Source organism: Erythrolamprus reginae, chromosome 1 (assembly GCF_031021105.1).
Source record: "Erythrolamprus reginae isolate rEryReg1 chromosome 1, rEryReg1.hap1, whole genome shotgun sequence".
Taxonomy (NCBI): domain Eukaryota; kingdom Metazoa; phylum Chordata; class Lepidosauria; order Squamata; family Dipsadidae; genus Erythrolamprus; species Erythrolamprus reginae.
Window position 1 is genome coordinate 407,065,288 of NC_091950.1, and position 72,089 is coordinate 407,137,376.

The window sequence follows — 72,089 nt, forward strand, 5'->3', positions numbered from 1 at the left end:
GTATTTAAGGAGTTGCCACAAAGAAGAGGAAGTCAAATTATTCTCAGAACACCGGAAGGCAAGACAAGAAACAATGGATGGAAACTACTTGAGAAGAGAAGCAACATCAAATGAAGGAGAAATTTCATAAAATCAAGAACAAATATACCAATGGAACTGTTTGCCTTCAGAAGACACTAGACTGCCACCTATCTGAAATGGTGTAGATCAGTGGTCCCCAACGTTTTTTCCACCAGGGACCAGTTTCAGCAAGACAATTTTTCTATGGCCCAGTGGGGGCGGAAAGGGGCGTGGTTGGGGGCGGGATTAAGCATGGGGGTGCTGGTCCTCCCCGTCCCTCTTTCCCGCCATCGTCCTGTGGCCGGCAGAACCTGCCTCCCAAGCCCTCTTGCCCAGGGGGAGCTAAGCGCTGGAGAGAGGGGGTCAGGCTGGCCCTCCTGCCTCCCCCCAGCCAAAAACACAAAAGCGCCCCACGGCAGAAGCCAAAAGAGGCTTGAGCCTCTCGGTCCTTCCCGCCCCTCTGTCCCATCCAACGTCCTGTGGCCGGCAGAACCTGCCTCCCGAGGCCTCTTGCCCGGCGGGAGGCGAAGCGCTGGAGGGAGGGGGTGGCGGCATGAGGGCCGGCAGCTGCTGACTCCACGGACAAGTGCAACATGCCCCGCGGCCCGGTACTGGTCCGCGGCCCGGTGGTTGGGGACCCCTGGTGTAGAGGGGCTTGAATTAGAAGACATCCAAGGTCCCTTTCAGCTCTATTCTGATTGATTGAATATAAAAACTACTTTTCTCCTCCTTCCTGCCTTCTTTCCAGAAAAACAGGGATGGTTATTTCTGAAATGGTTCCCATGTCCTCATTCTTCTGTAGTTGAGATTATTATTATTATTATTTATCATTATTTATAAGATTTGTATGCCGCCCCTCTCTGTAGACGTGGGGCGGCTCACAACAGTGATAAAAACAATACATAATGACAAATCTAATAATTAGAATCTAAAATAATAGTATTATTTATTTATTTATTTATTTATTTATTTATTTATTTATTTATTTATTTATTTATTTATTTATTTATTTATTTATTTATTTATTGGATTTAATTGGATCATATGACTGCTTTATGATGGGTTTTTATAATTGTTTTTAATATTAGATTTGTGCTTTGTATTTTGTTGTGAGCCACGCCGAGTCTTTGAAGAGGGGCAGCATAGAAGTCTAATAAATTATTGTTGTTGTTGTTGTTGTTGTTATTATTATTATTATTATTATTATTATTATTATTATTATTATCATCAAATTAGGCAACACCGTCAAGTGATTAGAAACATAGAAACATGGAAGTCTGACGGCAGAAAAAGACCTCATGGTCCATCTAGTCTGCCCTTAGACTATTTCCTGTACAGTATTTTATCTTACAATGGATATATGTTTCTCCCAGGCATGTTTAAATTCACTTACTGTGGATTTACCAACCATGTCTGCTGGAAGTTTGTTCCAAGGATCTACTACTCTTTCAGTGAAATAATATTTTCTCACGTTGCTTTTGATCTTTCCCCCAACTAACTTCAGATTATGTCCCCTTGTTCTTGTGTTCACTTTCCTATTAAAAACACTTCCCTCCTGAACCTTATTTAACCCTTTAACATATTTAAATGTTTCGATCATGTCCCCCCTTTTCCTTCTGTCCTCCAGACTATACAGATTGAGTTCATTAAGTCTTTCCTGATACGTTTTATGCGTAAGACCTTCCACCATTCTTGTAGCCCGTCTTTGGACCCGTTCAATTTTGTCAATATCTTTTTGTAGGTGAGGTCTCCAGAACTGAACACAGTATTCCAAATGTGGTCTCACCAGTGCTCTATATAGCGGGATCATAACCTCCCTCTTCCTGCTTGTTATACCTCTAGCTATGCAGCCAAGCATCCTACTTGCTTTTCCTACTTTAGCACTGATGATGTTATCCAGTTTGGGTAATGAAATGTTGGTAAGAAAACAATTAAGCTTAAAGAGCACCAAAGACCTCTCCTTTGGGAATGTACCTATCAAATTTACCTATCAAAGTGGGCAGAGACATTATATGGCCAACCCACAATGAGCAACCTGGATATGAGTGGTGTGAATGCAACGGCTAGGGTTTTAGCTTGATCTGGTTAAGAGTACTGCGTGAACATAGCCTGCCCAGGAAGCTAAACTCTTGTATATACTCTTAGGTTTGATTTAATTCAATGGGATTTTCCTCTTAGGCACACACTGATTAGTCTTATTAGACTTGCCTGTCTAAACATCAATAACTGCACCAACTACCATAACGACATACATTCAATAGATTCTTTTTTCATGCTTGTGCTACCGAAGCCCATTCAGGCAAGTGAACAGAAAAGAATTTGCTTTCAGCATTAGGAGATTATGGAAATAAAGACTGGAAGCATTTTGCAAATCTTTCAGGGATTTGGAAATCCCTTCCCTGTTATTTCTGGATAGCAGCGACAGTACATGTGGATTTCCTTCCATTAAGAGACTGCGCATTGCTACCCTACAGTTCAGCTGAAAATGCATTTGGCAGGTTCTTATGTATGGCTGGGAAGGGGAGAAGATAAAGATATTGATTCTGGATCCTTGAAGTGGCCCATTCAGTAGGTCTTAGACTGTGAGGGACACACACTTCATTTGATCGGAGGCCAAACTAGAAACTTGCCCAAATAGAGTTCAAACTGAATACTGTACTATATTATGTATAACACAAGATGGATCTACAGTGTTTCACAACCTTTTTAATACCGCGATGCCTTCATACAGTTCCTCATGTTATGGTGACCCCCAACCATAAGTGTAGCGTCAATCTCCTAACAGAGCTTTAAGCTAAAGTGATCATGATAAAGCAACGTGAGAAAATATTATTTGACTGAAAGAGTAGTAGATGCTTGGAACAAACTTCCAGCAGATGTGGTTGCTAAATCCACAGTAACTGAATTTAAACATGCTTAGGATAAACATATATCCATCCTAAGGTAAAATACAGAAAATAGTATAAGGGCAGTCTTGATGGACCATGAGGTCTTTTTCTGCCCTCAATCTTCTATGTTTCTAGCTCCTAACACCATGGAAAATTTGTCTTTTGCCATGGTTTTAGGCGACCCCTGTGAAATGGTCGTTTGACCCCCAGGTTGAGAACCACTGTACTGAGGACTCCTTGTCCTCAGTTGTTCTCCTCTCCTAACAGCTCTGCACATACACACATCTGGAACAGGCCCAAGCTGTTCTTCTCCCCCATTTATCTCAGCCTCCAAAGGCACCTGCCTCTCCGGTGGCTGGGAAATGTTGGATGGCCCTGGCTCTATCTCTGCTTCTGACACAGAGCATCCATCAGAACCTTTCCCAGACTCCAGGGCTGGCCCAAGTTATTCCCCACCTCCTCCTCATGCAAGTCTACTGGCAGCTGGCAAACCACAATAGGTATGTTAGGGGACACTATGTACCAACTGTTGTAGTGATGTTTTAAAAAGGCTTTTAAATTTGTACTTTAAAACCTGGAAATATACATGCATAGATACAAACACACACACATTTATTTTTTATTTATTTATTTATATCTGGACTGGGACTCACTGCTCATAGTCACTCATGCCCTCATCACCTCGAGGCTCGACTACTGTAATGCTCTCCACAAGGGGCTACCTTTGAAAAGTGTTCGGAAACTTCAGATCGTGCAGAATGCAGCTGCGAGAGCAATCATGGGCTTCCCCAAATATGCCGATGTTACACCAACACTCCGCAGTCTGCATTGGTTGCCGATCAATTTCTGGGCACAATTCAAAGTGTTGGTTATGACCTATAAAGCCCTTCATGGCATCGGACCAGAATACCTCCGGGACCGCCTTCTGCCGTACGAATCCCAATGACCGGTTAGGTCCCACAAGTTGGCCTTCTCCAGGTCCCGTCGACTAAACAATGTCGTTTGGCAGGACCCAGAAGAAGAGCCTTCTCTGTGGCGGCCCCAACCCTCTGGAACCAGCTCCCCCTGGAGATTAGAACTGCCCCCACCCTCCTTACCTTTCGTAAAGTTCTTAAGACCCATCTCTGCCATCAGGCATGGGGAAACTGACACATTTCCCCCGGGCCTATACAGTTTATACATGGAATGTTTGTGTGTTTGTTTGCTTTTAATAATGGGTTTTTTAGTGTTTTTTTAATTATTAGATTTGTTCTTACATTGTTCTTGTTATTGTTGTGAGCCGCCCCGAGTCTACGGAGAGGGGCAGCATACAAATCTAATAAATAAATAATAAATAAATAAATAAATAAATAAATAAATAAATAAATAAATAAATAAATAAATAAATAAATAAATAAATAAATATTAATTAGAGTTGAAAGGGACCTTACAAGTCATCAAGTTCAACCCCCTGCCTGAGCAGGAAATCCTACATCACCCCAGCCAAATGGCAGTCCAATCTCCTCTTGAAAGTGTCCAAAGTTGGGGAGTCCACAACCTCCGCTGGTAGGCCGTTCCACTGGTTGATCGCTCTCACTGTCAGGAAATTCTTTCTTGTCTCCAGGTTGAATCTTTCCTTGGTCAGTTTCCAACCGTTGTTCCTCGTCCGACCCTCTGGTGCCCTGGAAAACAGTGTGTCCCCCTCCTCTCCGTGGCAACCCCTTAAGTACCTGTATACAGCTATCATGTCCCCCCTAGCCCTTCTTTTTACTAGACTATCCATGGCCAGTTCCAGCAACCTTTCCTCGTATGACCTGGTCTCTAGTCCCCTTATCATTTTAGTTGCTCTTTTCTGCACCCTCTCTAGAGTCTCTATATCTTTTTTGAAGTGTGGTGACCAGAACTGGATGCAATACTCCAGGTGCGGTCTGACCAGGGCCTTATAGAGTGGTATTATTACCTCTCTGGTCTTGAAGTGTATCCCCCTGTTCATGCAGCTTAGGATTGTGTTGGCTTTTTTAACTGCTGCTGCACATTGCTGGCCCATGCTTAGCTGGTTATCCACTAAGACTCCAAGATCCCTTTCACAGTCACTCATGGTGAGTGTGGTTTCGCCTAATTTGTATGCATGTTTTGGGGGTTTTTTGCCTAGGTGCAGGTATTCTCTCTCTCTCTCTCTCTGTGTGTGTATGTTAAAAAAAGCATAGAAAAAGAAATGCACTTGGGGTAATAATTTTGCAAAATAATGGGAGATTACAAAGCCTGTGTACATTGTGAAAGGTTGCAAATTATCACAGCTTTACAACCCTTTCAGCAATTTCTTATTAATTGATATCAAAATAAGTGAACAATAAAGGAGCACAGATGTTTGCTCATTTGTGCCTTGCTTACTCTAGCCCTCTGATTGCATTGGAAATGCTATTCAATGTATTTCCCTTCCTGGGGAAATTTACAAATGGTTGGGTAGACGGGAGAATGGGAGAAGAAAAAGTGAATGTCGGGCTGCAATAATTGGATCTCCAAGTCTCACCGAACAACGGAAGAAATGCTACAGCGTAAGACACTTCTAAATCATTTGGGGACACTAGATAGCATTTTGAAGAATTGCCTTGGGCTGATTTAATAGAGAAAAGGAAAGTAATTCATTTGGTGTCCTAAGATACCCTGAGACATCTTGTGCAATTCTGATTGTCTGCAGGCTCCATAAGAGTCTGTTATTGCGCTGATTGTCAGCTGCACAGAAATGGGGTGGAACAGCAAATGGGGTGGTAGACTAGGATTAGGGAGGCTCAGGTATCAGTCACCCTGTCAGAGCACTTCAAGAGATAACTTTGGGCCAGTTACATTCTCCCAATCCAACCTCATTCACTCCAGTGAGGTTTATTGGTCTGAGGAGGGAATAGGGAACATAATATGTGAAGAAGCTTGAATTTTAGAGCAAAAGCAGGATCTCTCTCTCTCTCTCTGTCTTGTCTGCCTGCCTGCCTGCCTATCTATCTATCTATCTATCTATCTATCTATCTATCTATCTATCTATCTATCTACCTACCTACCTACCTACCTACCTACCTACCTACCTATCTATCTACCTATCTACCTATCCACCTATCCACCTACCTATCACCTATCCACCTATCCACTACCTATCTACCTATCCACCTATACCACCTATATCCACTACCTATCCACCTATACCTATCTACCTATCTACCTATCTACCTATCTATCTATCTACCTACCTACCTATCTACCTACCTACCTACCTATCTACCTATCTGCCTACCTATCCACCTATCCACCTATCCACCTACCTACCTACCTACCTACCTACCTACCTACCTACCTACCTATCTATCTATCTATCTATCTATCTATCTATCTATCTATCTATCTATCTATCTTCCAAACTTAGAGAAGAACTGAAAAAGAAATAAATGGAGACGAGTATAGATAGATCTATTTCAAACTTTTTGGTGCTCGTCAACTAGCCATACCCTTCTAGGATTCGAACCTGGGTTGTTTTGCCTTGCTAGGCAGTGCTTTTACCCTCTCAGCCACAGGCTCTCCTCCTTGAAGAATATATATTTTCTTTTTCTTCTTCTGAGCAACAGCCTCCGTGATGCAATGGTTAGGGTGCAGTACTGGAAGCTACTTCTGCTGATCACCGGCTGCCAGCAGTTTGGCAGATCGAATCTCAGTAGGCTCAAGGTTGACTCAGCCTTCCGTCCTTCCAAGGTTGGTAAAATGAGGACCCAGATTGTTGGGGGGCAATATGCTTACTCTCTGAAAACTGCTTAGAGAGGGCTGTAAAGCACTATGGAACGGTATATAAATTACAATGCTATGTGCAGAAACTGAGTTACCGGCACTGTGCATGCGGTCACCACCTTGTTTTTGGCTTTAAAAAAAAACAAAAATATTTTATTTTATTTTTTATTTTATTTTTCTTCTGGGCATGTGCAGAAGCTGAGTTTCTGGCACTATGCATGTCGCCATCTTGAGGAAGAAAGGCATTAGCAAGCTAAGTTGGAACCCACCACTGGATAGGATCCGTAGTGGACCTCTTCTGCTCGACCAAGTGAGATGGGAAGGGCGAATCCTACTGTGGCGACATGTCTTGAACCCATGTCCGAAAGGGCTTTAGTTAATAACCAGAACCTTGAGTTGGACCCAGAAGCAAAGTGGCAACCAGTGCAGCTTGCATAACAGTAGTGTTAAACGTGCCATCTCTAGGGGCCTCCAGAATTGTACATGCTTCTCCCTTGTTACCACTGAAGAACAGATCTGTTCTTGAGTGAAAGATGACATGTAATATATGTTGCCATTTTGGTACACTGCCCTGTAATTTTGCAACAGCCCTGAGGGAAAAGACACTATTCTGTTCTGTCCAATCATGTTAAATTTGCTTTGATATTCAGCGCCTGACATTATCTCTTCTGTATGAAGGAGAACAGAATGGCGCTTTATCAGCATGGAACATGGCGCTCATTAAGACTTTATTTGTCTCTTTCCAGTGAACCAGATATGGCAAGTCATGAGTTCTATGGAATATCCTAATAAGGTTTGATTACCGGCAGGTAGATACGATGGAATTGACAAGATGTGGTGTCTATGATATATTTCCCCCCACATTTCCAATAAAGATGCTTCTCTGAATACATGCAATTCATCCATTTGAAGGTAGACCTAAATATTCATCCTCTTAAATATGTATATGTAAAAGAGGTACCAACATGCAGCTATATCAAAATAACCTTCTATTGAAAGAGGACAAGAGAAACTTGGGATCCTGGAATACTCGTATAAATGATCTAAAATGATCTAAGTGCCAAATTCAATTCAATTTATTCGATTTGTATGCTGCCCCTCTCCGAAGACTCGGGGCAGCTCACAACAACGATAAAAACAATATTATAATGCCACAAATCTAATATTAAAAATAACTAACTAAAGCCCATTGCAACAACATCACCAAAAAGGCTTCAAGAGTTGTTAATCTTATCCTATGTAGCTTCTGCTCCGGTAATCTCACACTATTAACCAGAGCATACAAAACTTTTGCCAGACCAATCCTTGAATACAGCTCATCTGTCTGGAACCCACACCACATTTCAGACATAAAAACTCTAGAAAATGTCCAGAGATACTTTACTAGAAGAGCCCTCCACTCCTCCACTCGCAACAGAATATCCTACAAAACTAGTCTGCGGAGAGGGGCGGCATACAAATCCAATAAATAATAATAATAATAATAATAATAATAATAATAATAATAATAATAACAACAACAACAACAACTAGATTTACAATCCTAGGTTTATAAAGCTTACAACTATGTTACCTTAAACACAACCTAAGCATAGCCCATAAAATCATCTGCTACAATGTCCTTCCTGTCAATGACTACTTCAGCTTCAACCACAACCACACATGAGCACACAACAGATACAAACTTAAAGTAAACCGCTCTACAGGAAATACGACTTTAGTAGCCGAGTAGGTGATGCATGGAACTCATTACTTGACTCTGTAGTATCATCACCTAACCCCCAAAACTTTACCCTTAGACTAACCAATGTTGACCTCTCCTGATTCCTAAGAGGTCAGTAAGGGGCGTGCATAAGTGCACCAGGGTACCTTCCATCCCCTGTCCTTATGTTTTTCTTTTACTAGTATCACGCATATAAATATTGTTATATCTTTGTATACCACCTGCTGTGATTAGCTCTGGCCCAGCTCCTGCCCCAAGGACTGTGGATGTGGGGGAGACATCCACATGCCGTAGGCCTGTTTTGCTCCTGGTGGAATCTGCTGATGAAGGCTCCTCTGACCAAGAAGACATGAGTGACAGGGAGGAGGTGTGGCAGACAGCTCAGAAGGAGATCAATTATCTCTCTCCTCCTTGGATTCGGAACAAGAGTTAATGATACAGCCATACATGTGGAGAGCGATGCATAGGCAGCAACAACTGAGAGAGTATTATCAAAGAAAATGAGGCCACCTGTGGTTGGGTGGGGCTGTGATAATTAGTGAGGCTGCTATAAAGAGCAGCGTGTGGGTTTGGCCATTGTGGAGGATTATCTGATCGTTGTGTCTTGTACCTGCCTTGCTGACTTCGACCTTGGTGTGTTGCTTTTTCCCTGCTTTGAAACTGTTCTGTCTGGGTGCCCCCAGACTTCAACACCAACTGGAAAAAGCAGCCAGACACGCTGGTAAAAAGCAAAAGCACTTTATAGTTTGAAAAATAAACACAGAGAAAAACCTGTTCTTCCCAACAGGCAGGCTATGAGACTTCACAGCAGAGTCCTGATGGCCAGACAATACAGCAGACTTCTTGCTGGCACACCCACCACTGTAGAGAATAAGACCCACACCTTTTCCCCCCAAGGTTTCAGTATTCAAAGTCACAAACCAGAATTCCAAGACGCCAAAGATCACAGCCAGGTCCCAGGACTCCCAAAGATAATACTCCACAAGCCAGGAAGGGTGGGTCTGCCTTTTCAGCCTTTCCAGAGAGCACCACACCCAAACCCAGCTGTTGCCTCTTTAGTGCTGAAAGTACCTGGCTAATTGTCCCCTTCATTGTGTTGCTCTTCTCTGCCAGAGATCTATGATTGCTTGTGCATTTTCATCTAAGGAATCCAGGCTGCTTGCTGGGGAGAGCTCCCCCGAGGGGGACTCTGGCTGTCCTCCCTCTCCCTCAGCCTGAGATTCCTCCTCCCCGTCTGCCTGAACCTCCTGTTCCTCATCCTCCCCCTCTGAGCAGGAAGCCGGCAGAGGATCAGCCGTTCCCTGAGGGGCCTCAGACGGAATCACAACAGAAACTAAAGCAGAGGAAAGGGTGTTTCACTTTGTGAAAGAAGAAGGACTGTGAATTGCCTCACAGCTGCAAGCTAAGTATCACAGAACTGATAAGGGACTTGTACAAATTACCAGTTTGTTTGGAGATGAGTGCTCTTTGCTATACAAAAAGAGGGCTTAGTTTAAGTGAATTTTTGTTATAAAGAACATTGTTTTGAATTTTCAAACGTGTGTGTGTCTGCAATTTGTACCTGTGAATTTTCGGGAGGATCCTACCCTAGAGCCGGACAGAACACCACCAATACGTACTTGACAAAACAAACAAATTAATAAATAACTGTGGAATGAATTCAAAGATGGATGTGAAAAGAGGCTGCTTAGAAAATGAAGAAGCAGAAGAAAGCAGCCTGGCTGTTAAAAAACAACCCATGGAAATTGCTAAAAAGAGAAGAGAGCTAGGGAATCTCAGGAAGGGATTTAACAAAGAGTTTCAGAGACCGCAATATTACAACAGTGTTCACAGAGATTTAGAAGATGGAAACAGACATGGAGAAACAAGGGAAGCCTTTCAAAAGTTCTTTGAACTCAGGCGGAGGTTCCAACCCCGAATTAGTATGCTAACTGATGCCAATGGACAGACTCTGATTCTTTGATTCAAGGAAGATCAAAGACAGATGGAAGGAGCGCATGGAAACATGGTACAATAGACATGCCAGCATCCAAGATACTTTAGAAGATATTCCCTAGTTATAAGAACATAAGCTATTCTCCAGTTACAAGAACATCTAGTACTACAAGATAAAATTAAATCAGTAACCATGTCATTATCAAGTCAGTAGGCTAGAGGATCAGACAAGAACATGTTCCTTACTTACAAGAATATCTAGTACTGTATTAATAGATGAAGTTAAATCAGTAGCCATTACTGTTCTGCCGGGCTCTCTGATAGGAGCCTCCCAAAAATTCAAGGGTACAAATTGCAGACACACACACATTTGAAAATTCAAAACAATGTTCTTTATCACAAAATTCAAAATAAACTAAGTACTCTTTTTGTATTGCAAAGAGCACTCTTCCCAAAACAACCGGGTAGTCTGTACAATTTCCCTTAAGCAGTCATTAAGTACTTAGCCAGCAGTTGTGGAGAAACTTCACACCCCTTCTTCTTCCAACGAAAGGAGACACACACACACACACTGCTCTGCTTTGTTTTCAAAGGCGTGAAAAAGCAACAAAGTCCAGCAACACAAGATTCCTGACAAACTCTGATCAGATATTCTTCCACAACGGCTAAACCCACATGCTGCTATTTATAGCAGCAGCCCTAATTACTGGAGCCCCACCCAAACACCTGTGGCCTCCCTTATTTCCTGTAATAAGTTCTTACTTGGTCTCTTCTACGTATAATTCTGTGCTTGCGTGGGTCCAAAATGTCATCATATGAATCAACGGAAGATAAGGGTGATTGACTGCCTGGGCTGTGTGCCAAACCCTCCTCTCCCGAGTCACTCCCACCTTCTTCTTTGTCCGAGGAAACTAAACTCTGAACTGATTCTGTTGGCAATAATACAGGCCTGTGACATGTTGAATTTTCCCTGCATCCACCTCCCCATTCCCTGGGGCAGGAGCTGGGCCAGAGCCAACCACAACAATTAGCAAGTGAAGAGAGTAATAGAACATACAAGAAAATAAGATATTCCCTAGTTACAAGAATATCTAGTAGTAGAAGAAGATATTAAATCAGTAAAGCATATGCATTAGGAAATTCTGTGTGTAGTATTTATATGGTGTCTACAAATAAATATTTGTTTATTTATTTATTTATTTTGTTGTATTTCTATGCCACCCTTCTCCGCAAACTGAGGGCGACTAATGGCTGACTATTAACTCATTGGCTGTTGTTTCCTCATGCTGCCCAGCCTTCACCTCCTAAGTACTTGATAAGCTGATGGTAAGCATTCTTATTGACTGAGGATAGGCCTGTTTCCCAGGCTTCAATCTCTTCCCTGGCTGTTTTTGTGCCTGCTCATCCAACAATCTTAGTAGTTTGAAAGTTGAATGTATGGCAATGGAATGGAATGTATATTGCAATGTGAGGCTACCAATGAGTTTGGATCTCCTCATCTGATCACTTGCTTGTGTTCTTGCAAATTGCAAATTTCATCAGCATTTCTTCCATCACCTTATCTAAGACATTGATGAGAATACTGTGTGGGAAGTCCAGAACCAAACCTTATGACAGTGATGGCGAACCTTTTTTACCACGGGTGCTGAAAGGGCATGTGCTTGTGCTATTGCACAGGAGTGATTGCCCATACCCATAATTCAAAAGACCTCATGATCCATCTAGTCTGCCCTTATACTTTTTTCTGTATTTTATCTTAGGATGGATATATGTTTATCCCAGGCATGTTTAAATTCAGTTACTGTGGATTTACCAACAACGTCTGCTGGAAGTTTGTTCCAAGGATCTATTACTCTTTTAGTAAAATAATATTTTCTCATGTTGCTTTTGATCTTTCCCCCAACTAACCTCAGATTGTGTCCCCTTGTTCTTGTGTTCACTTTCCTATTAAAAACACTTCCCTCCTGGACCTTATTTAACCCTTTAACATATTTAAATGTTTCAATCATATCCCCCCTTTTCCTTTTGTCCTCCAGACTATACAGATTGAGTTCATTAAGTCTTTCCTGATACGTTGTATGCTTCATCCCCCTAGAGACTCTCTGGAACCCAAAAGTACCCTCCCAGAGCTTCTGGGCCAGCCAAAAATCAGCTGGCTGGCACGCACATGCACATTGAAACTGAGTTAGGGTAACAGCTCACATGCCAACAAATATGTCTCCGCATGCCACCTGTGGCACCCGTGCCATAGGTTTGCCATCACTGCCTTATGGTATCCACTGTCTGTGATGGCAAACCTATGGCACACATGCCACAGATGGCAAACCGAGCCGTATCTGAGGGCATGCAAGACTTTGTCCTATGTTGGCTCTAGCGCACATGTCACGCTGGCCAGCTGATTTTTGACCTTCAGGGAGGAAAGAAAAGGCTTCAGGACCTATGGATGGTGAAAAAGAGATCCAATGGGCCTACCAGAAGTTCGGAATGGGCCTACTGGAAGTTCAGAAAGCCTCCTGAAGCCTGGGGTGGGCAAAAAACAGCCCAACAGGCATACTGTAAGTTTGTTTCTGAATTTCTGGTAGGCCCGTTGATCCTGTTTTTCACCATCCTTTTGGCACCCGAGCAAAAATAAGGTTCACCATCACTGCACTAAGTGCTCTTCTCCAGCTTCATAATGATTTAAAAAATTATTTTGGTATGATTTCTGAGCAGCTACATATCCACTTAATTGCCAAGCCCTCCTGCACATTCTAATCTAAAGGGCTAATCAGAATGTCATTGCTATGTTCTCCCGATGTAATAAAACATACGTCCTGAAAAATTTATCAGGATGAAATAGTGTAGCATAAATAATAGATTTATTGTAATATATCTGTCCATCTCTTTGAGTCGCACCATTTAGTTTTCAAGTATACGATATGTAGTGCTCGACTTACAACCACAACTGAGCCTCAAATTTCTATTCCTACGCGAGATAGATTTTAAATGAGTTTTGCCCAATTTAAGACTTTTCCTGCTACAGGGATCAAGTGAATCACTGAAGTTGTTATGTTAGTAACATGGCTTGCTCTGGTCCCAGCTTAGTGCTTTTCTCAGTCAGATAAACTCCATGCAAATGGATAAAACAAACAGATTACATTTATTATCTGGAATTTTCACATCATAGAACTTACTAATGTGGTGAAATTCTGTCCAATTACACGTAAGTGAAAAGAGATTCATTTCTCCTATCCATGCAGGCTGTTGCATGATCCTTTGTTAATAGTGATGGGCGAACCCAACGGTGTTCGGGTTCGGCAAGTTCAGACAAACTTTACGGAAAATTTGGCCGAAACCGAACCGAACCCGAACCCGAACCCGAATGGGGAATCCCACAAAGAGATTCCGGGGGCGGAGCTTTGACCTCACGTATACCGGCAGGTTGCTAAGGACGCCAAGGTGATCCCTTCCTGTATTCCATGGAATCCAGGAAGTGATCACCTTGGCGTCCTTAGCAACCTACCGGTGATGTCAAGGCTCCGCCCCCGGAATCTCTTTGTGGGAGGGATTCCCCAGCTCCTTCAAAGGGAGGTCTTCATGTAAAAATAAACATTATTATTTTTATGTGAAAGGACACTGCAGCGGCGCTGCAAGCAAAGGGCGGTCCTTTCACGTAAAAATAAACATAAGTCATTTTTTCAGTAGTCTCATAACTTTGAATGGTCATTATTACAAACAGTTGCAAGTCGCGGACTATACAGCTTTATAGGTAGTCTTCATGTCCATCCCTATTTGATAGCCCATCGTTATGGCCTTGGTTTAGACTGTATGACAATATGGATTTTTCCTCACTCTAAGATGCAAGACATAGAAACATAGAAACATAGAAGACTGACGGCAGAAAAAGACCTCATGATCCATCTAGTCTGCCCTTATACTATTTTCTGTATTTTATCTTAGGATGGATTTATGTTTATCCCAGGCATGTTTAAATTCAGTTACTGTGGATTTACCAACCATGTCTGCTGGAAGTTTGTTCAAAGGATCTACTACTCTTTCAGTAAAATAATATTTTCTCATGTTGCTTTTGATCTTCCCCCAACTAACTTCAGATTGTGTCCTCTTGTTCTTGTGTTCACTTTCCTAATAAAAACACTTCCCTCCTGGACCTTATTTAACCCTTTAACATATTTAAATGTTTTGATCATGTCCCCCCTTTCCCTTCTGTCCTCCAGACTATACAGATTGAGTTCATTAAGTCTTTCCTGATATGTTTTATGCTTAAGACCTTCCACCATTCTTGTAGCCCGTCTTTGGACTCGTTCAATTTTGTCAATATCTTTTTGTAGATTAGGTCTCCAGAACTGTACACAGTATTCCAAATGTGGTCTCACCAGCATTCTATATAGCAAGATCATAATCTCCCTCTTCCTGCTTGTTATACCTCTAGCTATGCAGCCAAGCATCCTACTTGCTTTCCCTACCGCCTGACTGCACTGTTCACCCATTTTGAGACTGTCAGAAATCACTACCCCTAAATCCTTTTCTTCTGAAGTTTTGCTAACACAGAACTGCCAATAGAATACTCAGATTGAGGATTCCTTTTCCCCAAGTGCATTATTTTACATTTGTTGGAAGGGACCTTGGAGGTCTTCTATTCTAACTCCCTGCTCAAACAGGAGACCTTATACCAGTGATGGTGAACCTTTTTCCCCTCGGGTGCTGAAAGAGCATGTGCACCTGCTATTGCGCATGCGCGATTGCCCATATGCCTAATTCAATGCCTGGGGAGGGTGAAAACACCTTCCCTTGCCCTCCCGGAGGCCTTCTCAAGGCCCAAAATGGCCTGTTTCCCATTTCTGGTGGGCCCAGTAGGCTCGTGCTTCATCTTCCCCAGGCTGCAAAGGCTTCCCTGGAGCTGGGGCAGGGAACGCCCTCCCCCACCCCACCCAGAGGTTCTCTGGAAGCCAAAAGCACCTTCCCAGAGCCTCTGGGTGAGCCAAAAATAGCTGGCTGGCACACACATGCATGTTGGAGCTGAGCTAGGGCAACGGCTCACATGCCAGCAGATATGGCTCGGCGTGCCACCTGTGGCACCCATGCCATAGGTTCGCCATCTCTGACCTATACATTTCAGACCTATACATTTCAGACCAATCTCTAGATGAGCACTTCACTTTTCATCCAATACTTTCACTCCTGAGCATGACCTTTTTTTCATTTTTCTCTGCTTTTCCTGACTATGTTGATGGGCCCTCCTCCCGAGGCAACTGCCAGAATAAATGAAATAAAGATTGCAAATATTTGGATATGTCCAGATAGCAGCAGATCTGGTATGATGTATCATTGCTTAGATAATCACAGGAGCCACTTGTGGTTCGGCATTCGTGTCTGAATGTTTGAAGAGAGTGCTTGACATCCTCTTCAATGACCTTTCCGATACTGCCAGCATACTCTAGAGCTAGGGTTTTGTGAAGAATTTAAATTAAATTTGCTGGGGAGGAAGGAAGGAAGGAAGGAAGGAAGGAAGGAAGGAAGGAAGAAAAAAACAGGGAGGGATGGAGGAAGTAAATTGAGTGAGGAAGGAAAGGAAAAACATGGAGGGAGGAAAGGAAGGAAGGAAGGGAAGGAAGGAAGGAAATAGTGAGGAAGGAAAGGAAAAGCAGGGAGGGAGGGAGGGAGGAAAGGGAGGAAGGAAGGAAGGAGGGAGGGAGGGGAGGGAAAAAGGAAGGGAAGGAAGGAAATAGTGAGGAAGGAAAGGAAAAACAGGGAGGGAGGGAGAAAGGAAATAGAGTGAGAAAGGAAAGGAAAAGCAGGGAGGGAGGGAGGGAGGAAAGGGAGGAAGGAAGGAAGAAGGGAGGGAGGGAAGGGAAAAAGGAAGGGAAGGAAGGAAATAGTGAGGAAGGAAAGGAAAAACAGGTAGGGAGGAAGGGAGGAAAGGGAGGAAGGAAGGAAGGAGGGAGGGAGGGAAGGGAAAAAGGAAGGGAAGGAAGGAAATAGTGAGGAAGGAAAGGAAAAACAGGGAGGGAGGGAGAAAGGAAATAGAGTGAGAAAGGAAAGGAAAAGCAGGGAGGGAGGGAGGAAAGGGAGGAAGGAAGGAAGAAGGGAGGGAGGGAAGGGAAAAAGGAAGGGAAGGAAGGAAATAGTGAGGAAGGAAAGGAAAAACAGGTAGGGAGGAAGGCAGGAAGGGAGGCAACAAATAGAGTGAGTGAGGAAAGAAAGAAGGAAAGAAGGAAAGAAGGAAATAGGATAGATTATATATTATATATTTATAGTTATTAGATTTGTATGCTGCCCCTCTCCATGTGTGGGGAAAGGGGGCATAAAACGAGGAGAGGCCAATATGTGGCTATTGTTTTTCTCGGTTTTATTTAATTGGGAAATTTTGATTAGCTCAGCTTTTCTTCATCCTCTTTGTGATTAGTCAATCTATTCATCAAGCAAATATGGAAGTTCAGAGAGACTGGTTAACCCAAGTGTATACTTGGAGTTAAGAAGAGACTAAACCCGTGTGCCTGAAGCAGCATGCAGAGCCCTGTTGCATGGCACACACCGTGTTGCCCATTCCTCTTTTGGGTTGCTGGCACGCATGCGCACATGATGTTCAGCTGACCTTTGTGCATTTGGCAGTGCCAGAAACTGGAAGAGTTGGACTTCCATTTTCTGCCACAAGCAAGCACACTGGCCAGCTGATTGACACATGAACATGCGCAGCAGTAATTGAAGACTTGCTGACTGGCATAAATGTACGTGCTGGAAACCAGACGTTCATTTTCTGGCAAGCACATGGCAGGGGTGGGTTTTAACATTGCCAGTTCGCTTCCTATCATGCGTGCATGTGCAGTAACAAAAAATCCAGAAAAAAGGCATGAACCATGCAAGAAATTCAGCTTTGCACATGCTCAGAAGCAAAAATAATATATTTTTCTTTACAAATATTTTTTTAAAAAAAATCTTAAAAAAAAAAAAGCCAAAAATAAGATGGTGACTGCATGCACAGTGCCAGAAACTCGGCTTCTGCACATGGTGAGAAGAAAAATAAAATTCAATTTTTTTAAAAAAATTATTTTTTTTAAAGATGGCGGTGCCCATTATTATTATTATTATTATTATTATTATTATTATTATTATTATTATTGTTGTTGTTGTTATTATTATTATTTATTAAATTTGTATGCCGCCCCTCTCTGTAGACTCGGGGTGGCTCACAACAATAGTAGCAAAACAATATGTAATACAAGTCTAATAATTTAAACTAAAAACCCATAATTTAAAAACATGCACACAACACACCATACATAAACAATATAGGCCTGGGGAAGTTATTTCAACTGAAATAACTGACGACAGAGGAGGGTTTTAAGGAGTTTACGAAAGACAAAGAGGGTGGGGGCAGTTCTAATCTCAGGGGGGAGCTGGTTCCAGAGGGTCGGGGCCACCACAGAGAAGGCTCTTCCCCTGGGACCTGCCAGACGACATTGTTTAGTCGACGGGACCCGGAGAAAGCCCACTCTGTGGGACCTAACCGGTTGCTGGGATTCATTTGGCAGAAGGCGGTCCCAGAGATAATCTGGTCCGATGCCATGAAGGGCTTTATAGGTCAAAACCAACACTTTGAATTGTGACTGGAAATTGATCGGCAACCAATGCAGACTGTGGATGTTGGTGTAACATGGGCATACTTTGGGAAGCCCATGATTGCCCATGGACCGGTACTGACTGAACCGGTTCTGTGATGTCTCCAGTGGGTCACTACTGGTTTGGACGAACAGCTCCAAACTGGGAGGAACCCACCTCTGGCGTATGCACCCTTGGCAGCTCCTCTTCCTGGTCACGGCCCAGATGAGTGCATGTGAAGTGCTCCCATTTCAGTACTCAGTGCCAAAAAGGTTCGCCATCACTCAGTGAAGGGCTACAAAAAATGTTACTACTACATTGTGGGCGTGGCTTATTGTGTGGGTGTGGTTCGATGGTCATGTGACCAGGTAGGAGTGGCTTACAGGTCATGTGACTTGGTGGGAGTGGCTTGCCGACCAAGATACGTTTTCAAATAGGTGCTTGGACTCTTTCAGTTGATTAAGTCATATTATTTGAATAGCCACATAAAGGACAAATAATAGACAGCATTATTTGTGGAGGAGCACAGTAACATTTTAAGGTTCTATCACTTTTGATTAAAATAATGGAATGTGCAGAAATGTCCAAGCTAACAATGGAACTGCAGTACAAGGATGAGACAGATTTCTACAAAGCATGGGACAAATGGTACCTCTGGTTAAAAAAAAGAAATTACTTAAAAATTAATCATCAAGAAAAGTATCCAACAAAAACAACTTGAAAAACTAGCAACCTACATCACAAATCATAACATCAAATTGAAACGACAAACTGTAAACATCGATTGACACGAACTTTAAATTACAAAGAAAACAAACCCTTAAACCACTGATACGTATTTGCACTAACAATTACATCAAAAACATATGGATAAAACTTTAGGGAAATTTACACCACCTATGTGCTCAAACCACAGGCTGCAAAGCATAAAAGCCCCAGCTCTAACGCTGGCCTTCTCTTCTTACCATTCCCCTTTGCTCCAATTTCCTATCCCCCTTCCCCTTATATCTCTCTCCCTCCTTCCCCAACCCCCTACCTTTCTTCTTTTCTCCCTCCCCACCTACGTGTACTACTGTATATAAGTAAATTATAAATGTTAGAATGTATATTATATATATCCCATTTGCTTTTCTGTACCCTGTTTTTAATGTATATATTCAATAAATTTATTTTAAAAAAACATTTTAAGGTTTTGTACTGAACCCACAAGGTTCAGTTTGATAACAGATTAGGCAAGTAGCTCAATTTTCGTTAATTGCTATAAAAGTTCAGTTCTAGATAATGATTAATATGATTAAAGCGTTCATGGGTAAAAACATACTCTTTAATTATTTCCTATTTTAAAAGTAATTAAGGATCATACTAAGGTACTAGAGAAGGAAGGACAATAAAGAAACTATTATTTAATAAATAGTGCATAAACTTATTATATCCAGTGTGTCCCACCCCTGTGGGGGCAGCAGCTTATCACTGCCATCACTGGACTAAACTTTGCATAAATATGAGGTTGACTCAGTCTGTGACATTTACACTTAGAGATTGGGAAAGGCTTTACTTGGTTTGAGACAATTGTTGTGCTCCAATTACATAAATTTAGACCCTGACATTAATTAATTAATTATCATCTTTCGAAGCATAGGAGACATTGAGAGCAACAGTGCAAAAATGTTTTCTTATCTCTTCATACTTCACACCTGTTAAAATAATTTGTCCTGCCCATTAGACCCATTTATCTCACTTTTTTCCCCCTTTTGAAAGCAAGATTTGTAGCGAGCTCACCCCATGTTGTGTCCCAGGTGGCAAGAATACTCCGAACGATGCAACGATCAACCCAAGGATGTCACACTTCCATTCTGCAAGTGCAATCATATGTCTCAAGAGAGACCGGTTTATTTATGCTGGGTATTTGCTTCATGCCTAAGCAAGGTAAAGCACAGTTTGCAGCAGCAGATGGGCAGAACTGGCGGGAGGCTGCCAGTCGGCTGCAGCAAATTGCAGTTATTTCAGCTACTGTGTGTTAAATGTGCAAACTTCTGGGAGAATAATAATAATAATAATAATTCTGGCGATGCACGAATTGAAGAGAAACAGCGAGAAGCCATAATGAAATATCGTCATTTGCAAATTGAAGTTGAGCGATTGTGGAGGAAGCAATCAATGGTTGTGCCAAAAGTAATAGGAGCCCTTAGAGCAATGCTCGAAGGGCTGCCTAGATAGATGGAAATTTTGAACTTATTTATTTATTTTATTTATTTATTTTGTCCAATACACAATTTGGGTTTTAGGGGGTATATATCTATATACACATAGTAAAATACATGATGAAGGTTATAGAGGAGATACTCATAGTAAAATATATCTAAGAAATAATAGAAAAGAAGATATAGGAATAGAATATATCAATGAAAGAATAGAAGAAGAGATATAGGAATAGAAGAAAGGTATAGGAGATATAGGAGAGCAGTAGCACAGGGGACGGAAGGCACTCTAGTGCACTTGTACTCGCCCCTTACTGACCTCTTAGGAATCTGGTTAGGTCAACCGTAGATAATCTAAGGGTAAAGTGTTGGGGGTTTGGGGATGACACTATGGAGTCCGGTAATGAGTTCCACGCTTCGACAACTCGGTTACTGAAGTCATATTTTTTACAGTCAAGTTTGGAGCGGTTAATATTAAGTTTAAATCTGTTGTGTGCTCTTGTGTTGTTGTGGTTGAAGCTGAAGTAGTCGTCGACAGGCAGGACGTTGCAGCATATGATCTTGTGGGCAATACTTAGATCTTGTTTAAGGCGTCTTAGTTCTAGGCTTTCTAGGCCCAGCATTGAAAGTCTAGTCTCATAGGGTATTCTGTTTCGAGTGGAGGAGTGAAGGGCTCTTCTGGTGAAGTATCTTTGGACATTTTCAAGGGTGTAAATGGCTGAGATGCGATATGGGTTCCAAACAGAGTCTATTAGAGCCTGACTTTGCAAAAAAACCCAAAAACCCACCCTATTTGGAACTGCCTCTATACCAGTGATGGCGAACCTTTTTTTCCCCTTGAGTGCCAAAAACGCGTGTACATGCACGATTGCACACACTCGAGTGCCCACAATTATAATTCAGTGCTATCCCACCCACAGTGCATGTACACACGATTCCCCCTGCTCCCCCATTTCACAACTTTGGGTGGTACTGGTAGGTCCGTTTTTTACCCTCCCAAGGCTCTAGAACAGTGGTTCTCAACCTGGGGGTCAGGATCCCCTTGGGGGTCGAACGACCGTTTCACAGGGGTCGCCTAAGACCATGGAAAAAAACACATTTCCCATGGTGTTAGGACTTAATGCTTCTATTCTGGCATGTTGCAACATATTTTTACAATCCGACCAATCAGGCATTTACAGTGGGGGTTCTTCTGACTTTCCTGCCAATCACCTTAAAGCTCCATTAGGAAAATTGGCACTAGACTTATGGTTGGGGGAGTCACCACAACATGGGGAACTGTATTAAGGGGTCGCGGCATTAGAAAGGTTGAGAACCACTGCTCTAGAAGCTTTCTTGGAGCCTGGGAAAGACAAAAATGCCTGTTTCCTGACTTTCAGTGGGCTCTTAGGCCTATGTTTTTGCCCTACCAGGCTCCAGAGGCTTCCCTAGAGCCTGAGGAGGGTAAAAAAACCCAAATTTGCCTCCTGGAGGCCGAAAATGCCCTTGCAGAGCCTCCACATGAGCCAAAAATCAGCTGGCTGGCTGAGCTAGGACAGTGGTTCGTGTGCCCGCAGATATGGCTCAACGTGCCACTTGTGACGCATGTGCCATAGGTTTGCCTTCACTGCTTTATACTATACCAGTGATGGCAAACCTTTTTTTTCTTGGGTGCCGAAAGTGTGTGTGCACATGCTGTCGTGCATGTGCGAATGCCCACACCCATAATTCAAGGGCTACGGAGGGCGAAAACAGCTTCCTACACCCCCTGGAGGCCATCTGGAGGCCGGAAACGGCCTGTTTCTCAACTTCTGGTGGCCCCAGTCGGCTCATGTTTCATTCTCCCCAGGCTCCAAAAGCTTCCCTGGAGCCGGGGAGGGTAACAACGGCCTCCCCAATCCCTCTGGAGGTTCTTTGGAAACCAAAAATGCCCTCCCAGAGCCTCTGTGCAAGCCAAAAATCAGCTGGTCAGCACACACATGCACGTTGGAACTGAGCTAGGGCAACGGCTCACGTGCCACCTGTGGCACCCATGCCATAGGTTCACTATCACTGTACTATACATTCAAACATTACCTTAATAGCTCTTAAGTCCTTGGCTACATCTTCAACTGTTAAGTTTTTACCACTCTCAGACTGTGAATTGAAGATATAATAATAACAACAACAAACAACAAACAACAAACAACAACAACAACAACAACAAGCAAGCAAGCAAACAAACAAACAAACAAACAAACAAACAAACAAACAAACAAACAAACAAACAAACACCAGTACAGGTGGTCCCAGTAGTAATTGGCAAACTGGGTGCTGTGCCAAAAGACCTCAGCCAGCATTTGAAAACAATAAACATTGACAAAATCATGATCTGTCAGTTGCAAAAGGCCACCGTACTTGAATCGGCGCGCATCATACAAAAATACATCACACAGTCCTAGATGCTTGAGAAGTGTTTGACTTGTAATATAGAATAGAATAGAATAGATGTTTTATTGGCCAAGTGTGATTGGACACACAAGGAATTGGCTTGGTGCATATGCTCTCAGCATATAGTGATACAAAATCCAGCATATCAATCTCATTTGCTGTGTATTACTGTTTTTTATGAAAATAATGATAATAATAATAATAACAACAATAACTTATTATTATTATTATTAGTTGTTGTTGTTGCTATTGTTATTGTTATTGTTGCATGGTTTATAATAATAACCACTCCTACCAGTACCACTGCAATAACAATAGCAACAGCAACAGCACAGCAACAGCACTTAGACTTATATACCACTTCATCACTTTACAGCTCTCTCTAAGCAGTTTTACAGAGTCAGCGTATCACCTCCCACAATCTGCATGCATGGGGGGAAGGGAAGAGGGGTAGGCATGTGCACCCATATTAACACACACACACACGCACGCACTTTTGGCACACGGGCCAAAAAAGATTTGCCATCACTGGTATATGATCTCCTGCTTGAGCAGGGGGCTGGACTAGAAGACCTTCAAGGTTCCTTCCAGCTCAATTCTGATTCCAATTCTTTGGGGATGGAAATGCTTTCTGATCACCAAGCTGTACGTTTTTCTTTCTCACTCTTCTCCACGCCCCCCAAAAGATGACTTGTCATATTCTCACATCAATGGAAAGCATTATTCACAGGTGAAAAAAGATCGAGTGTCAAGCCTTGTGTCTCCACCATATGTAAATGATGTCAGTCCAGCTTGCAACATCTCATCCATCACAGGTGCTGGTGCCTTTTTGTTTGTGTCTTCAAAGGAAAAGGCACCTTGATTCCTGCTTTCCTCCTTTTTTGGTGAGTGCTTTTCTTTTCTTTCTTTTCTTTTCTATTCTTTTATTTTATTTTATTTTATTTTCTCTTCTCTTCTCTTCTCTTCTTTTCTTTCTTTCTTTCTTTCTTTCTTTCTTTCTTTTTTAATATATTTTGCATTTGCCTCAAAGTATATACAGTGGTACCTCTACTTATGAACTTAATTCATTATGTGCCCACGTTCTTAAGCAGAAAAGTTTGTAAGAAGCATTTTTTCCCATAGGAATCAATGCAAAAGCAAATAATGTGTGTGATTGGAGAAACCACAGGGAGGGTGGAGGCCCTGTTTCCTCCCAGGAGATTCCTAGCCCCACGGAGGCTTCTCCCTGCCTTTTCTGGCCCTGTTTCCTCCTAGGAGATTCCTAGAGAGGCCCCATGGATCCTTCTCCCCGCTTTTTCCGGCCTTGTTTCCTCCCAGGAGATTCCTAGAGAGGCCCCACAGATGTTCTCCCCACCTTTTCTGGCCCTGTTTCCTTCCAGGAGATTCCTAGAGAGGCCCCATGGAGGGTTCTCCCCACCTTTTCCAGTTACAGTTTTGGAGGCTCAGATTTGTAAATGGAAAATGGTTCTTGAGAAGAGGCAAAAAAATCTTGAACACCCGGTTCTTATCTAGAAAAGTAGAGGCGTTTGTAGGTAGAGGTATCACTGTATTCCGGGCACCTCATTTGTAAATGTTCCCTTTATGCTACACCTCAAATAAACAAATCCTTCCATTTTATAATCATTGTTGCCTTTTGTAGGGACGGTGAAATGTATACATGGCTACCAGGGTGCTTGACACAAAGAGATGACACAAACTTTTCATCCACTGTATTGCAGAGGTCTTCAAACTTGGCAACTTTAAGACTTGTGGACTTCAACTCCCAAGATTCTCCAGCCAGCATAGCATAGCTGTGAATTTTCGGTAATTTTTCTGTAAGCTGTAAATTTTCTTATATCGAAAGTTGTTTCTAATAAAAAAATAAAAATAAACCCAGCTTGCCCTAGTTTGCTACTGAAATTTATAGGGGGTTTTTTTTTAATCCCCACCAGAAATTTGGGATTGAATGAGGAATTTAGCTAGTTTGGGGTCTGTTTATAGCATCTGTCCTGCCAGAGATTCCAAGGGAATCAAATGCCTCATTTCCTTCTCACTGGGATTCTTGGCAGACCTCATTTTAATCCCTATTCAGACTCATGTTCTCTGATTATCTAACAGAGACTCTTTGCTCATTATTAGAAAACATTATAGAATCTTTCTTCCCCAAACTCCAAAATCTTTAACCTCAAATTGTCTACAGTTGATCTTGCCCATTTTCTAAGAGGTTTGTAAGGTGGCGTGAAAAAGTGCACTACTGTGCCTATCATTCCTGATCTACTGTCCTATTATCTTTTTCATCATTACTATATAGAGTGCTGGTGAGACCACATTTGGAATACTGTGTTCAGTTCTGGAGACCTCACCTACAAAAAGATATTGACAAAATTGAACGGGCCCAAAGACGGGCTACAAGAATGGTGGAAGGTCTTAAGCATAAAACGTATCAGGAAAGACTTAATAAACTCAATCTGTATAGTCTGGAGGACAGAAGGAAAAGGGGGGACATGATCGAAACATTTAAATATGTCAAAGGGTTAAATAAGGTCCAGGAGGGAAGTGTTTTTAATAGGAAAGTGAACACAAGAACAAGGGGACACAATCTGAAGTTAGTTGGGGGAAAGATCAAAAGCAACATGAGAAAATATTATTTTACTGAAAGAGTAGTAGATCCTTGGAACAAACTTCCAGCAGACGTGGTAGATAAATCCACAGTAACTGAATTTAAACATGCTTGGGATAAACATATATCCATCCTAAGATAAAATACAGAAAATAGTATAAGGTCAGACTAGATAGACCATGAGGTCTTTTTCTGCCGTCAGACTTCTATGTTTCTATGTTTCTACTTATTACTTATGTTATGCTTATACAAATACAATCCTATACTTGTTCAAGAAAATAAATGAATAAAATAAAAATCTGTGAACTTCATTTTACAGCTTCAGTCTCAGGATCTGCATGTGACAGGATATCACAAAGTAGGGCATGAATTATTCAGTGGCTGGGATATTCAGGGGATATAAAACACTGAAAATAATTTTTAAATTCTTAAATGGAGAGGATAGTGAGAAATTAGCTTCAAAGTTAGCAGTATTTGCAGGGATGGTGAGATTTTTTTGTTGTGGCATTCCCACTGAAGAATGTAGCCCCATGTCCCATTGCTCAGATATAAGAATCAATGGAAAATGTGCTTTCTCATTAGTCCGATATCTTTCCTTTAGCATCAATATCCTTCAACCTTTCTTTGGTATCATTATAACCACTGAAGGGCTACAAATTTTTTTTACTACCCCACTGTGGGCATGGCTTATTTTGTGGGTGTGGCTTGCAGGTCATGTGACCAGGTGGAGTGGCTTGACAATCATGTGATCAGGGGGTGGCTTAAAGGTCATGTGACTGGCTTAAAGGTGGCCAACTTGACATCACTCACATCAAGGGTTAGGGTTAGGTGCCTGGCCTCTACTCACATCAAGGAGACACAATTTCCCTATCTATTTACTGAACATCCAAAATATACTATTTAACTCTATGTATATATGCCATATGTGTTCATACACATTACACACAGGCACACAAAAATATACATTATCTACTATATAAACTGTATGTGTATGTACATGCACACACGCCCAACTCTTCTAAAATTATACATATTCAACCTCATTTACTGTAATAGGAAAAACATACCCAGAGCCCAAAAGGGAAAAAAAGAAAAAAAATCATTTTTTTTCTATTGGTACTACATACCTGGCCGTCTTCGTAGGAGTCCATCACTGATTATAACCGTCATCTCTTAATTTCTAATTAAACATAGGCAGCACTACAGGCTGGGACGGACTTAGTCTATGTGTGGGATGTTGTGGTAGAGATAAGCAGAAATCTTCCTTCAACACAGAAGTCTCCTACATATAAATAATATAATATCCAGAACCAGTGGATTAAAATTCTAAAAAAGGAATGATGAAAACTCTTTAATTTCACAACTTAAGGACAGACTTGACCATAGTTTTAATTGACAAACTATGACTATCCTAGACCAAGTCAAATCCAAAAACCCTAGAGAACTTTTAGAAAACTGGCACTCTGACAAAATATCCAACAACAGACACATACAGTAAAACAGACACATCTCTACAAACGAGATTATCAACAAACGAAAAAGGGAACTCACACCAGCACAGGACCGACACAGACTTCAGAGGATAATCAGAACTGCAGAAAAAACAATTGCTGCCAACCTACCTTCCAATGAGGACCTCTATACTGCACGAGTCAAAAAGAGGGTGGGAAAAATATTTACAGACCCCTCGCATCCTGGACACAAATTGTTTCAACTCCTACCCTCAAAATGTTGCTACAAAGCACTGCACACCAAGACAACTTGACACAACAACAGTTTTTCCCGAACGCCATCACTCTACTAAACAAATAATTCCCTTAACACTGTCAGACTTTTTACTAAACCTGCACTTCTATTTTCTACTAGTTTTTCTCACCATTCCTATCATTTATTTATTTATTATTTATTTATTTATTTATTGAATTTGTATGCTGCCCCTCTCCGCAGACTCGGGGCGGCTAACAACAATGATAAAATACAATATGTAACAATCCAATTTAATAAAACAACTAAAAATCCTTATTATAAAAAACAAACATACACACAAACATACCATACATAACTCGTAATGGCCTAGGGTAAGGAATATCCTAACTCCCCCATGCCTGGCGATAAAGGTGGGTCTTGAGTAATTTGTGAAAGACAAGGAGGGTGGGGGCCGTTCTAATCTCTGGAGGGAGTTGATTCCAGAGGGCCGGGGCCGCCACAGAGAAGGCTCTTCCTCTGGGGCCCGCCAAACAACATTGTTTGGTTGACGGGACCCGGAGAACGCCAACTCTGTGGGACCTTATCGGCCGCTGAGATTCGTGCGGTAGAAGCCGGTTCTGGATGTATTCTGGCCCAATGCCATCATCCTTTTCCTCCCACTTAGGACTGTATGACTGTAACTTGCTGCTTGTATCCTAAGATTTTTATTAATATTGATTGTTTCTTCATTGCTTATTTGACCCCTATGACAATCATTAAGTGTTGTACCAGATGGTTCTTGACAAATGTACCTTTTTCTTTTATGTACGCTGAGAGCATATGCACCAAAGACAAATTCCTTGTGTGTCCAATCACACTTGGCCAATACAATTCTATTCTATTCTATTCACTGAAAGGGCAAACCACTAGAATATCAACTATGTACAAGCTCCGGTTATTGCAAACTGATGAGGTTACCTAGTCTGGTAATGACACCTCTGCAACAAAGCAACAAAGCTGAGAGAACACCAAAAACCCCTCAAAGAGGGATCTGGAAGCAATTCCAAGAAATAGACTTTTTGGGTTTCCTAGCACAATATCCCCAAACTCAAGAAATTCCTCCTAACCTCAGATTTGGCAAACAGGGTATAACTTCTCTGCATGTGGGATGGGTCATAATGAAAACGAAGCACAATATTCAATGATAATATTTAATAATAAGGCTCCAGATCTTCCATCTATTGCCAGACATATGAAAATAAATTCCACTGACAATGTTTCCGTGCAGATCTTCTTCTTATGATTATTTATAACAGCATTACAAACTTTTGGGAAATTAAAGTAAATGTCAAAACAAATGTAATCATCCCCCCTCAGGCTTTGGCACATTTGGGACTCTGGCAGCCTCCCGTTTTTCCTTATAATCAGAAAAGACAGGCAACCAACAAGGCTGTACTTTCATTCCTCACTTAGTGGGTTATTAACTGGAAATTCATATATATGAGCTAGAAAGCAGGAGGTTGTGAGCTCAAGTCCCATCTTTGCCATAACAGCCAGATGATTAACTTTGGGCCAGTCATTCTCCCTCAGCGCAATCCACCTCACAAGGTGATGGTTGTGGGGAAAATGGGAATAAGAAAGTGTGTATAATCTTTTTGTTGTCTTGAGTTGTTTGTAATACTAATGAAAGCAGGGAGTTAACAGATACCCTGTTTCCCCCAGAATAAAACATTCCCTGATAATAAGCGCAATTGGGCTTTTGAGGGCATGGCATTAAGGCCAAGCACTTACGTCAGGGTCTTATTTTCAGGAAAACATGTTAGATGGATGGGTGGGTGGGTAGGTAGGTAGATAGATAGATAGATAGGTAGGTAGGTAGGTAGGTAGGTAGATAGATAGATAGATAGATAGATAGATAGATAGATAGGCAGGCAGGCAGGCAGGCAGGCAGGCAGGCAGGCAGGCAGGCAGGCAGGCAGGCAGGCAGGCAGGCAGGCAGGCAGGCAGGCAGGCAGGCAGGCAGGCAGGCAGGCAGGCAGGGATGGATGGATGGATGGATGGACGGACGGACGGACATGTATAAGATAGAAAGACAGACAGACAGACAAGGATGGGTGGGTGGGTGGGTGACAGACATATATAGGATAGATAGATAGACATGGATGAATGGATGGATGGATGGACATGTATAGGATGGATAGATAGATAGACAGACAGACAGACAGAAAGTCCAGATGCTTCTTGAAAAAAGCACTTTGGGACAACCATATCCTGGGTGACTGAGAATCTCCATAGACATATTGCATGCATTGTTTCGTTATTTTTATTTTTATTTTCTTAGGGTACCCCTGATTGCTATTGACAAGTTTTCATTTAATAATTATAATAACCTCACACAAAAGCTCCTGTACTTGACACAATTGCCCGCTCTGTGATTTTCCCGTGGTGCATTCCGTTCCTTACTAATCAAGCCCAAAAGGTGGAGATTAAGAAGAGGAGTGTCCCCTGCGTTCCTCCCCACCCGTCCGGGCAGCAACCTACCCCTGCCCTCCCTCCTATCAGGTCAGATAAGTGGGAATTGCTCTTAACCCCTTTCTCTAAATATTGCTATCAGATGGGATCTAAGAAGCTTGCCTTTTCCACAGTAGCCCCTATGGTATTTTTTGCCCTCTGAGGTTCGGCAGGCCTCCATCCTTTTAGCCCTCCATAAAGCTTTAACGGACTCGCATGGGAGATTAGAGGATTGTGTATTAGAACTGATTGGTGCCAGGCTTTTCTTTGGTTTTTTTTTTTGCTTTATAGTGTTAAAATGATTTTATAGGTCTTTTAATTTTTGATGGGGAGCTGCCCAGAGTTGGTTAAAAGATGGGTGGTTATATCAAGGCTTTAAATAAATAAAATAAATCTCCAGCCAGTGTGTGGTGTGTTATTCTCTGAGCTCCCTTAGGTACCAGTCTTGGGCTACAGCTTGCTGGATGCTGATCAAACCGCCGAGTACTCTGTGATATCTTATTTGGAAACTCTGAAGGTACCATCCATCATTTTCATGGTTTTATTTCCAGCCAAAAAGAGAGAATGCAAAAGAATAAGACAATGTGTTGCTTCTGCTAGAGTTCCTGTGATCATTAGCCACATGGCTTTTAGGAAGGAGCTTGTTCATTCCTTATCAATTTCCTTATCTCTGCCCAACCACCTTTCATCCAATCTGTCTGAAACCTGGCTGGTATAAATGCTAATCTCATCACTTTCTTCAACTGCATTGGATTCTACATCTTTTTTTTCCCAGTTCCCCAAAAAAAGGAATAAGAACCATAGAAGATTGATGGCAGGAAAAGATCTCATGGTCCATTCTGCCCTTCTACTATTTCCTGTATTTTATCTTAGGATGGATATATGTTTATCCTTGGCATGTTTAAATTCAGTTACTACAGATTTACCAACCATTTATTCATTTATTTATTTGTTAGAGTTGAAAGGGACCATGAAGGCCATAAAGTTCAACCCCCTGTCCAAGCAGGAACCCTATAGCACACCAGTCAAGTGGCAGTTCAATCTTCTCTTTAAAATGTCCAGAGTGTTGGAGTTCACAACGTCCGCTGGTAGGTTGTTCCATTGGTTGATCGCTCTGACCATCAGGAAGTTCCTCCTTATCTCCATGTTGAATCTCTCCTTGGTCAGCTTCCAGCCATTGTTCCTCGCCTGGCCCTCTGGTGCCCTGGAGAATAAAGTGATCCCCTCCTCTCTGTGACATCCCCTTGTATACTTGTAGACTGCTATCATGTCCGCTCTGGCCCTCCTTTTCTCTAGGCTATCCATGCCCAGTTTCCTCAGTCTCTCTTGGTTTCCAGTCCCTTAATCATCTTGGTTGCTCTTTTTTGCACCTTCTCCAGAGTTTCAATGTCTCTTTTGAAGTGTGGTGACCAGAACTGAATACAGTACTCCAGGTGTGGTCGGACCATGGCGTAGTAGAGTGGTATTAAGACTTCCCTGGTCTTGGAGTGTATTCCCCTGTTGATGCAGCTTAGGATTGAGTTGGCTTTTTTAGCTGCTGCTGCACATTGTTGGCTCATGTTTAGTTGATTATCTATTAACCATGTCTGCTGGAAGTTTGTTCCAAGCATCTACTACTCTTTCAGTAAAATAATATTTTCTCATGTTGCTTCTGATCTTTCCCCCAACTAACCTCTGATTGTGCCCCTTGTTTTTGTGTTCATTTTCCCATTAAAAACACTTCCCTCCTGAACCCTATTTAACCATTTAACATATTTAAATGTTTCAATCATGCCCCCCCTTTCCCTTCTGTCCTCCAGACGATACAGATTGAGTTCATGAAGTCTTTCCTGATACGTTTTATGCTTAAGACCTTCCACCATTCTTGTAGCCCGTCTTTGGACCCGTTCAATTTTATCAATATCTTTTTGTAGGGGAGGTCTCCAGAACTGAACACAGTATTCCAAATGTGGTCTCACCAATGAGATCACAATCTCTCTCATTCCATTCACAATCTCCATTTGAGGAATTACCTCAAAGCACATGCGTTAAGTTTTAGAAACTTTGGCAGACTTTAGCCTTTCAAAAAGCTCTATTTCGTTTCCAGGTATAATCCTTACGAGAGAAGCAAAACACCTAAAAGTGATATGTGGTTTTTTCCCTATGCGGGATTATGGTACAGTAGTAAATAATATTTTTTCCTCTGGATCTATTCCCTATGTCCCAATTTATTTTATCAATACATTTCTCTCCAACAGTAACAAAGCCAACTGAATTAAAGGTGCTGAAAGGATAGCAGATTCTGTTTCTTGCTCCAATTCTTGAATTAACTTTTAGACATTGCTAATTGATTCAGAATTAAGAGAAATGAACTGTGGATCAGATCATACACAGAGATGGAATGCTTACATCTTGGAGAACAACAGCTAGTATCGAGGGTGTAAAACACAGGCACCCACATATTCACAAAAATAAGGTTATCAACGAAGCAGTGGAAGTGATGTGCCGGTGTCTGGAGGCTGTTGGAGCCTTGATGGGTGTCAACAGACTCAAACTCAACCCTGATAAGATGGAATGGCTGTGGGTTTTGCCTCCCAAGGACAATTCCATCTGTCCGTCCATCACCCTGGGGGGGGGGAATTATTGACCCCCTCGGAGAAGGTCCACAACTTGGGCGTCCTCCTCGATCCACAGCTCACATTAGAGAACCATCTTTCAGCTGTGGTGAGGGGGGGCGTTTGCCCAGGTTTGCCTGGTGCACCAGTTGCGGCCCTATTTGGACCGGGACTCACTGCTCACAGTCACTCATGCCCTCATTACCTCGAGGTTCGACTACTGTAACGCTCTCTACATGGGGCTACCTTTGAAAAGTGTTCGGAAAATACAGATCGTGCAGAATGCAGCTGCGAGAGCAGTCATGGGCTTCCGTAGGTATGCCCATGTTACACCAACACTCCGCAGTCTGCATTGGTTGCCGATCAATTTCCGGTCACAATTCAAAGTGTTGGTTATGACCTATAAAGCCCTTCATGGCACCGGACCAGAATATCTCCGAGACTGCTTTCTGCTGCACGAATCCCAGTGACCGATTAGGTCCCACAGAGTGGGCCTTCTCCGGGTCCCGTCAACTAAACAATGTCAGTTGGCGGGCCCCAGGGTAAGAGCCTTCTCTGTGGTAGCCCTGACTCTCTGGAGCTAGCTCTCCCCAGAGATTAGAACTGCCCCTACCCTCCTTGCCTTTCGTAAACTCCTCAAAACCCACCTTTCTCGTCAGGCATGGGGGAACTGAGATATTTTCCCCGGGCCTATATAATTTATGTATGGTATGTTTGTTTGTATGTCTGCTTAATAATGGTTTTTTTAAAATATTTTAAATTGTAAATTATTATATTTGTCATGAATTGTTTTATTGTGTTGTGAGCCGCCCCGAGTCTACGGAGAGGGGAGGCATACAAATCTAATAAATAAATAAATAAATAAATAAATTATCACATGACTTTGGGATACCACAAACATCATAATTAGGAGACAGTTGGCAAGTGCCCAAATTTTGATCACATGGTTGCAAGGGTGGGAAATGGTCATAAGAATGTAAGAACATCAGAAGAGCCATGCTGAATCAGGCCAAAGCCCATCGAGTCCAACGTTCTGTGTCACACAGTGGCCCACCAATTGTCCATGGGGATCTTGAGCAGAAAGAGAAGGCAAAACCCTCCCTTTCCCTTGACCCCCAACAAATGATACTCAAGGGAATCCTGCCTGCCTCAACTGACATAGAGGGGGCACATGGACATCCATTTCAATAACCACCGATACACTTGGCATCCAAGAATCTGTCTAATCCTGCTTTGAAGCTATCCAGGCTGACAGCTGTCACGACCTCTTCTGGAAGTGAATTCCATAAACCAATGACCCTCTGGGTGAAGAAATATTTCCCTTTAAGTGTCCTTGCTTTCTTACCTATGAGCTTTAGGAATTGCCCCCTTGCCCTAGTATTGTGTGATAGAGAAAATAATTTTTCTCTATCCACCTTTTCTATCCCATGCATGATTTTATACACTTCGATCAAGTCACCCCTTAAATGCATCTTTCAAGGCTGAAGAGACCAAGGCGTTGCAATCTGGTTTCATAAGGGAAGTGCTCCATTTCCTTGATATCATTATAATATTATTTATTTATTTATTCATTTGTCCAATACATAAATACATAGGAAGAAAAATAGACATGTAGTAATATATATGTTCTGTCTGGGTCACTCCGGAAGCCAATACCAACCCAAAAAGAGAAGCCAGACACACCGGTAAAAGGCAAAGGCAGTTTATAAAATTCAAGAAAAACACAGGTAACAGAAAATGTCCTTAAAAACAGGAAAACGCTGTATCTTCAAATGTATCCACAAAGGCAAAAGTCCATGCAGCAATACAGGATTCTTGCTGTCAAGACGAGGCTGTAGATAGCAGACCTACACCTCCCACGGGTCTTCCAAACTGCTGGGCCACAAGCCAGGAACAGAGACATCAAGAACAAAGCAGGACACGTAACTCCAACTGATAACATGGCTTCAAGGGCTTGCCTGCCTTTTAAATCCTGCTAAGGAGGACCACGCCCTAGCCCATCTGTTCCTAATTCAGTGCTGATAATACTTCTTTAATTGCTCCTTTCTTTGATCTGAACGTCTCTGTCGCATGTCAATGATGGCTTGTGCTTCATCACCTAATGACTCCAAGCTACTGGCTGGGGAGAGCCCCCCCCCCCGGGGTTCTCATACTCTCATTCGTCCCATTCCTGACTTTCCTCTCCCCTGTCCGACTGTTCAGCCCCCTCCTCTTCACTGTCATCCTCCTCCGGGCATGGAGCCAGCAGAGACACAGCCGGTCCCTGAGCAGCCTCAGGCTGAACCACAACAATATATAAGGGTAAAAGTGAACTTAGAGGAGATGATATATGAAAGGAAGAAAATATATATGAAAAGCGAGAGAAAGGAAGACAATTGGACAGGGGATTAAAGGCACACCGGTGCACTTATGTACGCCCCTTACTGGCCTCTTAGGAACCTGGAGAGGTCAATCGTGGATAGTCTAAGGTCATAAGTGCTGTTGTACTTTCAAATGGTCACTAAGCAAATGTAAGTCAAGGACTATCCAAATTTGAAAACAAAGAGATCTTTAGGACCAAAGGAGTAGGGTGATTCCTGTTTTTAGAAACTGACTTTGTCCCCCTCTTCCTTAGTGATCAATGAGACTTCTGTTATGGCTTGGAAAATCCTTACCTCCCCAACAGTATAAGTCTGCTTTGTGTTGCGAGCTGTATAGAAATTAGAGGGGAGGGAAGAAAATTATCGTGTTGACACTTGCAGGTAAATAGATATTCTTCTACTTACTCAAAACATACATTCGGCTTGCTTACAAATGGTACCCACGGCCCATTTAGTTTCATATCCATGCAACAATCATTCACAGTCTGTCTCCCAAGAGCAATATAACAGTACAGACAGGGATTGGGTTGCCTAGCGACCGGTGGGCCATCAGGATGCTCAGATAAATCAAATCAGTGTAGCTCTAAGTATTCGAGCTTTCAGAAATAAAATCGGAATCTTGTCCGCAAATCCCCAAAGCTGCTCATTTCCCACCATCTCCTAAGAAAAGGCAGATTGGTGAGTTGCTGTTGTTATTGCCATGTAATTAAAGTGCAGTGAGTTTTACGAAGTTACACAGGAAATACGAGGGGATCTTTGGCCGCGAGGCATTCACAGTCTAAATTAGACAACGGTTGCGTTTCCATAGCGTGCTTAACTGAGTTACTGCTTTAGCTCATTTTCTGAGTTCGTACAACACACAGAAGGGGGAGGAATCCACGCACACAATATTGGAACACATATATACAAAATTTAACCAAGTGTTGCAGTCCGACAACAGCAGGAATGGGCCACAAGCCGAAATGGCAGGAATGCCATTCTGGTGGCGGAAATGGAGCACGTAGCCTTGCTCTATTGCCGATGGGCAAGCATGCGCTGTGCATGTGCAACCAATGTGATTCTGGTAAAAATTACCAGTGCATGTGCGGAAGCAAAAAAACAGCAATTTTTGCTGCCGGAAGGCTGTCCGCAAGTGAGATTTCGGCTGCTGCACATGCGCACTCCAGTGCTTCCGGCTTGTTCCGGTACTGCTGGGAATGGTGGCCTGCCCCTGGCCAGCAGCCAGCAGAGGAAGGCTCAGACAAATACTCTGTGTTGGAGGCACAGGAGGAGCCAGGGCTGTCTGACAGTTATCAGCTGCCTTTGGAGTCAGACATCACTGTGTCAAACAAACAGATAATAATAATAATAATAATAATAATAATAATAATAATAATAATAACAACAACAACAACAACAACAATAATATTTATTTATTTATTTATTTATTCGATTTTTATGCCGCCCTTCTCCTTAGACTCAGGGCGGCTTACAACATGTTAGCAATAGCACTTTTTAACAGAGCCAGCACATTGCCCCCACAATCCGGGTCCTCATTTTACCCACCTCGGAAGGTTTAGGTTTAGGTTAGGTTTATTGGATTTATATGCCGCCCCTCTCCGCAAACTCGGGGCGGCTCACAACAATAATAAAAAACAGTACAGTACACAATACCAAATTCAATGCCCACCCATCCAGTTCCAATTATATTAATAATCTCATAAAAAACAGTATATATAAAAAACAGGCACACAGTCAATCAATCAACAAAACAACATGGGCAAGGGGGAGGTGTTTTAGTTCCCCCATGCCTGACAGCAAAGGTGGGTCTTAAGGAGTTTATGAAAGGCAGGGAGGGTGGCGGCAATCCTAATCTCAGGGGGGAGCTGGTTCCAGAGGGTCGGGGCCCCCACAGAGAAGGCTCTTCCCCTGGGTCCCGCCAGACGACATTGTTTAGTCGACGGGACCCGGAGAAGGCCAACTCTGTGGGACCTAACCGGTCGCTGGGATTCGTGCGGCAGGAGGCGGTCCCGAAGATATTCTGGTCCGGTGCCATGAAGGGCTTTATAGGTCATAACCAACACTTTGAATTGTGACCGGAAACTGATCGGCAGCCAATGCAGACTGCGGAGTGTTGGAGTGATATGGGCATACTTGGAGAAGCCCATAATTGCTCTCGCAGCTGCATTCTGCACGATCTGAAGTTTCCGAACACTTTTCAAAGGTAGCCCCATGTAGAGAGCGTTACAGTAGTCGAGCCTCGAGGTGATGAGGGCATGAGTGACTGTGAGCAATGACTCCCGGTCCAAATAGGGCCGCAACTGGTGCACCAGGCGAACCTGGGCAAACGCCCCCCTCGCCACAGCTGAAAGGTGTTTTTCTAATGTGAGCTGTGGATCGAGGAGGACGCCCAAGTTGTGGACCCTCTCTGAGGGGGTCAATAATTTCCCCCCCCAGGGTAATGGACGGACAGATAGAATTGTCCTTGGGAGGCAAAACCCACAGCCACTCCGTCTTGTCTGGGTTGAGTTTGAGTTTGTTGACACCCATCCAGGCCCCAACAGCCTCCAGGCACCGGCACATCACTTCCATGGAAGGCTGAGTCAACCTTGAGCCGGTGATGAGATTTGAACCGCTGACCTTCAGACAGCTTCAGTGGCCTGCAGTACAGCACTCTAGCTGCTGCGCCACCCCGGCTTTTATAATAATAATAATAATAATAATAATAATAATAATAATAATAATAATAATAATAATAATAATATATTAATAAAAGGGAAGTGCTTGGGAAGCTCCTGACTGTTGATGAAATACAAAATCCAGCATAGTGATTTCGTTTGCTGTGTTGTATTGATATAATAATAATTTATTAGATTTGTATGTCACTCCTCTCCAAGGACTCAGAGTGGCTCACAACAAGGAATACAAAGTACAAATCCAATATTAAAAAAAAAAATTTAAAAACCCTTATTAAAAACAATCATACTGCCCAAACAAATCATACATAAAACGGAATAGCCGAGGGGTATATCAATTTCTCCATGCCTGGTGACATAGGTGGGTTTTCAGGAGTTTACAAAAGGTGAGGAGGGTGGGGGCAGTGCTAATCTCCGGGAGGAGTTGATTCCAGAGGGCCGGGGCTGCCACAGAGAAGGCTATTGTGCTGGGACCCGCCAGATGACATTGTTTTGTCAATGGGACCCGGAGAAGGCCAACTCTGTGGGACCTAATCGGTCGCTGGCATTCATGCGGCAGAAGGCAGTCCCGGAGGTATTCTGGTCCAATGCCATGTAGGGCTTTATAGGTCATAACCAACACTTTGAATTGTGACCGGAAACTGATCGGCAGTCAGTGCAGGCTGCAGAGTGTTGACGAGACATGGGCCTATCTACAAAAGTCCATGATTGGTCTCGCAGCGGCATTCTGCATGATCTGGAGTTTCCGAACACTCTTCAGGGGTAGCCCCATGTAGAGAGCATTGCCGTAGTCGAACCTCGAGGTGATGAGGGCATGAGTGACTGTGAGCAGTGAGTCCCGGTCCAGATAGGGCCGCAACTGATGCACCAGGCGAACCTGGGCAAACGCCCTCACCACAGCTGAAAGGTGGTGCTCTAATGTTAGCTGTGGATTGAAGAGGACACCCAAGTTGTGGACCCTCTCTGAGGGGGTCAGTAGTCCCCCACAGTGCAATGGACGGACAGATGGAATTGCCCTTGGGAGGCAAAACCCACAGCCACTCCATCTTATCAGACGGAGCCTATTCCCAGTGTGTGCATACATAGAGTTACCAGACGAAGGAACAGCTAAGGAGCAAGGGTTGACTTGGGAGTAAGGCCACAGTTGGACAATGAATGGCCCTTCCCATAGGGAATAAAAGAGAAGCTAGCGATGAGGAGAATTTGCAGGAGACAATTAGTTCGCTTAATTGGTTCATGACTCTCAAAGACTCTTTGCCAGGTTTTGAAGATATTGGCTCAGCAAGCTCTCCAAGCCAGATAAAGTCTGTGGCTGTAAATTTACCCTTGTAAGACTTTGCTGGATGTGAATGACAAGAGTTAGTAACTTAGAAGAGAACAATAACTTAATAAAAAGGGATTTTTGTCGAGACAAGAAGTCTGCTTCGTGGTTTGGAAACTCCCAGGTCACAACACCAGGGTCAAAACTAACCAAGCTCAGTGTATGTTTCTTTTAGCTGATCTGGTTTAAGGATGTTGAATTTCATTGCTAAGGATAGCTAAAGGAGGAAGAAGAGGTGAAATATGTGGAAGTTAGGTAGGATATTTTGGTATGAAATGCTAGACGATAAGCCCAAAATAAGACTCTGATGTAAAGAAAGAGTGAAGGCAAAAGGAGAAGGAAGCAGAGGATGAGAATGTCAGATACTCTCATAGATGCAATGAACATGAATTTGGGCAAAATCTAGGAGACAGTGGAGGATGGGGAGCAAGCTATGGTCCATGGTGTGTCTTAGCGACTGAACAACAATCACAACAGGGGCAGGTTCCTCTTACCTTACTAAGGGTATACTGGATGCATATTGTGATGTTTTGCCCATGCTCATGCTTGTGTATCCCCTCGTGCGGTTTTGCTTCCAAGCATGCGCAGATCACTTCATTGGTGTTAGGGATGAAAAAAAGGCTCAGCTGATTGTCGGAGGGAACAGAAATGAAACAAGCAGGCAAAGGGAAAATTGCTTAGCTAGCAAAGCTTAAAACCCACCTCTACTTAAAACCCACGTCTGCCGCCAGGCATGGGGGAATTGAGATACGCTTTCCCCCTAGGCCTTTACAATTTTACGCATGGTATGTCTGTATGTATGTTTGGTTTTATAATAAGGGTTTTTAACTGTTTTAGTATTGGATTAGTATTGGATTATTATTGGATTATTATTATATGCTGTTTTATTGCTGTTGTTAGCCGCCCCGAGTCTGCGGAGAAGGGCGGCATACAAATCCAATAAATAAATAAATGAACGAATGAACGAATGAACGAATGAACGAATGAACGAATGAACAAATGAACAAATAAACAAATAAACAAATAAACAAATAAACAAATAAACAAGTAAACAAGTAAACAAGTAAACAAGTAAACAAGTAACCAAGTAAACAAATAAACAAATAAACAAATAAACAAACAAACAAACAAAGCATGGAAGATCACTTCATTCATTAGCACCTCGTCAGGGCTGGAAAAAAGGCAGAAGATTGTTTGCTAGCAAAGCAGGGAAGAACTTCACTGGTGTCAGGGCTGAAAAGAGGCTCAGCTGATTGTTGGAGGAAGCAGAAATGAAAGAACCAGGCAAATGGAAGATCTCTTAGCTAGGCAAGCACAGAATATCGCTTCACTCATTAGCACCTCGTTAGGACTGAAAAAAAGGCAGAAGATTGTTTGCAAGCAAAGCACGGAAGATCGCTTCACTGGTATCACTGCTGAAAAAAGGCTCAGCTGATTGTCGGCAGGAGCAGTTGTGAAAAAATCAGGCAAAGGGAAGATCACTTAGCTAGTAAAGCATGGAAGATTGCTTCACTCGTTAGCACCTCATCAGGGCTGAAAAGAAAGTTTAGTAAAAGCTATATTCGTAGTATAAGACACGCTCAAATTTACAGCCTCTTTTTGGGAGGGGAAAGGTGTGTTTTATACTTTGAAAAATACGGTAATTGTTCTCCTTCTCATGAAGTTTCTCCTTATTCCTAGATTAATAATAATAATAAAAAATTAATAATAATTTATTAGATTTGTATGCCACCCCTCTCCAAAGACTTGCGGCAGCTCACAACAATAATAAACAGTGTACAAATCTAATATTTAAAAAACAATTTAAAAAACCCTTATAGTAAAATAATCACACAATCCAATCAAACCATGCACAAACCAAGATAGTTGGGGGATATGTCAATTTCTGGTTACAAAAGTGAATTTTCAATAACTTACAAAAGGCAAGGAGGGTGGAGGCAGTTCTAATCTCCGGGGGGAGTTGATTTCATAGGGCCGGGGCCGCCACAGAGAAGGCTCTTCCACTGGGTCCCACCAGATGACATTTTTTAGTCGATGGGATCCGGAGAAGGACAACTCTGTGGGACCTAATCGGCTGCTGGGATTCGTGCGGCAGAAGGTGGTCTCAGAGGTATTCTGGTCCAATGCCATGTAGGGCTTTATAGGTCATAACCAACACTTTGAATTGTGACCAGAAACTGATCGACAGCCATTGCAGGCCATGAAGTGTTGAAGAGATGTGGGCAAATCTAGGTAGCCCTATGATAGCTCTCACGGTCGTGTTCTGCACGATCTGGAGTTTCCGAACACTCTTCAAGGGTAGCCCCATGTAGAGAGCATTGCAGTAGTCGAACCTTGAGGTGATGAGGGCATGAGCGACTGTGAGCAGAGACTCCCAGTCCAAATATGGCTGCAACTGGTGCACCAGGCGAACCTGGGCAAATGCCCCCCTCGCCACAGCTGAAAGATGGTGCTTTAATGTTAGCTGTGGATCGAGGAGGATGACCAAGTGGCAGACCCTTTCCGAGAGGGTCAATAATCCCCCCTCCCCAGGGTAATGGATGGACAGATGGAATTGTCCTTGGGAGGCAAAACCCACAGATTAATTCAGAATTGCCCCATAGAATTTCTAGTTCAGCCTGCCCCACTCCTGTCTCACTTCATGCAACATGTTAGAGTAGTGTTTTTCAACCTTGGCCATTTCAAGACCATCGCCAAGGTTGAGAAACATTACACCAGACTCTTATCTCACCCAAATTAATCATGTTGAGTGAACCTTTGACTGAGTTCACATCAGGCAAGCCTAAAATGGAGCGGAATTCTTTCTAGTTCAACGTATGTGGGAACTGGGCCATCCCATTAAGCCCTAATGGTTTCTTGGAGCATAGCATGTTCTGTTATTTTCACCTAGCTTTAGCCTTTAATGTGCGGTTTGAGCCCATCCATCAAGTCTTCACTGTGGTGACTTTGAGTCATTACTGAGTTATTATTGTACAGAACTTGAGTCATCTCTCAAGCATTTCTACCATCTGGATATTTTAAGGTATTGTGAAGACCAAGAACTGTTTCAAGTACAATGTCCAGACCCAATCACTCATTTTTATGACTTTAATTGAAAGGTTGAAAAGATTTCCCCTCTTTCTTCTGGGTTTGAGGTGGAATCATTAGTGCAAAAAGGAGAGGAGATAGACAAGAGGGAAGCACTGCCAATTTCTTCACTGTGTCTTTCCCCCTTTCCTTAAACTAGATTAGCCTTTCCTGGGTATGAGATTTTTGTCCCTTCGTTTCTTGCAAAGCGATGTAGAAGGACCCTTAATCTTGCAGCTGCATTTGCCCATGGCCCCTCCTCCTGGAGCTTTTGATATCTTCAAGGCCCTTGAGTCTGCACAATATCTGTGCTTTTAACCGCATTGCCATTCCTCTGGCCACAGACCAGTTAAGGATGGATCCAATTCAGAATGGCTCCCGAGAAAGTACTCCTTCATTTGCCAACTTGCCTTTGCTACAGCTAGTTGCCATGAGCCAAAAATGCAGTTCTCAATGCCTCTTGACCACTATCAATTTGTCACAACTTGACTGTGCTAATGGTGAGAAAACCTGGATATATACTTCCCTGAGATCAGGACAATTTCTCCACAGGTGGTTGTTGTTGTTGTTGAAGAATCTTCTTCCTTCTTCTTCTTCTTCTTCTTCTTCTTCTTCTTCTTCTTCTTCTTCTTCTTCTTCTTCTTCTTCTTCTTCTTCTTCTTCTTTTTCCCCTCCTCCTCCTCCTCCTCCTCCTCCTCTTCTTCTTCTTCTTCTTCTTCTTCTTCTTCTTCTTCTTCTTCTTCTTCTTCTTTTTCCTCTCCTCCTTCTCCTCCATCTCCTCTTCCTCTTCTTCTTCTTCTTCCCCTCCTCCTCCTCCTCCTCCTCTTCTTCTTCTTCTTTTTCCTTTCCTCCTCCTCCTCCTCCTCCACCACCTCCTCTTCCTCTTTCTCCTCCTCCTCCTTCTCTTCTTCTTCTTCTTTTTCCTCTCCTCCTCCTCCACTTCCTCCTCCTCCTCCTCAGCAGCAGCCATTTTCTTCTGCTCCTTGTGAGGTTATGTGACCTGTAATCAAGAACCCTTGGCCTGAAATGGGGTCATTGAGAAAGGGGGGGGAAAGAGATACAGTGATCCCCCGGTTATTGCGTTCCCGACCATTGCGAACAGGCTGATTTGCGATTTTTCAACCCGGAAGTCAAAACACCATCTGCGCATGCGTGCCCTTTTTTCCTATGGGCACGCATGCGTAGATGGCGCCGGGCAGATCAGCTGCTGGGCGGCTTCCCTGGGTCTTCCCCCTCTTGCTGGCGGGAGGGCGAAGCCCCCCCAGCACCCGCTCGCCCGCTGTTTGCCCGGCCACCCGCCGCTCGCCCGCCCTTCGCCCTTCGCCCGGGAAGTTCGCCAGGAGTCAGCGGAGAAGCCGCGCGCCTGTTTTAAAAGATCGGAGCCGGCCTGGGGGGGCTTTCCAGCAACCCCCGAGCCCCCAACCCGGGCTCGGGGGTTGCTGGAAAGCCCCCCCAGGCCGGCTCCGATCTTTTAAAACAGGCGCGCGGCTTCTCCGCTGACTCCTAAAGTGGGGAAGTTCGCCAGGAGTCAGCGGAGAAGCGGCGCACCTGTTTTAAAACGATCGGAGCCGGCCTGGGAGGGCTTTCCAGCAACCCCCGAGCCCCCAACCCGGGCTCGGGGGTTGCTGGAAAGCCCCCCCAGGCCGGCTCCGATCGTTTTAAAACAGGCGCGCGGCTTCTCCGCTGACTCCTAAAGCGGGGAAGTTCGCCAGGAGTCAGCGGAGAAGCGGCGCGCCTGTTTTAAAATGATCGGAGCTGGCCTGGGGGGATCGGAGCCGGCCTGGGGGGGCTTTCCCTTTCAGGGCGGGCAAGCGGCGGGCGCGGCAGCAGCGAGGAGTTTGCGTGGGCGGCGGGGAAACCCCAATCTTCGGCTCCTCGCTGCTGGGAAGTAAAAACACCATCTGCGCATGTGCAGATGGTGTTTTTACTTCTGCAGCGCTACTTCGCGAAAACCCGCTCGTTGCGGGGGGTCCTGGAACGGAACCCCCGCAATGATCAGGGGATCACTGTATATCCAAATTTTAAACTACAAGTGTATTAATAGATAATCACATAAAGATAAAAATATAGATAAAGAATAATAGATTAAATAAATTTATATGGAATAAATAATTTAAAAATGTAAGATTGTGGGAAAGAATTCAAGGTTGCTGGAATACCATCTCAGAAAAAAAAGGAGAAAGTACAGCAAAGGGAAGAGGAAGGGGAGGAGTTAGAAGAAAGAAGAAAGAGAGAGGAGGAGGAAAGAGAGGAAGGGAGAAGACAGTAAGGAGAGAAGGCAGGAATTAAAGGAGGAAAGAAGATAAGGAGATAGGGAGGGGAAGTAGATTTAGAAAGAGAAAGGGGAAGGGAAGAAAGAAGAAAGAGGGGAAGGGCTGTATGAGACAGAGAGGGAGGGTGGTAAAAAAGCAACCTTGAACTAATAAAGCAGTGATGGTGAACCTTTTTTTCCTCGGAGGATAAAGAAACTGGGCAGTTTCTTCAATAAAGACATTACAGCAGGAGTTCTTTCTTCAGAAGGCTTTTACTTCTTTTTAGTACCAAAAACTATTAACTCTATACTATACTACAGAACACCTAACCAAATTATTACACTAGGCCAGGGGTCAATAAAGTTGGCTCTTCTATGACATGTGGACTTCAACTCCCAGAATTCCTGAGCTAGCATAATTGGCTCAGGAATTCTGGGAGTTGAAGTACACAAGTCATAGAAGAGCCAACTTTGCCTATCCCTGCACTAGACCAACCAACCAACCACTAGACCACTGCTAACCACAATGAACCAACCACTATAAGACCACAGAACCACTAACCACAAGACAACACCTATGCAAAGGTGTATTACAATATATACTAGTATTGACCAATCAGGTTGTAGAACAGAGTGCATCATTCTGCTGATGCACCATGACTCAGCATTCCCTCTACTTTACCCTAATCACAGCACTTCCACAGTACTTGGAATATTACCTCAGGTTTCAAATCCTGACAGATCTGTCCATCTGTAACTATTATGGATTCTTGTGAGCATCTCCTTGTGTAGTCAATGAACCTACCATGCCTCCTTGTCTTTTACTGACCTCTGTCCAGAAGGGCTCACCTTCAAAGCAACAGCCTTGAATGCTGTGAAGAACAATAAACAAACACAAAGCAGATAACAAGCAGCTGTGAAGACGTCACAGCCACTCTCCTTCAAACGTTCTCAAGTCACAAATCTGACTATGATTTAGTTCAAAAGTCCTGGAAACAGTTCAAAGAGAGTCCTTGTAGAATCCTGATACAAAAGACACGACCTCCGTCACCGAACAGATAAACTTCCACACCCAGAGGCCAGAACGCTGACAATTTAACAGCAGCCCCAATTAGTCTAATTACACCAAGCCACCGGTGATCTCCCTTATTTCCTGTAGTATTTACACAGTTGCTCTTTCCTAGACATTGCCCTGCGTCTGCACACATCAATGAATGTCTCTCCTTCCAAATCCAGTGATGATAACGATGATAAATCACTCACGGGGCGACTACCTAATGGGCTGTCTGCCACTACTCTCTCTGAGGATCCCATTTCACTTTCACTATCTGCTTCAGACGCTTCGCTGTCAGAAGCAGTCGGCAGTAAAACTGGCCTTTGACACTGGGAGGATTCACCCTCATCCACCCCCACAGTCCTTGGGGCAGGAGCTGACCCAGAGCCAACCACAACAGGCCATGTGCACCTGTGAGACTTTGGCGGTTTTCTTGCTTCTGCACATGCATGGAAGCAAAAAATTACCAAAATCTCACGTGCCTGTGCATCCTCTCACAAGATTTTGCTTTCTGCGCATGCACAGAAGCAAAATCTCACTCAGGTGCATGCTCCTTCTGGTCACCCACAGCTGTATGCACCGCTCAATTTTCACCACCGGAACACCGTCCTCCTCCATCCAGGTAGGAACACAATACTGGATAGAAAGACACATTGAAAGCCTCCTTTAAGTCCCTTGATGTTAGCATCACCTCATTTAACTGTGGTCCCCGACATACTTACACTGCTTTTCTTATAGAGCCGTAAGAGACCAGTGGGGGAGGTAGACCTGCTTCGCGTGCAACACGGAACAGGCTTTGATGCGACACTGTATCGAATGCCTTAGCAACATCAAGGAACAGTATTTGTTCTGTCTGGGTCCCTCCAGAAGCCAACACCAACCAAAAAGAGAATCCAAACACACTGGTAAAAAGCAAAGGCAGTTTATATAAGTCAAAGCAAACACAGGTAACAGAAACTGATCTTACAGACAGGAACACGCTGGAACTTCACAGAGGTTTCACGAAGGCCATGAAATAAAACAGGATTCTTGCTGTCAAAAACAACGCTGGAGATAACAAACCCACGCCTCCCCCAAGTCTTCCAGACTTCTAGGCCACAAGTCAAGATCAGAGATGCCGAGAAGCAAAGCAGGGTCACAGAACTTCCAGTTGATAACGCTCCACAAGGCTGCAAGGGCGGGCCTGCCCTTTAAACTCTGCTGAGGACAACCACACCCAAACCCAGCTGTTGCCAATTCAGTGATGCAAATACCTTTCTAATTGGTCCTGTCTCTGAGCTGCAGGTCGCTGTCTCATGTCAATTATAGCCTGTGCTTCTTCATCCAATGAGTCCAGGCTACTAGCTGGGGAGAGCCCCCCCCCCAGGGCTCTCAGGCTGCTCTCCCTCCTCCTCTTCCTGACTTTCCTCTCCCCCGTCTGCCTGTCCTCCCCCTCCTGTTCACTGTCCTCCTCCTCTGGGCATGGATCCAGCAGAGACGCAGCCGGTCCCTGAGGAGCCTCAGGCTGAATCACAACAGTATTGAACAAGGAGTTCTGTTCTCGTGTATTCTGCATAAGATGATATGCAGCAAGGTCAAAGCCTCAAGGCAGCCGTCTCTTTGAAGAAACGCATGTTGGAGGGGAGAGAGTTGTATGGTATCTCTGAGTCGCCAACCCAGGATTTTATGGAATGCCCAAAGGATTGCCGAGGCTATTGTGTCAAGACACAAGATAAACCAATGTCATCTGCCCAGACATCTGAGGCCAGAAGAACATTCATAACAGAAGACAAGCGAGCACTCTGCAAAGCCAGAGCTGCAAATGCTGTGACAGTGGTGTCCACGCATGTCTGCCCAACATGTGGCAGAACATTTTGTGCCTGTATGGGCCTTATCAGCCACCTGCGGACACATCGCGTACAGCCCACAACCCATTAGATGTCAAGGTCCACTTCGAACACCATAGTCAAACTTCATCAGATAAAAAATAAGGCTGTTGTGGATTAGACAGCTTGCAGAACAAGTTAAGAAACCAGCGACAAATGGGTCATATTAGAAATCCCAACCATGTCATCCATAATAAACCATGGTGGCAAATGTATGACACTAATAAAAATTATGTCACACAAAGGACATCAATAGATAGATGATGTAGAATGACACTGGTGTACTAATGATGCAGGCTGCACGACCGTATCATCACATGATCATGAGCACATCCTTGCAATTTTTTATTCCCTCTTGCTTACCCCTCCAATGGCAAAGCTCTAGATTCTATCCTTCCTCTGATTTCAGAATGACGGATGGGGTGCTATGAATGTGGTCTCACAAATAATCATGTAAGGTCTTAGATCAAAGTTGCCCAGTGAGCTTCCAACTTCACTGAAGAGGTAAATCATGACAATACTTTATTAAACTTGTGTTAGAATATTCGTGATAGGTAGAGCCCTGTTAACAAAGTTAGTCGATAAATAAGCATAGCACAGAGTCATCCAATAAAAGCTAACCACTTCTTAGTCTGTGCAGAGAATCGAAACTGGAAAACGTAAAGTTACTGGGCTGTGATGGGGCTGTGGCAGAATGATTTTGATGTCCTGATGACATTGTTTAACACAAGGGTAGGGAAAGTTGGCCCTTCTATGATATGTGGATTTCAACTCCCAGAATTCCTGAGCTAGCATGATTGGCTCAGGAATTCTGGGAATTGAATTCCACAAGTCTTAGAAGAGCCAACTTTGCCTACCCCTGGTTTGACTAAAGTAATCAGGAGGGCCCAACCTGCAGAACTAAATTGGCTGGGCAGCTGGTATGGCCGTTCCTCAAGTGTCTTGCTCCTATTCAAAGCAGTGTTTTATGGAAATAACCAGCACCTGGCTGAGCATCCTGGCTGCCTCTGCAAATATTATACTACCCTTAGTCAGCACATTATCTTAATGCTGTCAAAGGAGAAACTGTTGGCATAATAAATAATCTCTTTTGCTTAAAAGAAATCCAGCAGAGGCTTACGAAGAATCACATGGGAGGTGTTTTCAGATAAATAAAATTCCTATTACCAGTATTAGTTTCCAACCTGGATGGGGGGGGGCAGACACCGGTAGCGGAAATGGAGCTGTGCGCACAGCTACATGTGACCAGTGGGTGGACATGTGCATCGGAGCAAGATTTGGCTTTGAGGCATGCGCAGGAAGAAAAATCTCACAAGAGGACACATGCACACGTGAGATTTCGACAAAATCTCATGCATCTGTGAGTCTTCTCACAAGTTTTGCTTATTTATATACTTGAGACAAATTATAGTCTAGTGCATAATGAATATCATATAAATATAGTGGCTTTAATGCTAATATAATGCTAATATCTGTATAGACTATTATTAATTTAATTTTCTTTTATTTTCATCTGTGCTTACTATTGTGTTTTCTTTTTTTAAAAAAAGTGGAACATTAATAAAAATATTTAAAAAGAAAAAGAAGATTTGCTTCTTGCACATGCACAGAATCCAAATCTCACTTGGACACGCAAGCACCCGCCAGTCGCCCCGAGCTGTGCGCACATCAGCACCAGTAGTGGCGGTAAGTTGGAAGCCCCACCTGCCTATTACCCAATTTCTCATTTTCTCAATTTGTAATTTATTTATTTTTATTATTAATTGGACTTATATGCCAATTTTGAGTTGAAATAGAGCAGCGCATGAGTGCATTAATATGACCTGGAATATTATGAGGATCTTATGAGAATACATCTGTAGACCTCTACCGTCAACCCTGAAACTGACCTGACCGAAGCAATTTTGAAGCTTCAGTGTTGCTACCCACCTCTGTCGTCAGGCATGGGGGAATTGACATGTTCCCTCCCCCTAGGCTTATAAAATTTATGCATGGTACGCTAGTGTGTATGATTGGTTTTAATTTGTGGTGTTTTTTAAATTAATTGAAATATTGGATTTGTCTTACATTGTATTGCTATTGCTGTGAGCTGCCCCGAGTCTGCGGAGAGGGGCGGCATACAAATCTGATTAAACTAAACTAAACTAAACTAAACTACACTGAAGTTGAGGGATAGGAAGGGGGTGAATAGAGATAGCTGGCGGTTTCTAGCCAAAACAAAATACTTTCTCCTGAGAACCAAGGACATTCTTACATGTCGTGAGAGAGAGTAGGGGGTGGAGTGACATTGCCGGGCGACCAGGCGGCAGCTTGATTGGACCATGTGACTGATCGTTTGGTGGAGGGGAAAAACTTTTACTTTCATTTAGGTGGAAACCACGGGGAACCTTCAGAGGTGGTTTTCGCCAGAACTGCGGAAAACAAATGTCCAAAAGGGGAAGTATTTCCACAGCAAAAGATGCCCGTCCTCTTACAGATTTTGAATCCCTTTCTTCTGCAGATGCCTGTGTTAATTTATGCGAAGCTTAGCAGGATTTTAAAATAGAAAGGCTCTTCCTTATGCCAAAGCAAACTGTTCCTTTCACCTGGGATTAAAGCAGCTTTGTAAACAGGAAAGGTGGTTTAGTGGTGGTCACAGACTACATCTAACCTTTGGGGAAGGCAAGGGACAAAAGATTATGCATAGTACAGTGGTACCTCTGCTTACGAACTTAATTTGTTCCGGGACCAGGTTCTTAAGTAGAAAAGTTTGTAAGTAGAAGAAATTTTTCCCATAGGAATCAATGTAAAAGCAAACAATGCGTGCAAACCCATTAGGAAAGAAATAAAAACTCAGAATTTGGGTGGGAAGAGGAGGAGGAAGAGGAGGAGGAAGAGGAGGAGGAAGAGGACAGTCACTGCCAAAGGAAGAAGGTGAGTTGAGGTAAATCAAAAAAATCCAAAACTTTAAGGCTTAAAAAAAAAAAAGAGGCACTCTGAGGCATTGAGGAGGAGCACGCATCTCTCATACACCCGGCGCGAAGCTGCCTCCCATACACTGTGCCAGAGAGAGAAACCCAGGATCCTCTGGCAATGCAGAAAAGCCCAAGATGGCCGGGATTAAAGGAGGAAGGGCAGGAAACTGACCTAGCAAGTAGAAAATGGCTCTTAAGAAGAGGCAAAAAAATCTTGAACACCCGGTTCTTAGCTAGAAAAGTTCTTAAGTAGAGGTACCACTGAATTGATAAAAGACAATATTTGCAACTCAGGGTTGGACTGTGGGGTCCTTGGCGCTCTATGAGCATTGTTATTTTCTTGCAAACATTTTATTGTCCTACTAGATAATATCATCAGTTCTAGGAGGGAGTGGGTTTTGTGTGCTTGTTTTTTTTCCTTTTACAAACACTACTGTTTTGAGTGGTCCATGTCTGGTTCAGCTGGTCATAGATTTCAAGGACCAGGAGATGGATGAGTACAGGCATCGCAGGCCATTTGAGTCTGAGAGTGAGAGTGAAGGGAAGTTTGAGATTGAGGAACCACCAGAAACTGCAGCACCTCCAGTTTGAGTGAGTCAGAGGATGATGTGGAATCATAGGATGAGGCCCCCTTGTTAGATGCAAGTGTCAGGAGAACATGGTATAGACATAAATCTATGAAAAGGAGGGGTTCTTGACATTAATAGGCCTATGGGACACTTGGCCACGCCTTGCCAGTATATAAGGGACTTTCTAAGGCTTACGGTTCAGTAAAACTTTGCAAAGCATAACACAGGCATGAAGGAAAAGGATTTGAACTCAGAAAGTCCTCTCAGCTTTGATTCTCCAGCAGCCAAGATGAAGAATATTGTTCACCATGCCCATTTCCCCTTAGAATAGGGATAGGCAAAGTTGGCTCTTCTATGACTTGTGGACTTCAACTCCCAGAAGTCCTGAGCCAATTATACAAACTCAGGAATCCTTGGAGTTGAAGTCCACATGTCATAAAAGAACCAACTTTGCCTATCCCTATTCTAAGGGGAAATGGGCATGGCGAACAATATTCTTCATCATGGCTGCTGGAGAATCAAAGCTGAGAGGACTTTATGAGTTCAAATCCTTTTCCTTCATGCCTGTGTTATGCTTTGCAAAGTTTTACTGAACCGTACGTCAAGGACTAAGATTTACAGCCCTCTGGCTCGCAGGGGAGTTCTTATCTCCAGTTCATTCGAGAGAAACACTGCCAGCATGAAATTCCTTAGCATTAACCAGTGGATTGCATGACTTGTTTTGCCAATAGATTTTGCCTATGATCAAATTGTGTAGCTCTTTATTTCTGATCATTGCCCGGTCCAGACAGAACACTACTCCCTGCAGCACTGATGGTATTACCTAGTTGGTCAATGAAACACATGCAAGAAAACAACCAAGCTCATAGAACACTGAAGACCCCCATATTACGAACAGGACATTTAGATTAGATTAGATTAGATTTATTGAATTTATATGCCGCCCCTCTCTGCAAACTCGGGGTGGCTCACAACAAGGTAAAAACAATACATAATAACAAATCCAATACCCACCAATCCAATTACAATTTTAAACTAAAAAATTCATAAAAAACAACCCCAGAATATTAAAAAACACGCATACAATCAATCTAACACCAAAACAACATGGGCAAGGGGGAGATGTTTCAGTTCCCCCATGCCTGACGGTAGAGGTGGGTTTTAAGGAGTTTGCGAAAGGCAAGGAGGGTGGGGGCAATCCTAATCTCAGGGGGGAGCTGGTTCCAGAGGGTCGGAGCCGCCACAGAGAAGGCTCTTCCCCTGGGTCCCGCCAGATGACATTGTTTAGTCGACGGGACCCGGAGAAGGCCAACTCTGTGGGACCGAACCGGTCGCTGGGATTCGTGCGGCAGAAGGCGCACTTAATATACTTATGTAATGTTAGGATTTTTCATTTCCCCCGTGGAATTTCTGCTGGTCTTTTTTTTCCCTTTTGCCTGTTGACCATATTTTAGAATTCCATTACAATTTTCTTGTGCTTGCTGATTCCAACATGATAGGAAGCCATGCCGGTTGGAGCAATTGAGCAATTGTGGGTTGGCTGTTGTTACATGTGAACTAAGCCTTCATTTTATCATCTCTGTTACTGAATTACTAAAGAGTGATGCTCCCTTTGCCACCTGCTAGATAATCAAATAAATGCCACACTTTGTAGCTAACCGACTGTGCAAAGCAGGTGTGCTACCACCAACTTTTCACCCCAGTGGGCTCTATTTGTATTAGCTGATATACTAGAATGCTTTCAAAACTCAATTCAACCCCTTTATATGCTCAACTTCAACTGCCTCTCCATTTTAAAAGCTATTATTCTTCCCCTCCCAACCTTCGCTTTTATTTTCCACCCACCTTCCCCAACCTTCTGTAATCTCATTTTTTACAGCTCATTTATATGTTTTTATTCAGTTTAACTTGTAATTCCTCCCCATTCACCCATTTTGCTTTCTGGCAGGGCTTGTTTTAAAGGAGGGAGGTGGAGGTGGGGTGTTCTTTATTTTTTTTAATTCCTTCTGTCTGGCACCTGTGATTATGCACTCCAGTTCGGCTGCTCAAACGTGTCACACAATATATAATAAGAGGGGAGCTCATGCTGACAGCAGCCTTGTAAAAGCGGAGGGGAAGACACAAACCAGGCCACCTTTAAATGTGTGCCTGGCAGAGCAAAGCCTTTCTATTCCATATACAATCTGATCAAAACTTCAGGCTTCCACCTGTAATTATCTCTACTTTCCTTCCCACTTCCTGGCATCAGTGACTTAACCCCCCCCCCCCACCAAATCTTTTACAGAACATTCTGTTCAGCTGAACCATCTTATTTATTTTATTTATTTATTAGTTGGACTTGTATGCCGCCCCTCTCCGAAGACTCGGGGCGGCTCACAACAAGTAAAACAGTCACAACAATCCAATTAATTAAAATATTTAACGATTTAAGAAAACCCCATGTAATAGCAAACACACACACAAACATACCATATATAAATTTAATGTGCCCAGGGGAGATGTTTAGTTTCCCCATGCCTGACGGCAAAGGTGGGTCTTAAGGAGTTTTCGGAAGGCAGGAAGAGTAGGGGCAGTTCTAATCTCTGGGGGGAGTTGGTTCCAGAGAGCCGGTGCCGCCACAGAGAAGGCTCTTCCCCTGGGACCCGCCAACCGACATTGTTTAGTTGACGGGACCCGGAGAAGGCCCACTCTGTGGGACCTAATCTTCAAACATCTTATGAGAAAAAATGGTTTTTTGAGATACTCAGAATCCTTTTGGCCCCTTAATGAAATATGGGCAAAATGGCAAAAAGGGATTCAATTAAGAAATAGAAATCACAAAAGATATATAAAGATTAGTAAAATAAAGAATGTAAATATATAAATATGAATGATTTGAATAGGGATTTTGTGATTGTATGAAATAATATGAATATTACTGTAATTAATTGATATGTATATTATTATAGGATTTAATGAAATCTTAAAATGGTGTTTGGCTCCTATTTTACTTTCGATAAAAAACAGTGTTATTTAAATTTATCCTAAATTAAAACAGTGTTATTTAAATTTATCCTAAATTAAAACCAAATTGTTGCAGATGCTCAAACACAAACGGAACATTTTTCCACATGTGGTGGACTTGCCCCCAAATTAAAATAATATGGAACAAAATTAGAAATTGGATACATGAAATTACTAAAATTAAACTGCAACTCAAACCAGAGATCTTCCTACTAGGTATCATAAATATGAGAGTCAAAAAAGAATACCATTTAATACAACACTTAATTACAGCAAGTAGGATCACTATAGCACAAAATTGGAAGAAAGAAGATCCACCAACAGAAAGAGATATGATCAAAAAAATACTTGACTGTGCAGAATATGATACACTAACGCAAAAACTGAAAAATGATAAACAAATGCAAGATAAAGACACATGGAAAAGCTTTTATAATTGGGTTAACAACCGAAAGGTTAAAATTAAAAATTAAAAAAATACAAAATCAATCCAAATATAGATGCATAATACTTTACTTATTTGTTGATAAATTCTTTTTACCTGTATTATTATTATTATTATTATTGTTATTATTATTATTATTATTATATATGTATAATTACGCTGATACAAATATCAGTGAACTTATAACGAGATATGCTGTAAAGGATACAGCAGGGGAGTGGAGAGGGATGGGTATATATGTTGTACTGTCATATAACAGACATCTTACAATTGTACTCACAAATTGATAATACACTAATCTGTTTCTGTGTTTTTAATATGTATATAATTCAATAAAAAATTAATTAAAAAAAACAGTGTTAGAAACATAGAAACATAGAAGTCTAATGGCAGAAAAAGACCTCATGATCCATCTAGTCTGCCCTTATACTATTTTCTGTATTTTATCTTAAGATGGATATATGTTTATCCCAGGCATGTTTAAATTCAGTTACCGTGGATTTATCAACCATGTCTGCTGGAAGTTTGTTCCAAGGATCTACTACTCTTTCAGTAAAATAATATTTTCTCATGTTACTTTTGATCTTTCCCCCAACTAACTTCAGATTGTGTCCCCTTGTTCTTGTGTTCACTTTCCTATTAAAAACACTTCTCTCCTGGACCTTATTTAACCCTTTAACATATTTAAATGTTTCAATCATGTCCCCCCTTTTCCTTCTGTCCTCCAGACTATACAGATTGAGTTCATTAAGTCTTTCCTGATACGTTTTATGCTTAAGACCTTCCACCATTCTTGTAGCCCGTCTTTGGACCCGTTCAATTTTATCAATATCTTTTTGTAGGTGAGGTCTCCAGAACTGAACACAGTATTCCAAATGTGGTCTCACTAGCGCTCTATACAGTGGGATCACAATCTCCCTCTTCCTGCTTGTTATACCTCTAGCTATGCAGCCAAGCATCCTACTTGCTTTCCTTGTTATCTGCTTTGTGTTTGTTTATTGTTCTTCACAGCATTCAAGGCTGTTGCTTTGAAGGGGAGCCCTTTGACTGCCTAAAAGGGTGTTTGGCTCCTATTTTACTTTCGATTAAAAAACAGTGTTATTGACTTTACAACTGTGTGTGTCTGAATTTCTACCTTTGAACTTAATTGAGGGCTCGTGCCAAGAAGCCTGGCAGAACATGGCCCCTCACAGGATTTTGCTCCCTGTGCATATGCAGAAGCAAAATGTCGCTCAGGTGTGTGCGTGTATACTGATTGTATCGCTTCCTTTGTCCCCCATGCCACACGAATCCCAGTGACCAGTTAGGTCCCACAGAGTTGGCCTTCTCTAGGTCCCATCGACTAAGCAATGTCGTTTGGTGGGACCCAGGAGAAGAACCTTCTCTGTGGCGGCCCCGACCCTCTGGAACCAGCTCCCCCCAGATATCAGAGTTGCCCCCACCCTCCTTGCCTTTCGCAAGCTCCTTAAAATCCACCTCTGTCGTCAGGCATGGGGGAATTGAAATTTCTCTTCCCCCTAGGCTTATAGAATTTATACATGATATGCTTATATGTACGAGTGATTCTTTAAATTGGGGTTTTTAAGATTGTTTTAATATTATATTTGTTTACATTGTCTTTTTATATTGTTGTTAGCCGCCCCGAGTCTTCGGAGAGGGGCGGCATACAAATCTAATAAATACAATAATAAATACAATACAATACAATGCGATCACTTTCCTTTAGACAGGTCACCATAGAGGAGCTGTTTAGGGATGCGGTTTTAAATGTATACAACACTTCGCACAGCCTCTTCATTTTACACGCTGTTGAAGCCCATCCTTAATTGAGTAAGATAAATTGTGGAACATTTGTGATTTTTTCTGAAGTGTGTTTAATGCAGAGAACAGGCGTTCCTGTATGTTTCTACATGGTGTAAGAAGGTTGTTTCTGTTGTCAGGTAAATTAATGACTACAGCGTGTCCTGCCTTCCAATCTACTAAGTTTATTACACTACAAAATTCTGTTCCTGCAAATGGCACAATCGCTCCAGCTGTGGGCAAAAAAACAAAAAAAGCATGGAATTGCTTTTGCTTTCCCTAAATTTTTAAGATTTTGGATCTGCTTTGCTAACAGTGACAAGATGAAAAGATCACATAAAGACAAAAAGCTGCAACAGTACATTAAAAAAAATGAAGGTATTTCGTGGAATGAATGAATGGATGAAGTTTGTTTTCCTGTGTATTCATTTAACAGATTAACAGATTGGCGGGGTTGAAAGGGACCCTGCCGGTCATCTAGTCCAGGGGTCCCCAACCATCGGGCCGCGGACCAGTACCGGGCCGCGGGGCATGTTGCACCGGTCCGTGGAGTCAGCAGCTGCAGGCCCTCATGCCGCCACCCCCTCCCTCCAGCGCTTCGCCTCCCACCGGGCAAGAGGCCTTGGGAGGCAGGTTCTGCCGGCCACAGGACGATGGACGGGACTGAGGGGCGGGAAGGACCGAGAGGCTCAAGCCTCTTTTGGCTTCTGCCGCGGGGCGCTTTTGCGTTTTTGGCTGGGGGGAGGCAGGAGGGCCAGCCTGACCCCCTGTCTCCAGCGCTTAGCCCCCGCTGGGCAAGAGGGCTTGGGAGGCAGGTTCTGCCGGCCACAGGGCGATGGCGGGAAAGAGGGGCGGGGAGGACCAGCACCCCCATGCTTAATCCCGCCCCCAACCACACCCCTTTCTGCCCCCACCGGGCCATAGAAAAATTGTCTTGCTGAAACTGGTCCCTGGTGGAAAAAACGTTGGGGACCACTGATCTAGTCCAACCCCAGACTGGATCAGAGTAATATATACGAGACTGGATTCGAATAATATGAAGTGGATACAATAGATTATGTACTGTCTTTTTAAAATTGTGTATAAATCCAATAAAAGCTTCTTTTTTTTTTAAAGGCTGGGGGTAGATGGGAGGGCCCTTTTTCAAGCAGCAGCAGAGGAAAAAACTTCCAAACAGTAAAAAAGTCAGGGAAAAAAGATGGCAGCACCCAGGGCCCAGCAGCAAACGAACCATGGCGCCATTGTGACATCACTAGCAGAACGCTACTGGTTCGGGTGAACCCACCCCTGATCCAGCATCACCTCAATCCACCCTGAGATCAAATACAATCCTCAATCATATACAGTGATACCTCTACCTAAGAATGCCTCTACTTACGAACTTTCTAGATAAGAACCGGGTGTTCAAGATTTTTTTGCCTCTTCTCAAGAACCATTTTCCACTTAGAAACCCGAGCCTCCAAAATTGTAACCAGAAAAGGCAGGGAGAAGCCTCCATGGAGACTCTCTAGGAATCTCCTGGGAGGAAACAGGACAGGAAAAGGTGGGGAGAAGCCTCCGTGGGGCCTCTCTAGGAATCTCCTGGAAGGAAACAGGGCCTCCACCCTCCCTGTGGTTTCCCCAATCACACACATTGTTTGCTTTTACATTGATTCCTATGGGGAAAATTGCTTCTTCTTACAAACTTTTCTACTTAAGAACCTGGTCTCGGAACAAATTAAGTTCGTAAGTAGAGGTACCACTGTATATGCTTGACAAATCAAATAAATATTTTTAAAAAAAAAAAAAAACAATGAAATTGAGTTTGACATCCCTGATGTAGGAGATGATGCTCTGCCCTCAGAAACTTAGCAGCTTGTGCTTCTTCTTCTCCGACAAGACAATTTTCCAAGAAGAGAAAACCTTGCGTAGGAGAAATCTACATGAAGGCTTTGAAGCCAGTCATAAAGTTGGCGAGACGTCTCATGAATACATGGAAGCCTCTGAATATTTATGCTCCTCCAAGGAGCAGTTGATGTGGCCCGTTGGGGCTGAGTTCACGAAAGGCGTTCAGCTCTGTACTTATCAAAACACAGCTTCTGTGTTCACAGCACATCCTCTGTCCAAAGATTAGAGGCTTCTGAAGCAAGGGTCAAAAAAGGAAGTCAAGTTGGCAGTCAGGGCAGCACGATTGAAGACCTGACCTTTTTGTAGATGTGTTGATGTTGCATGCCCAGAAAAAGAGAAAGTGCTCTGGTCACGTGGCCACAACTTTCATCTTGATATTTCTGACCCGTCCATCTGTGAGACTTGGCTGAAGCTCCGCTCTCTATAGAAGCAAGAACATGAGCATAGAAACATAGAAACATAGAAGTCTGACGGCAGAAAAAGACCTCATGGTCCATCTAGTCTGCCCTTATACTATTTTCTGTATTTTATCTTAGGATGGATATATGTTTATCCCAGGCATGTTTAAATTCAGTTACTGTGGATTTATCTACCACGTCTGCTGGAAGTTTGTTCCAAGGATCTACTACTCTTTCAGTAAAATAATATTTTCTCATGTTGCTTTTGATCTTTCCCCCAACTAACTTCAGATTGTGTCCCCTTGTTCTTGTGTTCACTTTCCTATTAAAAACACTTCCCTCCTGGACCTTATTTAACCCTTTAATATATTTAAATGTTTCGATCATGTCCCCCCTTTTCCTTCTGTCCTCCAGACTATACAGATTGAGTTCATTAAGTCTTTACTGATACGTTTTATGCTTAAGACCTCTCACCATTCTTGTAGCCCGTCTTTGTACCCGTTCAATTTTGTCAATATCTTTTTGTAGGTGAGGTCTCCAGAACTGAACACAGTATTCCAAATGTGGTCTCACCAGCATTCTATATAGCGGGATCATAATCTCCCTCTTCCTGCTTGTTATACCTCTAGCTATGCAGCCAAGCATCCTACTTTTGGCAGAATGGCCAAAAGCCAGGGAAAGATTCTTTAGGGCAGTGCTTCTCAAATAGTGGAGCAGGGCCCCCCCTGGGATGGTGCGGAGCGATGTCAAGGGGGGTTGTGACCCTGGGGGACATGCTTTTTTTTGCTGCAGGGAGTAGGGTTTATTTGCACCGAGCAATAGCACACAGCAGGAGATATGAATTGCATATAAAAAACCCTTAAGAGACACCATGGAAAATTATTTAACAGGGATGAAAAGAAAGGAGGAGAGAGATGGAGGTAATGAGACAAATGTACCGTATTTTTTGGAGTATAAGACACAACTTTTTACCCCCCAAAAGAGGGTCAAAAACTGGGTGCGTCCTATACACCGAATGCTGCACCTGCGAATTGGGAAGGAAGTTGGTGGGATAGCGGTAATAGCCACAATTGGTGCCAACAGACAGCTGATTGGCGGTATTCCAGGAGATTGATCCAATCCAAAATTGTCCATGGTTATAAAAAGTATACATGTTTGTAAAAAGTATTCTGCTACACTGGTATTTTATTAAATAATATATTACTGCACCATTGGTTCAGAATACTTATTTTCTTGTTTTGCACCTCTAAAATCTAGGTGCATCTTATATTCCAAAACATATGGTAAGTCTCCCAAAATCTTAAGATGAGGAAATATGACCAAGCCTATATAGCACTTGGCTTCACTGTGACTATAGTGGGAGACCAGGAAAGACTGGGCAGTGCGAATCTCTGGGGGGAGCTTGTTCCATAGGGCCGGAGCCACTACAGAGAAGGCTCTTCCCTTAGGCTCCGCCAGATGACATTGTCTGGCTGACGGGACCTGGAGAAGGCCGACTCTCTGGGACCTAACCAGCCACTGGAATATCAATCTAGCTCAAAATCAAAATTTACATACAAATGTGTTGTGGTTAGCTCTGGCCCAGCTCCTTCCCCAAGCAATGTGGAGGTGGAGGTGGGGGAGACATCCACATGCCGCAGGCCTGTTTTGCTTCCAGTAGAATCTGTCTCCTCTGACCAAGGAAGCGTGAGTGACAGGGAAGAGGGAAGTTTGGCAGACAGCCCAGGAGGAGATCAGTCATCTGTATCATCCCTGGATTCTGAACAAGAATTAATGACACATCCACACATGCTTAGAGTGATGCATAGGAGACAGCAACTGAAGGATTATTACAGGAGAAAATGAGGCCACCTGTGGTTGGGTGGGGCTGCCTTAATTAATGCTACAGATAAAAAGAACAGCGTGCTGGTTTAACCTCATGGCAGTTTATCTGATTCATTGTTTCATCAAGATCGTGGTTTTTGCTCTTCAGGATTGTGTGTGTGGACTCTCTGGACTTTAGAATTGGACTCAATTTCCCAGTTATTGGGGGAGCAATTGGACTGCATTTAACTTGTGCCTTGTGTGTACCAGAAAATCCCTTTGACATTTAAAAAGGGAGCTGTTTCTGTTTTTCTGTTTATAAAAACTTTTGGATTTTCCTTTTATCGTGTGGTGTGTGTCTTCCTGGACTAATTACCCTGTAATTACGGGCGGTTGAGACACGCCGGCAGAACACAAATGTTTAACTTTTTAAAAATCATTGCTCATAATACAATAGCTCTGTTGAATTTAAAAATCATATTTCAGTAATATCATTCATTTGACTTATCTGCATAAAACCATAAAATGTATCCAATAAAAAGCCTTGGGAGGCATTGTAGGGAACACCGTTGAGATTGTTGATAGATCTCCACAGCTGGAACAGTCAATCAATAAAAGCTGGGCAGAACAGGCAGAAGTGTTTTCATGTTTAAAGTTTTATTTTATGATGTTTGTATTTCATTTCTGTAAGCTACCCGGAGCTGTTAAGAGAGTGGGCAGCATGTAAATTTCCAAATAAAATAACACGACAAAAGGCAAGCTGGTAGTTGCAGGCGCTATGAATCTCAAAGGCAACTGAAGAGATGGGAAGGGGGGAGGATGAGGACATATAAAGAAATCTGAAAACGGAGAGAAGGAAAATGAAAACAACTCAGTTCTAAAGGGAAGAGGATGAATTGAGATTGATGAAGTGGAGTAAGCTCTAAAATTCCGGGGTAGTGAAATGTCCCAAGTCTTTCCGTCCGTCCGTCCGTCCGTCCATCCATCCATCTGTTCTGCCTGGGTCCCCACAGACGCCAACACCAACCAAAAAGAGTATCCAGACACACTGGTAAAAAGCAAAGGCAGTTTATATAATTCAAAGCAAACACAGGTAACAAAAACTGTTCTTACAGACAGGAACACGATGAAGCTTCACAGAGGTTTCACGAAGGCCAGGCAATAAAACAGGATTCTTGCTGGCAAAAACAACACTGGAGATAATAAAACCCACGCCTCCCCCAAGTCTTCCAGACTTCTAGGCCACAAGCCAAGATCAGAGACGCCAAGAATCGAAGCAAGGTCACAGGACTCCTAGTTGATAACTCTCCACAAGACTGTAAGGGTGGGCCTGCCTTTTCAACCCTGCTGAGGAGAACCACACCCAAACCCAGCTGTTGCCAATTCAGGGATGGAAATACCTTTCTAATTGGCCCCGTCTTTGAGCTGCACGTCGCTGCCTAATGTCTATTATAGCCTGTGCATCTTCATCCAATGAATCCAGGCTACTAGCTGGGGAGAGGGCCCCCCCGGGGGTCTCAGGCTGCTCTCCCTCCTCCTCTTCCTGACGTTCCTCTCCCCCGTCTGCCTGGTCCTCCCCCTCCTGTTCACTATCCTGCTCCTCTGGGCATGGATCCGGCAGAGATCCAGCCGGTCCCTGAGGAGCCTCAGGCTGAATCACAACACCATCCATCCATCCATCCAGTCAAGTATGCACTGGTAGTGTACAAAGATATAACAATGTTTATATACATGACACTAGTAAGAGAGAAACATTAGGACCGGGGATGGAAGTCACGCTGGTGCACTTATGCACGTCCCTTATTGACCTCTTAGGAATCAGGTGAGGTCAACAGTGGCTAGTCTAAGGGTAAGGTTTTGGGGCTTAGGTGATGATACTATAGAGTCAGGTAGTGAGTTCCATGCATCAACTACTCGGTTACTAAAGTATTTCCCAGCGACCGATTAGGTTCCACAGAGTTGGCCTTCTCCAGGTCCTGTCAACTAAACAATGTCGTTTGGCGGGTCCCAGGGGAAGAGCCTTCTCTGTGGCGGCCCCAACTCTCTGGAACCAGCTCCCCCCCGGAGATTAGAACTTCCCCCACCCTCCTTGCCTTTCGTAAACTCCTTAAAACCCACCTCTGCCGTCAGGCATGTGGGAATTGAGACATCTCCCCCGGGCTTATACAATTTATGTATGGTATGCTTGTGTGTATGTCTGTTTTAATAATGGGGTTTTTAAATGTTTGTCAATTATTAGATTTGTCATAAATTGTTTTATTTTGTTGTGAGCCGCCCCGAGTCTATGGAGAGGGGTGGCATACAAATCTAATAAATTAAATAAATTAAATTAAATAAAATAAAATAAATAAATAAATAAATAAATAATAAATTTCGTCCAGTTGAGTTTGGAGCTGTTTACTTTAAGTTTGTATCTGTTGTATGCTCATGCGTTGTTGTGGTTGAAGCTGAAATAGTCATCAACAGGTAGGACGTTGAAGCAGATTATTTTATGGGCTATGCTTAGGTCATGTCGAAGGCGACGTAGTTTTAAGCTTTCTAAACCTAGGATTGTAAGTCTAGTTGGGTAGGGTATTCTATTGTGAGTGGAGGAGTGAAGGGCTCTTCTAGTAAAGTATCTCTGGACATTTTCTAAAGTGTTTATGTCCAAAATGCAGTATGGGTCCCAGAGAGATGAGCTGGCGAAAGTTTTGTATGCTCTTGTCTTTGAGTGGGGCATCATTTCTGAGAACCTTTCAATTATGGGAGGAGGAAGTAGGGGAGGAAGAGGAGGAGAAAGAGGAGGAGGATAAAGAAGAGGAGGAGGAGGAGAGGAAATGGAAGCAGGAACAGAAGAGAAAGAAGAGAGGGAAGAGAAGGAGGAGGAGGAGGAGAGGAGGAGGACGAATAGAAGAAGAAGAATGAGAAGAAGAAAGAAGGAGGAGGAGGAGCAACAGAAGGAAGTTCAGGTTATAAAATAGTTCATCTACCTAGAAGGAAAACATGGGAAACTGATTTATAAAGTAGCGCAGAAATAACCAAATTCTGACTCTACAAGAGTAAGGAGTCACAACTGACTCACAAGACATCAAGCGTAGCATGAGCAAGAATGAGAAAACTGCTGTGAATGACTAAAGTCAAGGCTTGTAAAACATCGGTCTGATTGTGAGACAGTCAAGCATCAAATACCCCTCTATTTCCTCCCATTTCTTTCAGATCTGATGGGATTCCTTGATGTCAGAAACAACAGTAGTTTCCGCCTCTCAACTAAAAATTAAGTATGCCTCAAGAATTCTGCAGTTTCCAGTTTTTGACTCAATTGAAAATGAGGGACCACCTGGTTTCTTTTTTCTTTCTTACTCCTTTTCTGAAAAGAAACAATTTAATAAGCACTGAGAGTAAGGAAGAGGACATTGATGGAGCAATGTATAAGCTGTTGCCTAGCCAAAAAAACCTGAAGCATTATTTTTTTAAAGTCCAAAACTTCCAGATAAGATTTGAAGCAACTCAGAAAGACACCTAACTGTTAGGAGGAGGAACAGCGCAATCACACATCACAATCACTCCTATAGGTATAGTAAGGGACGCAGAACCGATAGAAAAATGTTGAGGATAAATCAGTACCTAAAAACCAATTTAAGTTTTGCCCCGAGTCTTTGGAGAGAGGCGGCATACAAATGTAATAAATTATTATTATTATTATTATTATTATTATTATTATTATTATTATTATTATTGGGTCCAAATCAGCATGGTTTTACTGAGAGCAAATCATGTCAGACTAAACACATTGATTTCTTTGACTATGTCACAAAGCATTTGATACAGTTCCACATAAAGAGATGATAGATAAATTAGTGAAGATTGGACTTAATCCCTAGATACTTCAGTGGATTTGCAGCTGGCTGAAACGTAGATATCAGAGGGTTGTTGTTAATGGCGAGTACTCTGAGCAGAGCCTGGTTACAAGCGGTGTGCCACAAGGGTCTGTTCTGGGTCTTATTCTTTTTAATATGTTTGTGAGTGACATAGGGGAAGGCTTGGTAGGGAAGGTTTGCCTATTTGCCGATGACTCTAAAGTGTGCAATAAGGTTGATATTCCTGGAGGTGTCTGTAACATGGTAAATGATTTAGCTTTACTAGATAAGTGATCAAAGCAATGGAAACTGCAATTTAATGTTTCCAAATGTAAAATAATGCACTTGGGGAAAAGGAATCCTCAATCTGAGTATTGTATTGGCAGTTCTGTGTCATCAAAAACTTCAGAAGAGAAGGATTTGGGGGTTAGTGATTTCTGACAGTCTCAAAATGGGTGAACAGTGCAGTCAGGTGGTAGGGAAAGCAAGTAGAATGCTTGGCTGCATAGCTAGAGGTATAACAAGCAGGAAGGAGGAGATTGTGATCCCGCTGTATAGAACATGACCACATTTAGAATACTGTGTTCAGTTCTGGAGACCTCATCTATTGATAAAATTGAACGAGTCCAAAGATGGGCTACAAAAATGGTGGAAGATCTTAAGCATAAAAGTTGTCAGGAAAGACTTAATGAACTTAGCCTGAAGGGAAAGGGGGGATAGGATCAAAACATTTAAAATATGTTAAAGGGTTAAATAAGGTTCAGGAGGGAAGTGTTTTTAATAGGAAAGTGAACACAAGAACAATCTGAGGTTAGTTGGGGGAAAGATCAGAAGCAACGTGAGAAAATATTATTTTACTGAAAGAGTAGTAGATGCTTGGAACAAACTCCCAGCAGACGTGGTCGGTAAATCCACAGTAACTGAATTTAAACATGTCTGGGACAAACATATATCCATCCTAAGATAAATTACAGGAAATAGTATAAGGGCAGACTAGATGGACCACGAGGTCTTTTTCTGCTGTCAATCTTCTATGTTTCTATGGTTTTTTTTAGTGCCAATGTTCATGACACCCTTGAAGTCAGTTTTCCTCTTTTAGATCTTCTGCTTTCAGATGAGCTTGAAAACACAGACAGTTCTCGACATACAGCCATTCATTTAGTGAGTATCGAAACTTACAAAGGCTACTGAAAACATGACTTGTGGCAGATCCTCATACTCAAGGATAGGGCGACCAGCATGTATTTACAATAGTTGCAGCACTCTGGGGTCACATGATTGCCATTTGTGACCTTTCCTGATTGTGAAGTCAAGGGAAGAAACTTAGTGACTTAAGAACTGTGAGTCGCCCCGAGTCTTCTGAGAAGGGCGGCATACAACTCTAATAAATAATAATAATAATAATAATAATAATAATAATAATAATAACAACAACAGCAGCAGCAGCAGCAACAACAGCAACAACAGCTTTCCCAAATATGCCCATGTTACACCAACACTCCGCAGTCTGCATTGGGTGCCGATCAGTTTCCGATCACAATTCAAAGTGTTGGTTATGACCTATAAAGCCCTTCATGGCACCGGACCAGATTATCTCCGGGACCGCCTTCTGCTGCATGAATCCCAGCGACCAGTTAGGTCCCACAGAGTGGGTCTTCTCCGGGTCCCGTCAACTAAACAATGTCGGTTGGCGGGACCCAGGGGAAGAGCCTTCTCTGTGGCAGCCCCGGCCCTCTGGAACCAACTCCCCCCAGAGATTAGAATTGCCCCCACCCTCCTTGCCTTTCGTAAGCTACTTAAAACCCACCTCTGCCGTCAGGCATGGGGGAATTGAGATCCTCTTTCCCCCTAGGCCTTTACAATTCTATGCATGGTATGTATGTATGTATGTATATCTGGTTTTTATATTAATGGGTTTTTAATCGTTTTTAGTATTAGATTACTATTGTACACTGTTTTATTGTTGCTGTTAGCCGCTCCGAGTCTCCGGAGAGGGGCGGCATACAAATCCAATAACTAACTAACTAACTAACTAACTAACTAACTAACTAACTAACTAACTAACTAACTAACTAACTAACTAACTAACTAACTAACTAACTAACTAACTAACTAAATAACTAAATAACTAAATAACTAAATAACTAAATAACTAAATAACTAAATAACTAAATAACTAAATAACTAAATAACTAAATAACTAAATAACTAAATAACTAAATAACTAAATAACTAAATAAACAAACAAGCAAACAAGCAAACAAACAACAGCAACTGCAGGGATTTACTTAAACAGGACAAAAAATATATTAAAATCAGGCATGACTCACCTAACAATCGCCTTGCTAAGCAATGAAAATTCCATTCCTAATTGTGATTGTGTGTGAAGAACTGTCTGTAAGGCCTGTAAATATATACATGTGTGTGCCAACACACAAACCAGCCATACTACACAGAAGTAGCTTTTGGAGTGAAAGACGGAGAAGTCTGACAGCCCTTGTTGGCGTGCCTTGTTCTCCTCTCTTATGAAAATGTTTGTGCTCTTGAAAAAGGCAGATGGCTCGAAGCCATTTCCAGCGCAGAGACAGCTGAAGTAGCTCGTTCAGCCCAGAATGAAGGCGATGTGTCGTGCGATGGATGGCGAGCAACAGAGATGCAAATGCTTTTGCACCCCATTGAAACGGGAGTGCTTAATGTGGGCTTTAATTATGATTATTTTTACCACCTCATCCCAACGGTAAACATTTGGATGGCGGCAGAAATGGGCTGGGAGGTCTCTCAACCACCACGGCTTGGAGCAAAAAAACATTCTAGCAGAGGTGGTATTCAGCCTGTTTCATTGGTTTGGAGAAACTGGTAGCACTGACTGCAGGTGGCCCTGCCTAGCCTCCCAGACATAATCATGTCCCATTTATCCATCTTTTCGGGAATGCATTCATTTCTTTCCAATGTGTTTTAATATTAGTACAGTAGTACCTCGGTTTTCGAACGCATCTCAGTTCGAACAAATTTGTATTCGACCAGGAAATTCGAGAAACTTTTGCCCTGAAATCCAAACAAACATTTGGAACTTGAACACTCGAGAGAGCTGAAGACAGAAGCCAGCAAATTACACACACACACAGAGAGAGAGACGGGGACAGAAGTAGGCGAGCGAGAGAGCTGAAGACAGAAGCTGGCAAGTGAGCAAGAGAGAGAGAGAGAAAGAGAGAGAGAGAGACGGGGACAGAAGCAGGTGAGTGAGAGAGCTGAAGACAGAAGCCAACGAACTACAGAGAGGGAGAGAGAGAGAGACAGGGACAGAAGTGGGCGAGAGAGAGAGCTGAAGACAGAAGCCGGCAAGCGAGCAAGAGAGAGAGAAAGAGAGAGAGAGAAACAGGGACAGAAGCAGGTGAGTGAGAGAGCTGAAGACAGAAGCCAACAAACTACAGAGAGGGAGAGAGAGAGAGACGGGGACAGAAGTGGGCGAGAGAGAGAGAGCTGAAGAGAGAAGCCGGCAAACTACAGAGAGAGAGAGAGAGAGAGAGATGGGGACAGAAGCAGGCATGTGAGAGAGCTGAAGACAGAAGCCGGCAAGCTATGGAGAGAGAGAGATGGCTACAGAAGCTGGCAAGCTAGATGGAGAGACAACTGAGGAGGAGAATTTATCTTAAATTGTTTCAGTTCTCGACCAAATCGGTTCTCGACCCCACTTCCAGAATGAATTGTAGTCACGAACCGAGGTACCACTGTATTTTGGGTTGGTAGTTAGGCTGTTGGCTTCAGCTCCGAGCTTCACTCTTTGAGTTTCCTCAAATGGTGATGAAACGTTTACAGCAAATTGCCAAGCTCGAAGTTCAAGCCAACAGCCTAGCCCAGTGATGGCGAACCTTTTTTGGTATACGTGCCAAAAGGGAATATGTGGGTGTGCTAACACCGTGCACATGCCCACACCCCTTCCCTCTCCCCCATGCATGCACACACACACACATGCTGACCCCCTGTGCATGGACACAGGCCTTTATGAAACCTGGTAGGTGAAAAAAAACCACTTCCGCTTTGCCCATTGTGCTGTTTTTTGCACTCCGGGGCCTCAGGAAGCTTCCCTGAACCCTCAAAAAACAGCACAACAGCAAACCGGAAGTTCAGAAAATGCACTTCTGGTTTGCCCATTGTGCTATTCTTTGCACTCCAGGGCTTCAGGAAGTACAAAGAACAGCACAACAACAAACCAGAAGTGTGTTTTTCTGAACTTCCGGTTTGTCTATTGGGGGATTTTTTTTGCCTCCGGGCCATTACACACATGCTCACTGGAGCTGAAACATGGCAACGTCTCACATGCCCATTGATATGGTTCCCCGTGCCACCTGTGGCATGGCTGAGGAATTCTGGGAGTTGAAGTCCACAAGTCTTAAAGTTGCCAAGATTGAAGACCCCTGCTTTAGATCATCTATTTCTGGTCCACCCCCATATTTTCAGAAGACCACAACCTTAATATACAGTACAGTCTCTACCCTTTAACATACGGGTGATACAATCATTTGTTTAATAACAATTTAAAGTTACAATGGCACTGAAAAAAGTGACTTATGACTGTTTTTCACACATATGACCATTCCCCGTGGACACATGATCAAAAGTCAGATGCTTGGGAATTGGTTTATATTTATGACGGTGGCATCGTCCCAAGGTCATATGATCTCCTTTTACGATCTACTGATGAGCAAAGTCAAAGGGGAAGCCAGATTTACTAAACAACAGTGTTACTAATTTATCAACTACAGTGATTTTTCTAGGGAAATGAGAAATTCTATACATCTCTTCTATTGTGACTTGCAGTAGATAATCTTTCAGAAAAGGCCCTCTGGCTAGATATATTTTATTCTGCTTTCCTTCCTTCCTCCCTTCCTTCCTTCCTTCCTTCCTTCCTTCCATCCTTCCTTCCTTCCTTCCTTCCTCTCTCCCTCCCTCCCTTCCATCCATCCTTCCATCCTTCCATCCTTCCATCCTTCCATCCTTCCATCCTTCCATCTTTCCATCCTTCCATCCTTCCATCCTTCCATCCTTCCATCCTTCCATCCTTCCATCCTCCATCCTTCCATCCTTCCTTCCTTCCTTCTTTCTTCCCTCCCTCCTTTTAAATTCATTTCTTGTCTGCCTACTCACCAGTGACCCTGGGAGGTAAGCTGAGCTCAGTCATTTTGTCATTTTGATTGATTGATTGATTTGACATTTATAGCAGCTGCCCAACGCAAACAAATTCATCTCCAGGCATAGTAGTTCAGTATAAAACAAAGATGTAAATACGACTGAACTACTGTAATCCCTCATTTTTTGTAGGGGATGTGTTCCAAGTCTACCCGTGAAAAATGAATTTCTGTGAAGTAGAGAAAAGATATATTTTATGTATTTAATGAGCATTTGGACTTTTAAAACCCACCCTTTGCATTAAACAGTCAATCTATAATGTTTCTCAGCTGGAACTACATGTGATATCCTACCGGTTTCTTTAATTAGAGTACAGTAGTACTGTAGAAGAATTTTATGAATTTTTAATGGATTTAAAATTTTCAATGGATTTAATGGATTTAAGCCCCCTTTGAAAATCCATGAAGTAGCGAATCCACAAAAGATGAAGCACGAAGTGTACTGCACTCTAACCACTGCACCATATTGGGGGGAGATCATTGCAGGAGACAACAGCAAAGGCAGGCTTCATAGAAGTAGTATATGTTCATCCAGTGAAGGGCTGCTCATCTTTGGCACTACCACTGGGCTCTCCGGTGTGCACGCGCGCATGTCTGACATGTGCATGCATGTCAGTGCAAGATTTGACTTCTGTACATAAGCCAAAAGTAAAACCTTATGCAAGGACATTTGCGCATGTGATATTTCACCTATTTTCGGTGATTTCTTTGCTTCCACCCATGTGCAGAAGAAACAAACTACCAAAAATAGGTGAAATCCCCACGCATGGGGTTTCGCTTGCAGCACATGTGCAGAAGCCAAATTGCATGCAGGGATGCACGTGCATGTGTCAGGGATGTACTGTTGTGTGCACATCATGGTTTTTGCTACCACACTACCGTGTGGCCCCATACTGGTGCAGCCCACCATTGGAAGGGTAAAGTTACTGTCCAGTCATGTCCAATTTTAGGGGGTCCATGTCAGGATTAAGCATATCCTCAGGTAATATCTCAATGCAGAAGTAAGGACTACATAGAAAATGCTGAGTCATTCTAAGGCAATTAAGCATGCAGCAACCTGATTAGGTGATAAGTATTTAAATATGCAAGAGCTCTCTGCTTTCTGCTCTCTCTCTCTGATCTCTGATCCTGTTCTGTGTGAAGTGTGCTATGAAGTTGCTGTATTGATCTGTCGGTTCCTGTAAGTTATTGTAACTGAGATAGTTGTAGTGAGATACTAGTGAGATACTAGTGTGATGTATGTATAGTAAAGTAGAATACAATTAGTAATGTAAATGTGGCTGGCTGGTTGGGTTGGTCAAAATGGGTGAACAGTGCAGTCAGGCGGTAGGGAAAGCAATTAGGATGCTTGGCTGCATAGCTAGAGGTATAACAAGCAGGAAGAGGGAGATTGTGATCCCGCTATATAGAGCGCTGGTGAGATCACATTTGGAATACTGTGTTCAGTTCTGGAGACCTCACCTAGAAAAAGATATTGACAAAATTGAACGGGTCCAAAGACGGGCTACAAGAATGGTGGAAGGTCTTAAGCATAAAACGTATCAGGAAAGACTTAATGAACTCAATCTGTATAGTCTGGAGAACAGAAGGAAAAGGGGGGACATGATCGAAACATTTAAATATGTTAAAGGGTTAAATAAGGTCCAGGAAGGAAGTGTTTTTAATAGGAAAGTGAACACAAGAACAAGGGGACACAATCTGAAGTTAGTTGGGGGAAAGATCAAAAGCAACATGAGAAAATATTATTTTACTGAAAGAGTAGTAGATCCTTGGAACAAACTTCCAGCAGACGTGGTAGATAAATCCACAGTAACTGAATTTAAACATGCCTGGGATAAACATATATCCATCCTAAGATAAAATACAGGAAATAGTATAAGGGCAGACTAGATGGACCATGAGGTCTTTTTCTGCCGTCAGATTTCTTTGTTTCTATGTTAGCTGGTTGGGCTGGTTTGCTGCTTGGGCTGGCTAGCTTCCGAAAGTCCAGCTCTGAAACACCACTCATCTCCATTTCCAGCCAAGAAAGCCACCTTTGCCCGAAGACCATTCCACAATCATTTGGCCAGTATGACTCTATGCAGAGGTGCACAAAACACTGTTACTCTCCAAGCAATTTATCTACTCATATATTCATGCTTTTGAATGGGCAGGAACTGAAGCAAAGAACAGGAACTTATTGACTCATGCGGCACTCAGGTCTCGAATCTGGGCAGTCAGTTTTCCAGATGGCAAGCTCAGGGTCTTTAACCACTGAGCCATCACACACGCCCCTTGGTGCGTTGCATTATGGAACTCCCCGCACCCCACAAAACCCTAACAATCCCCCAAATAGGTCAAACCAATTGCGATAAGGCACTGAATGGGTTAATCTTATTCTGCATGTTGCTTTTAAAGTCTGTGCATTGGATCAACTGTTGTTCTCTTTTTTGCCTGCAGCTCCCAAAACAATCCAGTTAATGAAGACAGATGTTCCATAGAACAGATACATTGAGAGGTCTTTAGAATACAGAATTGTAATCTTCAAAAAAGGGAGAACATTTAGTTTTAGCCTGTCTCAATCACAACAGGGAAAAAATTGAATAGATCATTTTGTGATCTCCGTAACAAAACTCAATCTTTTCACCAGTGAACAGTGCATATTTCTTTTTTTTTCTTCCACATTTGTTCATTCATGAATCCTATCCATCCTGCTTCAGTGTTAATTCCTTAATATCTCTCAGATTACTTAAATTTAAAAAATATACTCTGCTAAAGTCATCATCAGTAAGAGGTGTGCATAAACGCACCTGAGTGCCTTCCGTCTCTCTCTAATTGTTCCCTCTTATGACTTTTTAAAAAAATAATTTTTATTTTACATATATACACTAAAACAATAACAACATACAATACATTGACATCTAAACAATGTACAATACACACACGGAACTTAAAAGACGAGAATATTGTATATCTCCCCTCCGCTCCTATGTCTGTCTCTATTGACAGCCTACATTTGGTTTTTTGCGGTGTTGAGACCAACGGTTTAATTGATAACCTATAATTTATGTTTTGTATTTATATAGTAATGCGTTTAATTTTATTTTTTTTACAGGTTAGAAACATAGAAACATAGGTTATAGTAAAACATACCTCACACGCTTTCTATTGAATAGACAGAGAAAAGAGTCATATTAATTCTTTAGTAGTTTTGATTTATAACATTTCTTTATCACGCAGCACTACTAGTAGTTCTTTTATTCAACCATGTGTAAAAGTCTTTCCAAATCTGATAGTATTTAGAGTTATCTTGTTCTTTTAGCTCCATTGTTAGCTTGTCTGCTTCAGCACAGTCCAACATTTTTTTTATTAGTTTCCGTTCATTCGGCATTGCTTCGTTTTTTCAGAATTGGGCTATAGTTATTCTTGTTTGTGTTATTAGGTGTTGTATCAAATAATACTTTTCCTTTTCCATCTGGTTTTCAATAATACCAAGCAAAAATATTTCTGGTTTCATTTCTAGTTCAATTTTAATTATTTATTTTATCCACTTTTGAAGTTTATGCCAAATTACTTTAACTTGCCTACATGTCCACCACATATGGAAATATGAGCGCTGTTTCTCACCACATTTCCCTCTTATGACTTTTAATGTCCAGTTAAATTCTATGATTCACACTACAGCTGAAAT